The following is a 72089-nucleotide window of genomic DNA, read 5'->3' on the forward strand; positions in this document are numbered from 1 at the left end:
TAGATGAACTAGTTAACTATTTTGCTGTTTCCTAGTTTTCAGTTTTATTGCTCTTAAAAAAAATAAAAAATAAAAAAAAGAGAAAAATAATTTCACACATGGTTGATCTGATGCATGAGAACCATTGGCAAGGTACTAAGTTTGGTGTTCCCACACCAAAGTAAGTTCAAAGGCCCACAAATAAATCTTGCATGCTAACCATTTTCCAAGTGCTTGGGGAACAAGCAACTTTCAATATCACTGCAGAGCATCGTACAAGCTTTTGGAAAGATTAAGCATCATCAATCAAGGAGATAAAAGAGGAATGAGAAGACCAGCAATGATGATGATGAGGAGGAGGACAGTAAGTAAACTCCAAAAGGTTGTATTGTTCAATGATTATCAGATATTGCTGTGATTGAAAGTGATATTATGTCCCTGTCTGTCTGTCTGTTTAGTGCAATTCTCTATAATTCAATAATTAAGATGTTTGATTATTCACAACACTACACTTTTCAAACTTGCATGCACTCAAGATTTCAAAAAAGGGTCACTACATGACAGTTCTTTGAAAAGAAGGATTAAGGAATTAAACAATTTTGAGGCAAGCAAAAAATTAGGAGAAGTGGTGGTTCTAGTTGTATGATTATGCATTGAGGTTGCATGTTTATGAAAACTTGCATGGGAGCTCATAGGCAGGACATAGAGTTCAAAGAAGTATTGTGGAGATTCTCAAACATTTATTGATCCAAGAAGCAGCAACCAAAAGAAAAAAAAAAGGCCCAAGGCTCTGAGCATCAATTACTAGGCAGAAAAGAAAGAAGAAACAAAAACTCAAAGAGTTGTTATCCTAGTAAATGCTTGTGGTCGAATTGTGTCAAAGAGAGAGGCTCGAGCAAGTAAATCCTTAGGGGTGCTTTAATACCTAATACCTTAAAACCAACTGGTTTAGGAGTATTGATTGAAAGCTTATCTAAAGAGCCGCTTTGAGACATGACACTTAGAGTCAAGGCCAAAGCACAGTAACTATAAGTTGCTTCAAAGTGATTACCTATAGAGAGATCTCCATGATATCATTTGGATGAAAGTCATAAGACCTAAGACTTCCAAGATGTGGGGACTAGTAAGCACTGAAGCCCTGGTATAAGCATATAATTTAGAGTTCACCCCACTGTCACTTAATCACTTCACTCACAGGATACTACATGTTATTCTTTAAATCCATTTTAATTGAAAGAACTCTTAAGCACAATTCTTTTCTTGCTTGGGGACAAGCAAGTTTTAAGTTTGGTGTTGTGATGACAAGTCATCTTAGCCTAGTTTTACTAGCCTTTTTCTTTATTTTTATTTGGTTTTATGCACTTTCTTGCATCCTAAGTAAGTAATTTGGAATGAAAAAGCATGACTTCTTTGAATCAAACAACCACCATGTAATTGATGCTAAATCATGAGGTTTAAGCCAAATTTAATTGATTTCTAATGATTTATAAACCTTGTGAATTTGGAGATACTTTGATTGGTTGTTTTGATTAATTGTAGGTGAAGAAAAAAAGAAAAGAAGAAAGCGTAGCCTAAGAAGTGTGGCCCAAGAAAGGAGGAAGTGTGGCGCAACAAACCATGAAGCTCTCTCCAAGAGCACCAAGCTCACCAAGGGAGCGCTACATTCTCTCTCAAGGGACCAAGGCACAAAGCTCTGCTCACTTTGTGAGCTGAGCACAATATGAGGCCAAGAAACAAGGAAAGGAAAGACCAAGCTCAGCTCACAAAGTGAGCATTATCGAGAGCCCACAAGAAATAATTCAAAGAAAATAAGTTGCAAGTGCATTCTCCAAGGTTTGAACCCATGACCAAAGGAGATGGGGGGAGCGCTACTCACAAGAGAAAATAAGCCAAAAATGGCCAAATGCATCCTCCAAGATTCGAACTCAGCACCTTGAGGAAGCAAGGAGCAAGGAAACCAAAGAAATGGGCAGCGCATGCACTCAGCAAGTTTCGAACTAAGGACCTTCCCTTGGATACCCCAAGGCTCAGCTCACTTGGAGAGCTGAGCGCTACCCTTGGTGCATTTCACGCAACATATGACACGGCCAGAGGGAGTGGAGCGCGCAACATATGACACGGTCCAGGAACACACAGCGCGCAACAATTTTGTGCACCAAGGCACCAATGCTCAGCTCACTTTGTGAGCTGAGCTTTCCCCTGATGCCTCCCCCAAGCAACAGCACGCAAGGCCTCCCCACACCAAGTCTCAAAGCTCAGCTCACTTTGTGAGCTGAGCATCCCCCTGGAGGCAAATTACTCATGGGCTGAAAAATCAATCAAAAATCCAATTAAATTTAAATCTTCACCAAATCAAAAGCCCATCCAAATTCCAATATCCAAGAATAGAAAGTGTATAAATAGGAGTTAGTTTGATGTAATTAGGATCCGGAGACTTTACTTTGAATTTTTCTTTGAACTCTCATTTTCAATTTAAGCTTTTTGTAATTGAATTTAGATTTCAGAGAATTGGAAAGGGGAATTGATCTCTCTTCTTCCTTGTTCTTGCTTGAGCACTCTTTAATTTTCTTGCTTTGGATCTTGGGTGAAGAATTGAAGAACTTCTGTTTCAATCTCACCTTGAGATCTCTTCTTTAATTTTCTGCATAATTGAATTTCATTTTCTGTTCATTGCTTCTTCTTCCACTCTTTCTGCAATTTACTTTTCTTTTTTTCTTTTACAATTGTTCTTGTTGGATCAAGGAAGGATTTGAGATCTAGACTTGTTATCTAGTCTCTTCCACTCTTGAGATCTTGAACCACTTTTAAATTACTGCAAATTAAGCATTGCTTTTCTGTTTTTAAATTCTTCAAGGCATTTTACTCTTCTGTTTAAGATCTACTTCACTGCAATTAAATTTTCTCTTTTATGTTTAATGCAATTTACTTGTTCTCGTTTAATTTCTGCAATCCCAATTCCCAATTCCTTTTATGATTCAAGCAATTTGCATTTCTTGCACTTTAAGCTTCAGCCATTTACATTACTTGCAATCTAAGTTTCTGCAATTTACATTACGTGCACTTTAAGATTCAGCACTTTTACCTTCCTACTCTTTAGTTTACTGCAAATCTCCCCTTCCCCTTTACTTTTCATGCAATTTAGTTTCTGCAAATTACAAATCACTCAACCAAATCTTGATTCGCTTGACTAAATCAACCACTAAACTAAAATTGTTCAATCCTTCAATCCCTGTGGGATCGACCTCACTCATGTGAGTTATTATTACTTGATGCGACCCGGTACACTTGCCGGTGAGTTTTGTGTTGGATCGTTTTCCATACATCACTCTCTTATTGAGTGAAACTTCACTTCAATATGTTTATTCCTAGAGTGCAAAACTGGAATTTTTAGAAATATTAATGGCACTCATATTTTCACACATCAAGGGAATATTTTTAGCATTTAATTTGTAATCGGCAAGCTGTGTTTTTAACAATAAAAGCTGAGAACAACATGAAGAAGCAACTATATACTCAGCCTCAGCAGTGGATAGAGCCACTGTTGGCTGTTTCTTACTTGACCAAACATTCAAGGACTTCCCAAGGAAGCAACATAAGCCTGAAGTGCTCCTTCTATCAACTCTATCACCAGCAAAATCTGCATCACAATAACCAACTGCAGAAAAATCATCAATCTTAGGATACCAAAGATCAAAGTTGGATGTGCCATGAACATATCTAATGATCATCTTAACTGCAGAAAGATGTGACTCTTTTGGTTTGGATTGGAACCTAGAACACACTCCAATACTTTGCATAATATCGGGTCTAGAGGAAGTTAAGTACATAAGAGAACCAATCATTCCTCTATACCTAGTCTCATCAACATCTTTCTCAGTTTCTCCCTTATCTAATTTTGAATTAGGATGCATGGGAGTTCCCATGGGTTTGGCATTTTCCATACCAAATTTCTTAACTAATTCCTTGGCATACTTCTCTTGATGAATGAAAATATTTTTTTAGTTTGTTTAATTTGCAGCCCAAGGAAAAAATTAAGTTCACCCATCATACTCATGTCAAATTCACTTGTCATGAGCTTTCCAAATTCAGAATAAAGGGATTCATTGGCTGATCCAAAAATAATGTCATCAACATATATTTGGACTAGAATAAAAGAATCATTAGAATTCTTGATAAATAGAGTTGTGTCAGTGGTGCCTCTTTGAAAACCATTTTTCAAAAGAAAGGAGCTAAGTCTCTCATACCAAACTCTAGGAGCTTGCCTTAAACCATAGAGAGCTTTAGATAATTTGAAAACATGATTAGAATGCTCTTTATTTTCAAAACCAGGAGGCTGCTCCACATACACCTCTCTATCTATCACACCATTCAAAAATGGACATTTCACATCCATTTGATATAATTTAAAACCACAAAATGCAGCATAGGCTAAGAGAAGTCTTATGGCTTCCATTCGGGCAACAGGGGTAAAGGATTCATCAAAGTCTATTCCTTCTTCTTGGTCATATCCTTGAGCCACTAGCCTTGCCTTGTTTCTTGCAATGCTACCATCTTCTCCCAACTTGTTCCGAAATATCCACTTGGTACCGGTCACTTTCTTTCCACTTGGCCTTGGAACCAAAGTCCATACTTGGTTCTTTTCAAACTCAAGAAGCTCATCCTCCATAGCTTTAACCCAGGAGGGGTCACTAAGTGCTTCCTTGATGTTTTGAGGCTCTATTTGTGAAAGAAGGGCAATGTTTGATCCTTCATTTGCCTTTCTAGTGGAGGACCGTGTTTGCACTCCATGAGAAACGTCCCCAATGACAAATTTCTCGGGATAGTTTTTCAAGAACCTCCATTCACGAGGTCTGGTGGACTTGGTGACAGATTCAGTCACCAAGGGATTCTGGGTGCTGCTGTTTCTAGGATTTCCTTCAGATTCATGAGACAAAATGTAATTGTCTCTCGAATTTTCAGCAGTTGCAGTTTCTGGTTCAGTTTGACCAGAATTTTCTTTTTCATGATTTTAAGTGGTTTCATCTTCCTTTTGAGCTTGATTTCCTGCATCATAATCTTTCAAAATACTTTGCACCAAGTTAGTATCACAAAATGTAGTATGTATGGATTCCTCAATAATCCTAGCATCTTGATGATAAACCCTATATGCTTTACTAGTTGTGGAATATCCTACAAACAAACACTCATAAGCCTTTGGATCAATTTTTCCCAAATTTTCTTTGTTATTTAAAACAAAACATTTGCATCCAAAGATGTGCAAGTAATCTAAGTTTGGTGGGTAGCCTTTCCAAAGTTCATAAGGGGTTTTCTTCAAAAATTTCCTTATGATTATTCTATTCAAAATGTGGCAAGCCATGTTAACCGCTTCAGCCCAAAGGAATTTTGGAACATTACTCTCACAAAGCATAGCTCTTGTCATCTCTTGTATGCTTCTATTTCTTCTTTCCACAACTCCATTTTGTTGTGGTGTTCTTGGACAAGAGAAGTTGTGAGATATTCCAAATTCCTCACAAAAAGATTCAAATAAATTATTTTCAAATTCAGTTCCATGATCGCTTCTTATAGAAGAGATTTTCAAATCCTTTTCATTTTGAATTTTCTTGCAAAAAGGTTCAAAGGCCGGAAAGGCTTCATTTTTATGTGCAAGAAATAAAACCCAACCAAACCTAGTATAGTCATCAACAATTACTAAACCATAATGTTTACCACCTAGGCTTTGAGTTCTTGTTGGACCAAATAAATCAATGTGTAGCAACTCAAGTGGTCTTTTAGTAGATATGTCTTCCTTTGGTTTAAAAGAACTTTTTGTTTGTTTTCCCATTTGGCAAGCATCACAAGTGATGTCTTTGTCAAACTTTATCAAAGGAAGACCTCTTACTAATTCTTTCTTTACAAGTTTATTTATTTGAAACATACTTGCATGGCCCAATCTCTTGTGCCATAACCACTTTTCAGATTCTTTAGAGTGAAGACAAGCTACATTTTGATCTTTTAGTTCATCAAGAGTGAGTCCATACATATTATTAAAACGCTTGGCAACAAACATTACTTCATTTGTCTTTTCATTAACAACACAGCATTCAAATCTTTTGAAAGTCACTAAATATCCTAAATCACACAGCTGACTTATACTCAAAAGATTGTGCTTCAAACCACATACCAAAAGTACATCATCAATGAAAGTAGATTGCTCATTACCTACTTTTCCAATAGCAATGATTTTACCTTTACCATCATCTCCAAAGGTCACAAAACTTCTATCATACTTATTTAGTTTGATGAAGTAGGTAGACCTTCCAGTCATGTGCCTTGAACATCCACTATCCATGTACCACATGTCCTTTTTGTTCTTGGATGCTAGGCAAATCTGCATGATGAGTTTCAAGTAGCCTTAGATATCCAAATTAATTTGGATCCTTTGAAGTTAATCCATCTTGGTTGCCCAAGTGCATTGAAATCACAAACAACATTGTAGACTTTGTTTCCTACAACTCTCTTTTCAATGAAGCATTGTTCATATGAGTGACCAACTTTCTTGCAATTAACACAATGATTTTCTGATGTGTGTCGCTGAAATTTAGGTGAGTTAAATTGCTTGAAGTGATTAAATGGTTGAAATTTTCTGGTTTTTGGAGGAGATGCATTTCTTTTAACAAACTGATTTTTGTTATAATTGTTCCTCTTTGCAAAAATGTTTTCACCAAAATTTTTAAAACTCTTTGGATTTTTCAAAAATGAGGTTTTGTTGTAGAAAAATAGTTTCTTGAAAGTAGCCTCATTTTTTGAAATGTAACCCAACCCTGACCGGTTTGAACTTGGGTCATTTCTTGGTGAAGGTTCAGTTTCACTTGTGTATACTTCATCAAATTTTTCTTCAAAAGTTGAAATATATCCAATACCCGATTTGTTTGGTATGGATTTGGTATTTGATAAAAAAGCCACAAATTTTATAGAGGAAGTATTAGAAACTGCATCTTCCTTGGCTATGTAGCCTAAACCAAATTTTTTAAACAATGGTCTTTGACTTGCAAGTAATTTGTCCAAGTTGCTAGAACCTTGAGCAAATTTTGCTAAGTCACCATTCAGCCTTTTAATCATATCATTTAATCTTTCATTTTCAGCAATTAACTCATCAGAAGGATCCACAATGTGCTTTCCTTTTAATTTTTCAAGTTCAGATTTTAGAAATCTGTTTTCTTCAATGATGTCCAAAGCACATTCAGTTTTCTTCACTTTTTCTTTTAAAAAATTATTTTTAGCTCTTAACACATCTCTTTCAGATCTGCATTTATTGTATTTGCAAGGAGTTTTGAGGTGTTTAAAGTGAGATCATCAATAATAGCATGCAAGTCCTCAATGGTCAAATCATAATAATTTACCTCATCAAGATTGTTGTTTCCAGCCATGAAGCAGTCTTTGTCATCTCCTACAGATTCTTCTTCTTCATTTGAGTCGTTCTCAAGATCCTCCCAAGCTGCCATGAGTACTCTCTTCCTTTCCTTCTTTCCTTTGTCCTCCTTTTTAAGCTTTGGACAGTTTAGCTTGAAGTGTCCAGCCTCCTTGCAGTGATGGCACGTCACTTTGCTCAAGTCGATCTTGTGCTCCTTTGAACTCGAACCCTTGTATTTGCCCTTGTTCTTCATCATCCTTCTAAATCTCCTAGCAAAAAACAAAAGCTCGTCATCTGAAATACCATCACTAAACTCACTCTCTTTCAGTTCTATTTGTGACTTGAGGGTTATTCCCTTTTTCTTTGAGTCTGTGTTTGTGTGTGTGGCTTCATAGGCAAGGAGTTTTCCTCTCAGCTCATCATAGGTTATGGGACTTATGTTGTTACTCTCGGTTAGGACAGTGGCAGTGTTTTCCCATTCTTTTGTAAGGCTTCTAAGGAGTTTTCTCACCAAGGTTTGTTCTGCATAGTTTGTACCCATAGCATCAAGGTTGTTGATTATGATTGAGAATCTTTCAAATGCTTCATCAATGCTTTCTCCATCCTTCATGCTAAACATCTCGTACTTTTTTCGCAGCATATCAATCCTCGTTTCTTTGACTTGTTTAGTGCCTTCGTGTGTAACCTGGAGTTTTTCCCAAATTTCTTTGGCTGTCTTACATCTAGACACCTTCCGGTACTCTTCAAAGCTAATAGCACAGTGAAAAAGGTTGATTGCTTTAGCATTCAGCTCTATCTTCTTCTTATCATCTTCATTCCATTCAGCTTCTTCTTTTGGAGTCACCACTCCATCAGCACTTGTTTTTGTTGGGATCTTGGGACCGCTCACAACAATCTTCCATATGTTGTAGTTAATGGATTGGATGAAAATCCTTATCCTTTTTTCCAGTAGGAGTAGTTCTTCCCATTGAAGAAAGGTGGCCGGTTGTTTGACTGGCCTTCAGTGAGGGTGTAGGCAACTGTGGTTGTGCCCAAGTTATTCGCCATTGGATCTTTACTCCAAGCGGTTAAGCTTAATTCTTGAGACCTTAGCTCCTGATACCAATTGAAGGTTGTGGTAGGCTTAGAGAAGGGGGGTTGAATCTATGCCTTTCTTTTAATTGCTGTTATGATCCTTTTTAAATAAACTTTTAATTCTGATTCTGTTTGAACTCAGCAGCAGAAATTTATGAGATAATTTATTTTTGTCTCATGAATATCAGAAAACAGAACGTAGCAGAGAAGAAAAAGCTAACACCAGCATGTATCCTGGTTCGGTTGCCTTGTGCTATGCAACCTACATCCAGTCTCCTCCACAACAGTGGAAGAATTTTCACTATAGTTAACAGTATTACATACACCAATTTCACAGGATTGACCCAATCCTTTCACACTCAAGTTCTAACCTAACTTGACATTGGCTATGCTAATACCTAACTATTCACTCTTAGTGCTAACCCAACTAAGAAAGGGATACCTTATAGGTTCAAGATACAAGACACTTAACCAACCTAAAGAAATTAGAAAATAACTCTAGGCTTTTCTCTCAAGTATTTCTCTCAGCCTTTTTCCACTCATGGCTTTTTCTTAAGCTTTCTCACAATGCCTTTTCTCATAAGAAATTACAGAAAGATAAACTTAGAAAAGTACATTACAATCAGTAAAACATAAAGGAGATTGACTTCATCAATGGCCTCTGTGCTATGCGAAAAACCAGATTAGCAAGCCTCTGATTCAGTTCTTCATACTGGCGGAATGCACCTTTGATTAGGTTACACTGTCCAGTTAGTTGAACTTCTTCAAAGAGCTTTCTCAGAACAAAACCTCTATTCACTGGTTTTCTCTCCTTGGTTTCTGAATGAACAGCAAACCTCTTTTATCTCCTTGCATGTTGCTGGGTTCTTCTTCCAAGGTCAACACCTTGAGCCTTGAGCTTTACCAACCCACAGATTTACTTTTTTCCATTAAACCTTAGAGTAGAAACTTTGCTTCTGACTTCTTCATCTTGACCGAAAGCCATAAAGCAACAACCATAAGAGTCTTCTAATGGTCAACTTGATCTGAGCCCTTGAAAACCAACTTGGTCCCTAAGACATGTTTGAGACCATGGATTCACAGCAAAGAGGAACAAAAATCCTCTTTTCCATATTGCCCAAAATGGAGATACAGAGAGTTGAAGATGAAGAGAAGAAAGTGTGTTGCATGTAAAAGAAAATGGGTTACCTTTAACCTAAGCTTGATTTGGTTTGAAATGGTTGATTAGACTTCTGAGTTTCAAGCTTGGACTTTCTCTTTCTTGCTTCTTTGATGATCTCCTTATGGAAGAAGCTTTCTCTTTCTCTTTCTTACTTTTCTGAGTTTTGTTATTTGACATGGTCAGAGAAAAAGGAACGTTGAGTTGGTGAAAGCAAGTGAGAGGGAATTTGCTTGCTAAATATCAACTCGGGCTTAGATCGGGTTGTAATTTGCTTGGCCCATTTGACTTTTCAGCTTTGCTTTCTTTTGGGCTTTGTTTATTTCATTAACCCATCAGCCTTGTTTTATTTTCCATTCCATTTGGGCTATAATTCAAATTATGGCCTACAACATTTTATAAATAATTAGCAACATATAATTATTAATACTCAACACTAATTATTTATTTTGCCCAAAAAAATATTTATCATCACTAATTAATTTAGTTAATTTCTTAACTCAACAATCATTAAGGAGAATGGACTGACGAAGCTTCATCCTCAATCAGACTGGATGCGCACTAACCCTGGTGTTCAGATCTGGAGGAGCATTGACAACCTCTCAAGAAAGGCGTTGATCACATACAACCTTCCATTGAAGAAATCATTCACAATTGTAGAAGACAGTAAGACCAGAGTTATTTCAGAAGGACAAAGCAACTCCAAGCCTTAACCATCTTTTTATCCCTGATTATAATTCCATTCACAAAGTATTTTATACCCTTTATTCCTTTTATGTAATTAAACATTGTAATTCCATCTTCAAAATCAAACCAACTCTTCTATCCGCCTGACTAAGACCTACAAGATAACCATAGCTTGCTTCAAACCACAATCCTCGTGGGATCAACCCTGACTTGCTCATGTTTTACTTGGACGACCCAGTGTATTTGTTGGTTCAATTGTACGAAGCATGGGAATTCGTGCACCACTCTCTATGAGGCTTGGGAGAGATACAAGCAGATGATCAGGAGATGCCCTCCTGACATGATTTCAGATTAGACCAGGCTGCAGATCTTTTATGATGGCCTCTCTGAGATGGTCAATATATCATTGGATCACTCTGCAGGTGGTTCTCTACACACGAAAAAGAAGAACCCTGTGAACACTAGGACTACTCAAACGAGAGGAGTCATAGAGGCGGATACACTGGACACCATCTTGGCTCAAAACAAGATCATGTCCCAGTAGATTAGCATGATCTCTCAACACTTGACTGAGATGCAAGTTTCAGCAGTCAACCATTAAGATGCATCCTATGATATGACTGGAAGCTACATCCAAGGGGACGCTGGTGGCTATGCTCAACCCACTACTAAGCAAGTTAATTACATGAAAAATTCCTCTAGAAACTCTAATAATGATCCCTATGCCAATACTTTCAATCAGAGATGGAGGATCACCCTAACTTTTCATGGAGGGAGCAACCACAAAGACCCCAATAGGGCTTCCACAATAATCAGGGTGGAACTAATCAGAATAGGTCTAACGACAGGTAGTTTTACCCCTCTCAGCAGCAATAAGGACCCTCTCAAGACAATTTTGACTTGGCCAAAATAGTCTCTGAATTTTCCAAGACCACTCACAGTTTTATGCAAGAGACGAGAGCTTCAATTAGGAACTTGGAAGTACAAGTGGCTCAGTTGAAAAAGAGGACACATGAGAGACCTCTTAACACTCTTCCAAGCAACACAGAGGTGAATCCAAGAGAAGAGTGTAAGGCCTTCATCATGGCTAAGGAGGCAAAGCCGAAGGAGGTGCACATCGCTAAAGAACTGAAGGAAAAAAAGGCTCAAGAAGAGGCTGAAAGCCCCCTGTTACACGCCCCATTCGTGGCATAAGAGCCTAAAGTAACACTCCCTCAGGAAGAGCAAAAGAAGACCAAGGATGAGCAGCTGTCTCAGTTCTTAGAAGTCTTCAAAAAGTTACAAATCAATATTCCTTTTGCAGAGCTATTGGAGAAGATGCCTCCCTAGCTATATGGCCTGTTTGAAAGGCGTACTCTCTGAGAAGAAGGCCTTGAAGGGAGATGAGACTGTGGTTCTGATCGAGGAGTGCAGTGCATTAGTGCAAAAGAAGCTACCTCCGAAGCTGTCAGACCCTGGAAACTTTCAAATTTCCTGTACCATAGGGACCATCACATTTGAGAAGGCATTGTGCGATCTTGGATCAAGCATAAATCTGATGCCTCTTTTTGTGATGAAGAAGCTGGGGATCCAAGAGGTGCAACTCACAAGAGTTTCACTGGAGATGGCGAACAAGTCTTTAAAGAGGGCATATGGATTGGTGGAGAATGTACTATTAAAGGTTGAAGACCTTTACCTCCCCGCAGACTTCGTGATACTTAATACCGGAGAGGGGACAGATGATTCTATCATCCTAGGATGGCCATTCCTAGCAACTGGGAGAGCTCTGATTGATGTGGAGAGAGGAGAGTTGGTTCTGAGGCTCTGGGAGGACTATATACTGTTCAAAATTTTCAAACCTCTACCATTCTCTAACAAAGGAGGTACTAGTATGCAGTGCTTTGTGCTCAAGCCTTCTCACTTGGTGGAAAGCCATAAAGTATCCCTTGACATCAAGTCTAAGTTTGGTATTGGACACTCACCACCCGCCAAAGATAGAGGAGGCCCCAAGAAGAAAGTACCCAAAGGCTGGAGAAATAAGAAGATTCCTACTGAGGACTTCTCACTTGGCATGAGAGTGGTCTTTACTCAGAGTTCAGTCATACCACACACTGTGAACAGAATCCTGTCTCTGGAGCATGTTGAGCTGATTTATGAGAGCACAAGAAAGAAGTTCACAATAAGGGGTGAAGATCTGAGCCCCTATAACCCTCTGTAGAGGAACTGTCCGTCAAGCTAATGATGATAAAGAAGCGCTTATTGGGAGGCAACCCAACCATACGTATCCTTTAGTTTACTTGTGCTTCATTTCAATTTTCATTCAGTCATTTGAATTTGATTTCATATCATTTTCTTTTATATTAATTTCCATAGTTTTTCTAGTTTTTATAACATTTATGATCATGCATAGCACTTAGAACAAGAATAGGAAGACTTAGGAGGAAAAACAACACACCCTGGAGGAGACCCCCTAGTGGCGCCAAACGCCAGTCTAGGTTCAGCACCGGGAGAGGAGCTAAGACTTTGGATGTTTCACGTCAAAAAAGGAGCATTTCAACATCAAAATTTGATCCCCGTAGGGTGTTAAATGCCAGGAGCAAGAGAGAGAGAGAGAGAGAGAGAGAGGGGGGGTGACCCCCTGGTGGCGTTAAAGGCCAAACCAACACCCAACTCTCAACCACTTCACCACTCAATCTTTTCCATTTTCTCTCCTCTTTACCCCACTTTTTTATCCACATTCAACCATCTTATCTTCCATCAAATCCCTAGATTCACTCAACCCACCTCCCACTCCACCCAATCCCCTCTCATCTTTTCCATCAATCTTTCTTTCCAACAACCCACATTCAAATTCAATTTCCTCCCACCCTTCCCCCCGCATAACCGAAACCCACCCACCTCCACCTATAAATATCCCATTCTTCTTCCACTTTTACCACAGCTCCCACTTCTCTTTTTCTCTTACTTACATTTCACCATACACACTTCCTTTCCTTCATCTTTTCCCTTCCTCCCCCCCCCCCAAAGGCCAAAGCCCTTCCCCATCTTCTCTATCTCTTTCTTCTATTTTCTTCTCTTTTTCTTATTTTCTATTTTTATTTTGCTCAGGGGACAAACAAAACTTTTAACTTTGGTGTTGGGCGCTCCGCTTTGTCCTTCTTCATTCTTACCTCCATTGCACCCAAAATGGAGAATCCTCAAGAAAAAGAAAGGAGAAAGCCCCCACTTCCAATCCATGGAATTTCACACGATTCTTTTCCAAGACCCATCAAAATCATTTTTATGCGGTGGTGAGGAGAAAGAGGGTGATTTTCGAAGTCCTCTTTAGCTTGAAGGATGATGAATACTCGGAGATCCTATTCCAGATTCTGAGACGGAGTTGAAAAGTTCTGGCCAACCCCATAACTGAGGTTGGAGTGTTGATGGTGTAAGAGTTCTACACCAATGCCTGGGTGACAAGCAAGCATGACAGAAGCGTAAACCCGGAGCCGAAGAACTGGTGCACCATGGTCAGAAAGCACATCTAGCCCGAAAAGTGTGAGGATGGCACTACAGTTATCATAATCTTTTTATAATATTGCTAACAATATACAAATACTACTCTAAATACACTTAAAATTTAATTTAAAATCACAAATAATTTTATTATAAATATCTATTTCTATATATTGTAATCTACTCTAAAAATATCTATTTCTATAATAATTGAAAATTATTCTATATATTACTATTAACTCTAAAATTATAAATTACTCTAAAATATTTATTTTTATAATAATTAATAATTATTTTCACATAACACTAATGTGATTATTCACATAACAACAATCTAACTATTCACATAATACTAATTTAACTAGTTCTAATATTTATTTTTATAAAAATTAATAAATTAATCTAATTATTCAATTAATAATATTATATAAACTAAATAAGTAAACATAACATAGATACTAAATAAAACTAAGAACGAAGATAGAAACACTTATCTGTTGATGGAATTGGAAGAGTTGAGAGATGGAGAGTGGAGAGACATTAAATTGAGAGAGAAGTTAGAGAGAGAACGGTAAAAATAAAATGGGAAACAGTCAAAATGAAATGAAAAGAGGAGCCTTTTTATAATTAGATGAACTCCTTTGTAGTTCCCGCATTATTAAGGCAGCGTTTGTTTTTGATATATATATCGATCAAAATATAGATACAGAAGTACACAGGAGTATATATATAGTGTTTATTTATTGAGACAAAAATGATAAAAGACACAATCATACACAAGCACCCATTAAAAATATGTATTTTGTATCTTTGTAAAATATTGAGACAATTTTTAACTTGAGATACTAATTTTTTTATAATTTTTTGTCATGTTAACTTACCAAACAGAATATGAAATCAGTGTCTTCTTATATCTATGTACTCTTAGCCTCCGTTTGTTTAGTGTATAGCATGAGACAAGAACACAGAGACATAGACTATATAGACATAGACACAAAATACATGTATACATGTTTTATGTTTGACAAAGAACATACATAAAACACATAAAATTTTAAAAAGTCAATAATATCCTTGTCATCTAACTTTACTACCATCATCACTATTTATACTTTTTCATCAACGGCTGCAGTGATTCTTTTTTTCTATCTCCGTTCATAACAAAAAATTATCCAGATAACAAAAATTTCAGTAATTTCAACAACAAATTCAATACATATCTTCTTAATCAAATAACAAGTAATTAATTGGCATGACATTTTGAATCCCTTGTGTCAATTTTAAGTTGTTAAAAAAATTAATTGGAGGGTGAGATATTTCAACGTCTAGAAGCCAACGGAAATAAATTATCCATAGTATTCAGACTATAATTTTTTCCTAACACAGATTAATAATAAAAAATAAAGAAAAAATAGAATTTTATTTTAGAAAAAAAAATCTAGAAAAGGACAAATAGAAGGATGAACAGAGATGAAGATAGAGGCACGATGGGTCGATGATACAGGTTCGATTACGACATGGCAAAGATACAAATCGCAGATCTGGAGATTTAGAAGAAGGAAGAAGACAGAGTGGAGAGTATGAAGAGGAAGTGAGGCAGTGACAATGGAAGAGGCACTTCACTAGAGGAGGTTGGTTGGCCATAAAGAGAGAAGAAACAAAAGTTAAAATGCATAGGAGAAGGGAGAGGAGAAGAAATTCTGCTTAGTTGGCCATGAAGAGAAAAGAGAGAATAGACCGAAGTTGAGATGGAAAGGAGAAGGAAAGGGAGAAGAAATGAAGAGATCTGGAGATGGGTGAAAGGAGATGACAAAAATAAAAATATAGAAATAAAACAAGAGTAAAATTGTCAAAATAATCAGTGTCTCAATATTAATTTTTGTGTCTCAACTTATTAAAAATACACTGAATATATGTAATTTGTGTCAATCTATGTACCAGTTCTTCAAAATTGTGTGTCTCAACAATCAAACAGAGAACGTGTGTCAGCATGTCTCTGTCTTATGCAGACACACCCACTAATCAAACACTACCTTAAATACTGGTATTTAAAGTAAATACTAGTATTTAAAAAAAATTGACAATAATAATTACTGGTATTTAAAGTAAGAGTGATTTTTTTGAAAAATAATAATTTTTTAATCTATTCTAAAAAAATTATTTTTACTACCGGTAATAAATGTGTAACTTAACTTAAGTGGCTAATTTTTTTAATATTGTCTTGGTTTTGGTGTAATGTCTAATTTTTGGGTTATTTAGTATTTACCAGAATTTTTTGGAAGCATGTTGTGTCACAAATAATTTGCCAGAGGTGAATTGATGACAAATTTTGTTTTAATGTAGAAAATGCGCTAATGGTGTATTGTAATTGCTAGAATATTTTTTTATTCAAAAAATACAATATAAGGAACGAATTATAATACAATAATGACGTATTATCAATATATTAATTGTCAATTTATCAGAAATATTTTATATTTTTTGAATTATAAAAAATATAACTGAAATATCACAATAAGAAAAGGATACTAAGTTAGGGCATTTATAAAAATTTATTAAGAGTATGGGAATTCTTTATTTTGTATTGTGAGTGAAAAAAAATTATTTAAAAAAATTAAATAAGAGTATAAGATGAGAAATATGTTAGTTTAAAAATATATTATAATAATTAATTCTCTTTTTAATTTTTAAGAATGTGAATTTGTATGTAAAAATTCATGTGGTTTTATTAAAACACAATCTCTCTTCCAATAATAAAATTAGAAAGTTTTAACTTAGTCTGTATTTCGTTGGCTTAACTGAATTCCCAACCTCCAAATAAACTGGAAAGAGGACAAGTGGTGAATAACAAATGGTGACAGAAAAGGCATTCACAAGATCATTACATATAAAATAAAATAAAAAAGAAATGTCTAAGGTGCCAGCAATTTTATTAAATTCAAACTAGCATGTAACCAACAAAAAAAAGTGAATAATTACATATCATTAGATAAAATTTTATACTATTAAAAATATTATTAATGACTACTTAATTACTACAAATCATAAAAGTTACTGACCGTGTATTACTCTTCTAATAAAAATTTTGCCAGTTTTCTACTTTTCTAGCTGACCAACCACCCTACTTTATTTTGTCCCTGTCCTCTCTTTTCGTGAGTGTTTATTACTTTAATAGCCATCAAGTCAGGAACATTCCCATATAAACATAGCACGGGTATGACAACAAAATCCATTCATACAGAAGAAAAACAAATTTTAATTTCAAACTTCGACAAATGCATGACAATATTTTTGACAAATGCGTGACAATTTTTTTTCACGTGTATTCACATTTGATTACTAGAAATTAAACTAATATAACTTAAAATTGTTATTGATTCTCCTAGTAGAGTAAAGTAAACCTTTTTTTCATTCTTATGGATAGAAATCAAAATATTTAAAAAACATATTTATTTATTATTCAACTTTAATTAGTATATAATCCTTTTTCTTTCTCACATTTTAGAAAGTTAACTAATTCTGTTCGAAAAACTGAAAACACTTTTATTATTCCTTCTAATAGATTAGTAAAATTTTTCTATCCCGTGTCTTCAATTTAAATTATGAGTAACACTCCAAAATAGATCTTAAAAAATTTTTAATAAAAAATTTTAGTTTTCAATAAATTTTAATTATTAAATTAATTTTTTAACTTTTATTTTGTTAGACAAATTAATTTTCACATCTTATTGTTTGTCTTTACAGAGAGACTAATCTAAAAATTTTTAAAAAATTTTCATTAAGTTTTGTTTTATGTTTTATTAAATAATGACAGAAACTAATTTATCTATTTTTTTAATCAAAATTTAATGTAAGAATTTATTTATTTAACAAAAGAGAAGATTACTGACTAATTTGGTGATTAAAATTAGTTGAAAATTAAATTATCCAATTAAAAATTGTTTAGAGACCAATTTGGTGGTAAAAAAGAGACAAATTTTTCCATCACTACACTGGCATTGGTGGCATTGGTGATGAATAGTCCAAGTGTGTTCACATTGAGAATAGTAACACAGACGTTCTTTTTGACAGGTAGGTTCCATGTTCAATCAATTCAACACACACCAATCTATTCCTTTCAATAAAGGACATTGCTAACTGGGGTGGCATGACACATACTTTACCTCCATAATGGTTTTGATTACACAAACAAGCAATGTAATATACGCAACAAAAACCAGAAAGTTAGGCCTTTAATTTCAAACCTTCAATCATTTCAAAACTGTTCTTCATAATAATAATAATGTACCTTAGTTTTCAAAACGTTCACTATACATTTTTCTTATTCTTATCCTCATGATCAGCTTCTGTGATCTTTCTTCTTCTGGTTGATAAGTGAGAAAGTGGTTATGAACTTTCCATGTCTCTTTTCTCTTCACTGGCCATTGTGGACAAAGATGCAGATTCTTCAAAGGGTAACTAAAATTCAGAGTTCATGAGAGAGCCCACTTGAAAAAGTGAAGATCAGAACAAGTTTTAAGAACTTTTGTCCAATTCATCAAGATGTGAAGAGAATTTATAGATGCAGAAAGTGAGGGACAATGTTATCAACTATAAGAAGTAATCCACAGAGAATTACTGTGAGTTTTCTTCCTCTTTTCTTGTTTGAGATTTTGCTTCAGTTAAGAAGAAACTAAAGGCGAAAAAAAATGCTACTTTGCACATTTCATGTAGCAATCTTTCAAAATGTTCTCAATTCTTATTTTTCTGTCAAATTTTTTGAGACCATAATACCAAACTTTGTTTCCAGGATCTTCAAATTTCAGCATCATTTTATGTATCAACAAAATGAGGAAGTTCCTGGTTATAGCCTTATCTACAACAATATGCTTCATCGCTTTCGTGATATCCAAGATCTTGATCTCTGTTCTTCTCTACAAAAGATGGAAAAGAAAGCACATAATTTATGAAAATGGTTAGAAAAAAAATGTGTTTTTTCCCCTACTTTGTTAATTAGAGAGAAAACAAGACTTTCTAACATACATTGATTGGATAATACAGAAGGAAAGATGGTAATCTTTAGATCTTCATTGCTGCAATCTCTTAAATCCGATGCAGTCTTACAGAAGACACGAAAACTGACCAATAAAGACATCATTGGATCTGGTGGCTATGGAGTGGTTTATGAACTAAGACTAAATGAATCTGTAGCCTTCGCCGTGAAGAGGCTGAACCGGGGATCAGAAGAGAGGGACAATGGTTTTGAGCGAGAGTTGGAGGCGATGGCGGACATAAAGCATCGGAATATTGTAACTCTTCATGGATATTACATTGCACCACACTACAATCTTCTTATATATGAGCTAATGCCAAATGGAAGTTTGGATTCCATTTTGCATGGTAAGTGTATGAATAGTTATATTTCTAACACACTCCTTCAAACAAAAGCTTCTTCTGGATTTGTTTGAATTTTTGTATAAGTCTTCTTTTCTATTTTTCTTTGCCTTATACTATTTTTGTTTTCTCTTTTGGGAGATAACAAGGATCAAACTCTACACTTTTTGGTCATAGAAGTTCTGATATTATGTCATAGAACTAATTTTTCAAAAATTTAACCTGATAGAAGGAAGCACATGAATGATTATATCTGAGTAAACATTTGTTAGTTTTTCATATTAGATCTTATAAGTCATAAGGGTAGCAAGTGTTGTAGCCTCATGCACTAGGGTGCCTTTTGTAGCTTTTTCTATTGACCAAGTGAAAATTTTAAGATTTGGATGATGTAATGAACATATTTTCTTATACAAAACAATCAAAATATGTGATCCAATGATAGAAATGGAATGCTCTTTAGTTACATCCAAGGTTTTGTAGAATTTTTAGCTAGTCAATTGATTACTGAATTTTGTTTTTCTAATTAATTACAAAGTTGAATACAATGGCAGGGAGATCAAAGGAGAAGAAGCATTTGGATTGGCCAACAAGATATAGAGTAGCTGTAGGTGCTGCTAGAGGAATATCATATCTTCACCATGATTGCATCCCTCACATTATCCATAGAGATATCAAATCAAGCAACATATTGCTGGATCAAAACATGGGGGCGCGAGTTTCTGACTTCGGATTAGCCACGTTGATGGAGCCGAATAAGACTCATGTTTCGACAATGGTGGCAGGAACCTTTGGATACTTGGCACCTGGTACAGACATAAATGTGCTAAGCACAATTTTAGCTTCCACAACACTTTAGTTCTAATTGCGAAATATTTTTATGCAGAATATTTCGATACTGGAAGAGCAACTGTTAAAGGTGATGTTTACAGCTTTGGAGTGGTGTTACTAGAGCTCTTAACTGGGAAGAAACCCAGTGATGAAGCATTTGTAGAAGAAGGAACCAAGCTTGTCACATGGGTAAGAACTGATTATTGCTGTTTTCCTTTTGTGATTATGTTAATAGACAAATTTGAAATCACTGAGCTGTTTATATTCACTTTGAACTCTAGGATTGTGAAATTTCCATTCATAAGGAAAACATAGTTTGAACACTAGAACAAAACATAGCATTCTACTTGCATTTAAACATTAGAAATCAAATAGAGATTAAAATCATGAAAACTACTATAGCTTGGGGGGCGCATTAAATCAATTCATGTTTAGTTTGAGAGTTGGATTGGCTTAAACACATCATTTGTTTAATACAGTATTGGAATAAGAACTTACCTAATAAAGAATCTTTTTGTTAATATTGGGTATCAGGTGAAAGCTGTTGTTCAGGAGAAGAAAGAAGAATTAGTTCTTGACAGTAGCTTAGGGTCCTGTCCAATGCAAGAGGTAAACAAGGTGTTCAACATTGCAATGAAGTGTCTTGAACCAGACCCCTTGAATAGACCAAACATGGCTGAGGTTGTCAACTTGCTTGAACAAGCAGTATCATGCAAACATGTTACTACAACATTGCCATGTACACTTAATGACATGTCATCCTAATGTTTTGGTCAAAACCCATCCCAAGATTAATGTTTGTTCGAAGAATTTTGGAATGTATGCTGCAGATATGAATCTTGGGATTGTAATTCTTTTCCATTGGCGGGAGGGGGCTTCTGAGACAGGATTTGATGCCCTTGCCTATTAGTAATTCAGCATCAACAGGATTTTATTTTGTAACTACAGAGAGATGTTGATGTGCAATGTAACAATGTTATTTGGAAAACCAAAAGTTGTCCAACAATTTTCTTCTAAAACAGTTATATTATGGTTTTCACTAATTCTCTCAGGTTTTTTATAGTTGTACAAATAACATTCTTTTTATGCATTAACCAAGTGAAGCATATATTTGAACTGATATACTAACAAAGTGTGTCCTTCTGGAGAAGTAGTACCTCTATGGCTCTAACATAGCCATCTAAGCATGCAAATTGAAAAAAGTTTATATCAATGGACAAATCAAAATATGTAGATTCAGTAGAGGGAAGGAAAAAAAAAACGAGTACTTGAAACCAAGAACTTCCAACTCGCCGCACACCTTTACAGCATGCTTACATATACACTAGAACAAAATAGGTAGAAACTACTGAATATATTCAAAGACTGAACCATTTCTAGAAACCATACTCTACTTTAGTACTTTCGATAAGCCTTCGGCCACTGAAGCTTTCAAGGAGGGAGAGACAGAATTATCACCAAGAAATACATCAAACAAAGCAGAAGCTACATTTGTTGATTCCATTGTAGCATCCACTGCAGATGGAAGACCCTGTGAGGAGACAGAAACCTGAAAATTGAATCACAAGGAACTTAGTTGGAATAGTATCATGCAAGTGAAATATTGAAGCTATAGGGTACATGCTGCAAAAGATCAAAAATAGTGTAGTCGAATATCCACTGGAGATATAAACGGAAAACAAACTTACAAGCAATTTGGAGGGGTTTGGCCAAGTCAAAAATATGGAAGTTCCTTTCCTAAGAGAAAGATTAAGGAAGAAATCGCGGAACGCAGACAAAGCAGATTCATCTGCAGTTGTAGGTTCTACAATTCTTGGTGATATTGCGTCACTTAAGGCGTCCCAAAAAGTTTTACCATCAACATCTCTGACCAGAATGATTTGCAATGATTTCTCAAGGGATGCTGCAACCATAAAAATACATGTATTTATCAACTTTATCTCTTTCTGTGTAACTCTAGCATTGTAAAAATAAATGTAGAAATCAACTTGTAGATTCATTACTTTGGAAAATGGTCTTGAACAAAGAAGAATCTCCTTGAATTATATCTTTTGATTGCCCTTTCCAAACATTCAACTCACTTATGATAGATTGATTCAGATATAGGCCTGCGGCATAGACCTTGACTCCAATGATTGCAAAAACTTTCTCTCTGAATCCTGAAATTGTTGTTATTATTAATCAAAACTCATAGCATTTCTTGGAACCTACTAAGTTCTACTGTTGCCAATTCTCAGTGACCAAAAAGAGAAGACAAAAATTTCAACAAATATACAATAAAACCATAATGATAAAAAGAATATATACAAAAATCTAAGTTCATAATTTTATTAGGTTTAATTTCCCCCATCCAATTAGTGACAAATTTGATGATTATATACAACTTTAACAAATGGCCAACAAAGAAAAATAGTTTGCTAACATCTTTTCAGAGTGACATTAAAGTTTTAACCAAAAATCTCTTAAAAGAGTTTGAATCTATGCACAAAGTTATCATCAATAACATGAATTTTTCGAAAAGGCAGTAATGATCACAATCAAAAGTTAATGTCTATGAAATGAAAAAAGATAAAAGTATGTTCATGATGACATCAACCGAATTATTTCCTTATTTACAAGAATAACACTTCCTTTAATGTGTTATAATTGTTCAATACAAATTATAGTCTTTTTGATCCTTTCTTCACTTGTTCAGAGCATTTATATCATCCTCATTTTCTAAAGCCATGTGAATATGTGATACAACGACAAACTAACCAGTTCCAAGCAAAATTAATGAATCCGAGCAACCCGGAACCATCAAAGATGTCTGAAATTTCACATTTGTTGCTGGTTCCTCCACGTATTCAGCATTCGTAGCTGCAGTTATCAATTTACCAACCAATCATGTCAATTTTCAATTTCAGTTAACAAGACACAGAAAGAGACAGTACCAAATATATTTATAATTATGGTACTATATCATATTCAGTCCAATTGTTAAAATACTTCATAGCCACCTCTCTGCCACAAAACTTTCTTTTTCAAGAACATAAAGGCCATTTTAACAGTCTAAATAGTTAAAACATGCTGCAGCGAAGTTTCCTAAAATGACAAATATTTCAAAGTTCATACTCATCTTACTGAAAAAGCTGCAGTTGGTTTGGCAGAATCACCATAACAGCGACATGTTCTTTATTATAGAAAGCAAGTTAGAATTCTATCCCTTGTGATTGGATCACACAAGATGGCACATGAATTAAAACATGTTTTAATATTAGAATGTTAAGTGTTCAGAAAAAGCAAATCTAACAGCTTTCTCCCTCTTTCAAATCTCTCCCTTTTGTTTAGTGCTGCGAAATTGGGACAACTCAACCAACTTTAGGCAACTCTTTACCACACACTATTGACACTTCGGTTTTGTCATCTTTATAAATCTCAGCAACTAACCCAAACAAAGAATTAAAAAAACTTGCCCCAGAATCTCCTACTTTTCTCAGTTTCCCCTTTCCCTTTTTTTCTTTATTGGTCATGTTCTTAAAGTTGAATATTTGCTGCACATGTTCTTAGAAGCAAGTGAAAAAGATTATTGTGCATCTCAAAAATCAATTTCTCTTTAACCAAGTTAGCCAACAAGCAACAACAAATTAAATGCAAAATGTATTTTCCTCTAAAGACCAAAAAAAAAAAAAAAATTTCCCAGTCTGTTTCGAAATAACTATCAAACTTGAATAAAATGGTATATTAGACAATTAATATATCTCAAGTTCTCAACAGAGGTCTGATATATTATCATTTTGTCCGATTTGACGTTGTTTTAAAACAGTGTATTACTCATTAGTCTAACATTAAAGTTTACGATTCCACGTTTATGCATTGTTAATTTCCCAAGAAAGTGAACTCTAAAAAGAAAAATCCCAAGAAAGTGGCAAGTGCATTCCAAGAAGCAACTAAAGGAATAAACTAAGGCAAAAAAAGTTAGAACTAAAAAGGAGGGGTTACTGATAAATTAAATAAATAAATAAAAAGTTGAAGATAAATGCAGTGACCACAGAATCTAACCAGCAGATGAAGCAGTTTCTGCAAAGAACAGAGTGTTGGGTCTTCTAAAGCTCCTGTAGAAAGTAAAATGCAAGGGGGAAGCTGAAAAGAGAGTGACACAGTGGCCATGATTCAATGGAAGAATTGAGTTTGAGGTTGTTGTGAGAACATGATTAGATCTTGGAAGGAAATTGATGGAGGGTGAAAAACATGGTGTTACGGTAATGGAAGTAGCTATAGTTCCAAGCATGTTAGTGTTGTTGTTAAGGTAATAGGAATAAGAGTGTGAGGAAAGGTTAGTTAGTTAGTAATAAAATATAGAAAGTAGAAAGAATGTTTTGAGATTATTACAGCAACCAGGAACTGACACTACTTCTATCTATTACTTTGGTTGTTCCGTCGGTTTTTCGATACGGATAATCCAACTGTCGTGTTGTTGAAAGTAATTTACTAACTTTTAATTTTCAGTTTGATAGTTAGAATTTAAAATTTGATACAAATTTCACAAGGATATGAATTTACGTCTTTTTGCTTGTTCTGCGAAAACATATTCGAAAATAGAAAATACACGTAAGTCTTTCTATAAATATTAAATAAATGACATGTTGTGCATCCCTTTAGTGGCTAACTTTTTTAAAAGGAAATAAAGGGAATCTATTTTTTATAGCTAATTTTAAACAAGTTTTTTCTTAAAATAATTTTTATTTATTCACTTTTTTCTTTATCCGCACTTAATAAAATTTGAATTTTAATTTTATACAAATATTATTCATCCCCTCGTTATTTTCAACAAAACCATCTCCAACTTTGGATATTCTATTTTTATTTTTGAAATTTTTTTAACGTGATTTTAAATACTCTTTTGATTTTGATATGTGATTTTAAATATTTATTTACATGTTAATATGAAATAAAAATAAAATTTAAAACCATGTTGATATTGATTGAGATAGCTGGTTTTCTAGTTGAACTTATTATTTTTAAGAATTTAAAATAATATTGGTTAAATTTTCTTAAAAAGGAATTAATTTATATATTAAATATATTATTCAAGCATATTATTCCTAAAATAATTAGAAATTTATTATAAATTTGTCTATTAATTTTTATAAGAGGTCAACAAATATTAATCCTTTATCATAACTAATAAACAGATTTATAAATAGTTAGCATAATTTAGAAATCATACGTCCAAATAATTATTACTCACTACTTAAGAGAATTCTTCCTGTAAAACAAATCCTAGTTTTTCTTTAAGGTCAAAACTATTTCAATTTCTTTTTGGTACATTAGATAATTCATTAATTAGAACTAATCTAATTTTTTAATCCAACGTTTTCTTCGCTATCAAAATTCAAAACAATACAAATTCTTTGCAAAGAAGTGAATGGTAGGTCTCAATATAAAATGGCCACAAAATAAAGGCCAATTCGACCTGCCAACTACAAAGGAATTAGTAAACTTTTTTTTTTTTCCAAAATCAAATTGAGTTGGTCTAATGGTTAATTTATTAGTCTTTTTAAGTATGTGTCGGAGATTTGAATCTCATTTTGTGCTTGCAATAATTCATTAGCCAGCGATAAATTCTTAAATAAAGTTCAGATCTATAACAAATAGTATTTGGCATGTTGAGTTAGAAGATATCGTAAGAAATAAAAAAAAATTAACAAAAAAAAAATATGAAACTATAGTTGAATGAAAATGACTCTTTAGATATGAAAACAATTTAAAATTCAGGTTTAGTTGTTTTATTTATTGAGAACTATGTAGTTCAAAGAAAAAATTCAACCAAATTATGTAATTTAATATGAAAAATTCCTCTAAATAGCCTATTTATGCTCAATTATATTAAAATAACAGATAAAATGAATGTGGTTTAGAAGGTTGCATTATATATCTAATGTCTAGTTTTGAGTTTTTGATATGAAAAGCACATTTTGATCATATGATCTAACTGTTTCGGTATGCCTGATCATATGATCTAATTGAGTAGCAACCAAACCAAACGTCCAAACCAAATGGTTTAGTTTGATTACATTTTAAAATGAATTGATTTCTCGAACCAAACCAAAATTCCAAACCAATTTGCTATAAATAGTTTATTGAATTCATCCACCATACCTAAACTACTGCTATCTTAGATCCCCGCCCCCCCCCCCCTTCGAAATTCCAATTAACTCAGCTTACTAATCAAGTCTCATTCAACAAAGATTAATGACTTATAGGTTACAGCAGTAATAGCAGTAAAGTATAATAATGTTTTAGCAACAAGGACCATTCAACAACATTATAATAAAACGTTAAATGAATAATATAAAACAATGGTGGGGTCAATTTTACATTGTCACGCATAACGGTTCTCTTTCTCCAATAATTATCCGTTTATGCAGCTAGAAAAGCAAGCATCCAAAAGACACCCTTCACTGCCATTGGCCACAACACATACACAGAAGTTGATGGCACTTCACGTGCATCCACAACTTCCTTTTCTTTTCTGTTCATAAAAGTTTGGGTTGATCTACATCTACTACACTAGATTAGATAGTGCTGCTCTATTTAGTATTTACCATAGAAGTAGTGACCAAATACATATACAAATAAAATTATTTTCAATGAAAATACTAAATAGATTTCTAAATTTTTATTGCAAGCATAATTAAATTTCTTGACTATTGAGAAAAAAATAATAAATTATTTTATTCAGAGACATAAGCCTTTCTATTTAGTAAACAGAAATATTTATGTCTTATTTTTACAATAATCTGGAATATATTTATACTTTTCTTTTATCTTTTATATTTTCTTTGATAACGCGAAACAATAATATCAAATAAAAATAGAAAATGTTGTCAAATTATTTATAGTTTTATTCAAAACAAAATAAAGAAAGAAAAATAACTGCAGTTTTCCGTTATTAAGCACAATTTATAAAAACTTCTTATAAATTATCTACTAAAAAATATTATGTACACATCAAAAATTAATTATTATATATGTGTATTATTTAATTAATTTTTAATATATATTTTATAATCTAATATATATTATGTTTGAATAACTGATTTTTAATATACTAGATAACATGGCTGTGTTAAAATAGCCATAAAACTCGAACTCAGAATTCAGAAATACATTCTAACCCTTCATAACATGTACTCCTGTAGTCCTGTGCCAGCATTCCAGGTGCAGCTTGTCCACCTCCTCTGTTTTTTATTTTAACTGTAGCCACCTTTTCCTCTTTGATGAGGTTCCTCACCATAACAAACTCTTATTAATAATTAATTAATTAATTAGTTAAGTTGTCCAACGTCTCTGATGACTCTTAGTTAGCTGTTAATGTAGCCGTTATGCTGACCATGACCATGACCATGACCCTCTGCCTTTTCCCTTTTCACCCACCCCATTCCTATTTTCACTTATAAAGGCCCCTATCCTCTTACACTCTAAATTCTAACACACACATATACCCACTTTCTTCTTTCTCTCTTCATCATTGACCTATAATTCTCTCACTTCAGTAGTAGCAGCATTTCACTTCAGAAAAAAAAGTACATTACAAACCAGCATCTACAGCATTATACAACAAATAACCATGGCTAAAGTTGCTGCTCTTCTTTCTCTCATGTTCTTATTGTCTATCACATCAAGTATGTGTCAGTATAAAACTGCTAGTGTTTTCTATTCTTAGATTTCTGTTCTGAATTTCGGTGGTGGTTGTTGTTGTTGTTGTTCATATGAATATTGAGAACGAATTTAACAAGTCATCAACATTGGTCTGTTTTCGTTTTTTTGGTTTTGTTATATTATTACAAGAATCTGTGTTCTTTGTGGGTTTATAATGCGTTTTCTGCATGGTTAAATTAAAATTAACATTGTTTTCAACTCTAAATCTAAACACCTCAATGTGTTATGTTTAGTTGTGATTTCTCACCTAAACTTTCCAGATCTATGCAGGATTTTCTTTAATTCTTGCCTTAAAAATTCAGTGTATTAATCGATTATTGAAGCATCTTTGAGTAACATATGCAGCTAGATACTATTAGATCTATTAGAGATACTGTAGTGTTAGATAGATTTTGGAATTAATTACTATTTGGTTATTTTCCCCTATTTATCTTTAGTAAAAAAATTCATTTTCTTTTTTATTTTTCCCTCTAAATTATTTTTTATCTTCCTTTCTTACTATAAATTTCAACATCAACAAGTCAAACTATCACTCTTTGCGGAGTTCAAATTATACACTAACGAGACTTAATAATAGTTTCATTTCTTATTTTTCCTATTTTGATTTGTGCAGGTATGAATGTAATCAAGGCTAATGGGCAGGTAAACCATAACAAAATTCCTTCAACTAAGAAAAAAAAGACATGTAGACTTGTTACTAAAATTGATGACCTAATTAATTAAGTGAACTTGACAGAAAACATGGTGTGTGGCTAAACCTTCATCAGATCAAGCAACACTTTTGTCCAACATCAACTATGCATGCTCTCAAGTTGATTGCAAGATTCTGCAGAAAGGGTGTCCCTGTTCTACCCCTGAAAGTCTCATCAACCGTGCATCCATAGCCATGAATCTCTATTACCAATCAAGGGGAAGGAACCATTGGAACTGTGATTTCAGAGCCTCTGGCCTTGTTGTTGTTACTGACCCTAGTAAGTTACACGTTTTACTTTATGGGTGGAAACATAATTTTATGAAAAGTTGATAATATAGGATCATTCTCTCTTCTTTTTATTTATTTATTTATTTATTTAATTGCAGGTTATGGTAACTGCATTTATGCATAGAAATGGAGTTTACCGAAGTATATGCCTTGGTTTATATTTATACATAGGCAAAATTTGGTAGTGGATTCCGGTGTAGTGCTGTAATCTTCTTCTTGTTCTAGTAAATGTTCTTGTATGTTTATTATGTTGCCATTCTCAACCAGTGGATGGATATTTAGCCATATATATACGCGGCATTATATTTATGAAATCAAATTTTGCCTTCTCTTAATTTTTAAATTTCGTTTGTAACTTTATAGATGTCCGATGTAGTAATAAAATGAAAGAGAAAAGAATTTTTGACTGAATTGTGGTTAAATAAAGGATCAACAAAGGGAATGGATGAGGCAAAGTTGTTAAAAGGACACATTAAAGGGGATTTTTTATGCTCTCTTTTATAAACTTTTAACATTAAATAATTATATATTAACTAATTTATAGTTAAAGTTAGATAAAAAATTAAGACAATATTTAACCTATTTATAATTAAAATTTGGATAAAAGAGTTTTTAGAAGACACATTAAATATATTTTAAAGTTATACAAGTATTTTTAAATTTATAGTCTATAAAAAAATGAGAATAATTTCCATCAACAACCCTATATATAAAATGGGAAGGTGAAAAAGATTTGTGTTCAATTTTCTATTTTAAAATATCCTTAATTATATATAATTTAAAAGGAAAATATCTTTTGCTACTACCAATACTTGAATCTTAGATATCTTAATTTAAGTTATAAATTATTTATCATCTCCATCAATTTGATTTTTATTAATTTTATAAATAACAAATAAAATAATGAATTAATAAATGCGTTAGTATCTACTAATACACTAATAATATTAAATATATGACAAATGTACCTTTATATATCCTTACAAGATGTAAAAAAATTCAATGTTGTAATCATAATCATCAATTCTGATTCTCTCATCTAGCTATAAACTCACTCTCTCCTTCTCACATACATCTGAGCCACTGGTATCATTTATATGATACCAGCACTATATCAATAGCAGAAACGTTTCGAGCTATGGCTAATCCAACACCAGCAAGTGCAAGTGCAGCTGTTAACCAAGCAGCAGTAGTACATAATTTCTCGATTCCAATTTCAATTAAGCTAGATGATGAAAACTGTTTTTCTTGAAAAGATCAAGCTGAAGCTTCAATTGACATGATCTCATGAATTTTGTTAATGGAATAAATATTCCAAGATAGCTTCATTCAGAAGAAGATGAGAAAAATGGTGTAATAGTGGCAAAATTCAAGATATGAAAGAGACAAGATTCTTTCTTGAAAACTTGGCTTTTAGCTTCAATGACTCCATCATTTGCAGCAAGAATGGCAGGATGTTCAACTTCTCATCAGATTTGGCAGAGACTGTAATACAAAGAAGGTTGGTTCAATGGCAAATTACTTGTTAGAGCATCTCAGTAGGAGCTCAAATTGATGAATCGGCTCATGTTGAAGCAATTCTTGAAGAACTTTCTGAAGAGTACATCTCTTTTATCACATCAATCAATACTAGAGACACGCCTCTCCAAATTGGAGCACTAGAAGCAATGTTGATGGCACAAGAAAAATGAATAGAGAAGTTTAAGAAACCAGAATTAATGATGACTAATGTAGCACAATTTCATCCAACAAAATAATGAAGGTATAATTCTGAATCTGCTTATAATAGTAGAAGAGAAAATAGAAATTTTTTCCAAAGCAATAAAGGAGGCTTCATGCAAAGAGGAAGAGGATATGACAGAATGAACTTTGGCCGAGCAAATTCACATCGAATAGTTTGTCATGTCTGTGAAAGAGCAGGTCATACTACCCATGATTGTTAGTACAGCTACAATAAACAGTACAACAGTGGAAGTGGAAGTACTTAGCCACATGGAAGAACCAGTGCCAATCTTGCCACAAGCAAAATTCTTGTAGACCAAGCTACCATCTATCACCCAAACTGGTATTTGGATTCTAGTGCAACACACCATATGACTCCAGACAGAAGCAACTTCTAAGAATTTACAACCTACAATGGCAATGAGCAATTAACTGTGGGTGATGGTAATGCTTTAGAAATAACTAATATTGGAATTGAAGTTCCAGTTTAAAACCATTTTCTTCTAAACACACCTTTACACTGAATAAACTGCTACATGTTCCGGAATTACCAAGAATCTTTTAAGTGTCCATAAATTTATTTGTGTTAATCATGTATGGCTTGAGTTTCATCCTCATAAATGTTTGGTAAAATGTGAGGATTCCAAGGAGCTACATCTCCAAGGAATAGTTGATGCCAGGGCATTTCGGCTAGTTTCACTGACCTTTTCTTTACTGTTTTAGGGTAGTTTCATGCATTTTCTTAGAAAATAAGCAAGTTTTAGGTAGAATTTCACTTACATCTTGATTCAAGCAAACATTGTGAATTTTATATGATTTCATGAGAATTATGCATGAATTTAATGACAAATTGGATGATGCATGACTCATAACTTGAATTAGAGCTTTGATGCACTTTATTTGCTTGATTTCAAGACAAAGGAGGCAAGGAAAAGCCACGTTAGTAGCCACGTTAGTCTAACTAACGTGACCACTAACGTGGAATGGGAGCTAGCTTGCAACGTTAATGAGAAAAGTGATCGCCAATAACGTCTTCGAAGCCATCATAGCCCACGTTAAATACCACGTTAACTACATTAACGTGGTAGTTAACGTGGAGGAAAAGGAAGCTCCAAGCGTTAATGGTAAAAGTGAGTGCCACTAACGCTCCAAAAAGGGCAATTGGCCACGTTAAGAGTCACGTTAACTGAACGTTAGTGACACTCACTGATGAGCGGATATTTTATACGCTTTTTGGGGATAATTTCATATAGTTTTGAGTATGTTTTAGTTAGTTTTTAGTCTATTTTTATTAGTTTTCAGGAAAAATTCATATTTCTGGATTTTACTATGAGTTGTGTATTTTTCTGTAATTTCAGGTATTTTTCTGGCTGAAATTGAAGGAGCTGAGCAAAAATCTGATTCAGGCTGAAAAAGGACTGCTGATGCTGTTGGATTCTGACCTCCCTGCACTCAAAGTGGATTTTCTGGAGCTACAGAATTCGAAATGGCATGCTTCCAATTGCGTTGGAAAGTAGACATCCAGGGCTTTCCAAAAATATATAATAGTCCATACTTTGCACAAGGATAGACAAACGCCAGTTCTCTGCCCAATTCTGGCGTCCAGCGCCAGAAAAGGATCAAAAGCTGGAGTTGAACGCCCAAACTGGCATAAAAACTGGCGTTCAACTCCACAAATGGCCTCTGCACGTGAATTGCTTAAGTCTCAGCCCAGCACACACCAAGTGGGCCCCAGAAGTGGATCTCTGCATCATCCATCATAGTCTACTCATATTTTGTAACCCTAGGCTACTAGTTTAGTATTTAAACAACTTTTAGAGACTTATTTTGTATCTCATGACATTTCAGATCTAAACTTTGTATTCATTGACGGCATGAGTCTCTAAACCCCATTGTTGGGGGTGAGGAGCTCTGCTGTGTCTCGATGAATTGATGCAAGTATTTCTGTTTTCCATTCAAACACGCTTGTTCCTATCTAAGATGTTCATTCGCGCTTAACTGTGATGAAGGTGATGATCCGTGACATTCATCACCTTCCTCAAACCATGAACGTGTGCCTGACAACCACCTCCGTTCTATATCCGATTGAATGAGTATCTCTGAGATCTCTTAATCAGAATCTCCGTGGTATAAGCTAGAACTGATGGCGGCATTCATGAGAATCCGGAAAGTCTAAACCTTGTCTGTGGTATTCCGAGTAGGATTCAAGGATTGAATGACTGTGACGAGCTTCAAACTCCTGAAGGCTGGGCGTTAGTGACAGATGCAAAAGGATAGTAAATCCTATTCCAACCGGATCGAGAACCAACCGGTGATTAGCCGTGCTGTGACAGAGCGCGTGAGCGTAGTTTTCACTGGAATGATGGAAGGTAGCCATTGACAACGGTGATCCACCAACACACAGCTTGCCATAGGAGGACGTGCGTGCGTGAATCAGAAGACAGAGGAAAGCAGAGATTCAGAAGACAAAGCATCTCCAAAACTCCAACATATTCTCCATTACTGCACAACAAGTAACCTTTAATTTATGCTCTCTTGGTTATTCACAATTCAACTGATAAACATAATTGACTTCCTGACTAAGATTTACAAGATAACCATAGATTGCTTCAAACCAACAATCTCCGTGGGATTCGACCCTTACTCACGTGAGGTATTACTTGGACGACCCAGTGCACTTGCTGGTTAGTGGTACGCGTTGTGAAAAGTGTGATTCACAATTCGTGCACCAAGTTTTTGGCGCCGTTGCCGGGGATTTCGTGTTTGAACAACTGACGGATTATTTTGTTGCTTAGATTAGGAAAAATTTCTCTTTTTTTTTTTTTGGTTTAGAGTCTTTTATTTTTTTTTATCCCTTGTTAAAACACTTTAAATTTATAGCTCAGTTAGTTAGAACGTGGTGTTTATGTTCATGGTAATTGGCTATCATAATTTTAAAACCTTTTTCAAAAATAATTTTTCTATTAAATCCTGTGCCAAACTTTAAGTTTGGTGTTTTCTTGTTGATTTTTCAAAAAAAAAAAATTTCAAAAATTTCTTTTGGTTTTCTAAAAATTTTAAGTTTGGTGTTCCTTGGTGTTTTCCCTCCAAAAATTTTCGAAAAATAAGGAGCATTAGATCTAAAAATTTTAAATCCTGTGCTATCTTTTTGTTTCTCCCTTTTCCCTTAAACATCAAAAAAATATCTTTTCCCTCTATTTTTAAAGCATTTTTTTTCGAAAATCATTTTAAAAAAAAAATTTAAATAAATAAAATAAAATAAATAAAAAGGTAAATCAATCCAAGTTATATCCCTTTATCCATCATGGACATAAGTGGAATTGAACAGTCCAGGAGGACTCTGGGGTCATATTCTAACCCCTCTACTGCTTCATATGGGAGTAGCATATGCATACCCTCCATTGGAGTTAGTAGCTTTGAGTTGAATCCTCAGCTCATTATCATGGTGCAGCAAAGTTGCCAGTATTCCGGTCTTCCACAGGAAGAACCTACAGAGTTTCTGGCACAATTTCTACAAATTGCTGACACAGTACATGATAAGGAAATAGATCAGGATGTCTACATACTATTACTGTTTCCATTTGCTGTAAAAGATCAAGCTAAGAGGTGGTTAAATAACCAACCTAAGGCCAGCATAAGAACATGGAAACAGCTGACAGAAAAATTCCTGAATCAGTATTTTCCTCCAAAAAGGATGACACAGCTAAGGCTGGACATCCAAGGCTTTAAACAAGGAGATAATGAATCTCTTTATGATGTCTGGGAGAGATACAGAGAGATGCTACGAAAATGCCCCTCTGAAATGTTTTCAGAGTGGGTTCAGTTAGACATCTTCTACTATGGGCTTGCAGAAGGAGCTCAGATGTCTCTAGATCACTCAGCTGGTGGATCTATCCATATGAGAAAGACAATTGAAGAGGCTCAAGAGCTCATTGATACAGTTGCCAGGAATCAGCATCTGTACCTAAGCAGCAACCCTTCCATGAATGAAGAGGTTAAAACAGTAACTGCTGAATTCAGTACTGTAAAACAAGCTGCTGAATTCAATCAGCAATTGGATTTTCTAACAAAGCAGCTAGCTGAATTCAAGGACAGGCTACAAGAGACAAGGATAACTAATATACAGATGGACGAACAGTTTAAGCAAACAAAGCAGCAGCTATCAAGGCAAATAGCAGAAGAATGCCAAGCAGTTCAATTAAGAAGTGGGAAAACATTAAATACCCCACCTCAAGGGATCAAAAATTCAAGAAATGAGCAACCCACCAAAGATTCACCTGAGGACAGTAAGAGCCCAGGGAAAAATAATTCTGGCACTAAAACGCCAGAAAAGGGGTGGAAGGCTGGCGCTGAACGCCCAGACCATGCCCAAAACTGGCGTTCAGCGCCAGAAACAAGGCAGGATTGGCGTTCAACGCCAGAAATGGGCAAGAATCTGGCGTTGAACGCCCAAATGGGGCAGAATCCAGCGTTGAACGCCCAAAATGGGCACATTTCTGGCGTTCAGGCACCAGGAACAGACAGTGAGCTGGCGTCTAACGTCACTCCAGCTTCTGACTCTGGCACTCAATTGCCAGTGAGGGATCAGACACACACAAGTGCTGATAACAACCCCTCTAAAAAGGCTTCTTTAACCACTAAGGTTGAGGAATATAAAGCCAAGATACCTTATCCTCAAAAACTCCGGAAAGAAGAGCAGGATAAGCAATTTGCTCGCTTTGCAGATTATCTAAGGACTCTTGAAATAAAGATTCCATTTGCAGAGGCACTTGAGCAAATACCTTCTTATGCCAAGTTCATGAAAAAGATCTTGAGTCATAAAAAGGAGTGGAGAGAAACAGAAAGAGTTCTCCTCACTGAAGAATGCAGTGCAGTCATCCTGAAAAGCTTTCCTGAAAAGCTTAAAGACCCTGGGAGTTTTCTGATACCATGCATATTAGAAGGTGATTGCACCAAGACAGCTTTATGCGATCTTGGGGCAAGCATCAACCTAATACCTGCATCCACTATCAGGAAGCTTGGCTTAACTGAAGAAGTTAAACCAACCCGGATATGTCTCCAACTTGCTGATGGTTCCACTAAATACCCATCAGGCGTGATTGAAGACATGATTGTCAGAGTTGGGCCATTCGCCTTTCCCACTGACTTTGTTGTGCTAGAAATGGAGGAGCACAAGAGTGCTACTCTCATTCTAGGAAGACCCTTCCTAGCAACTGGACGATCCCTCATTAATGTCCAACAGGGGGAAATAACCCTGAGAGTCAATGATGATGAGTTTAAGTTGAACGCTGTCAAAGCCATGCAGCATTCAGACACATCAACAGACTGCATGAAAGTTGATCTCATTGACTCTTTGGTAGAAGAGATCAACATGGCTGAGAGTCTCGAATCAGAGTTGGAAGACATCTTTAAAGATGTTCAGCCTGATTTGGAGGATTCAGAGGACATGAAAGAGCCTCTGAACTTTCTTCTGAAAGAGGAAAAACCTCCTAAACCCGAGCTCAAGCCACTACCACCATCCTTGAAATATGCATTTCTGGGAGAAGGTGACACTTTTCCAGTGATCATAAGCTCTGCTTTAAATTCACAGGAAGAGGAAGCACTTATTCAAGTGCTAAGGACACACAAGACAGCTCTTGGGTGGTCCACAGGAGACCTTAAGGGCATAAGCCCAGCTAGATGCATGCACAAAATCCTATTGGAGGATGATGCCAAACCAGTGGTTCAACCACAGAGGCGGCTAAATCCAGCCATGAAGGAAGTGGTGCAGAAAGAGGTCACCAAGTTACTAGAGGCTGGGATTATTTATCCTATTTCTGATAGCCCCTGGGTGAGCCCTGTTCAAGTCGTCCCAAAAAAGGGAGGCATGACAGTGATTCATAATGAAAAAAATGAACTGGTTCCTACAAGAACAGTTACAGGGTGGCGCATGTGTATTGACTACAGAAGGCTCAATACAGCCACCAGAAAGGATCATTTTCCTTTACCATTCATAGACCAGATGCTAGAAAGACTAGCAGGTCATGATTATTACTGCTTTCTGGATGGCTACTCAGGCTACAACCAGATTGCAGTAGATCCCCAGGATCAAGAGAAAACAGCATTCACATGTCCATCTGGAGTGTTTGCTTATAGAAGGATGCCATTTGGGCTATGTAATGCGCCTGCAACCTTCCAGAGATGCATGCTCTCTATTTTCTCTTACATGGTGGAAAAATTTCTGGAAGTCTTCATGGATGACTTCTCAGTATATGGAGACTCATTCAGCTCCTGTCTTGATCACCTGAAACTTGTTCTGAAAAGATGCCAAGAGACCAACCTAGTTTTAAACTGGGAAAAGTGTCACTTCATGGTGACTGAAGGAATTGTTCTTGGGCATAAAATCTCAAATAAGGGAATAGAGGTGGATCAAGCAAAAATAGAGGTAATTGAAAAATTACCACCACCTGCCAATGTTAAGGCAATCAGAAGCTTTCTGGGGCATGCAGGATTCTATAGGAGGTTTATAAAGGATTTTTCAAAAATCGCAAAACCTCTAAGCAATCTGCTAGCTGCTGACACGCCATTTGTGTTTGACACAAAGTGCCTGCAGGCGTTTGAAACGCTGAAAGCTAAGCTGGTCACAGCACCAGTCATTTCTGCACCAGACTGGACATTACCATTTGAGCTAATGTGTGATGCCAGTGATCATGCCATTGGTGCAGTATTGGGACAGAGGCATGACAAGCTTCTGCATGTCATTTATTATGCCAGTCGCGTTCTAAATGATGCCCAGAAAAATTACACAACCACAGAAAAAGAACTACTTGCAGTGGTTTACGCCATTGACAAGTTCAGATCATACTTAGTAGGATCAAAAGTGATTGTGTATACTGACCATGCTGCTCTTAAATATCTACTCACAAAGCAGGATTCAAAACCCAGGCTCATCATATGGGTATTGCTTCTGCAAGAGTTTGATATAGAAATAAGAGACAGAAAAGGGACAGAGAACCAAGTGGCTGATCATCTGTCCCGGATAGAGCCAGTGGAAGGGACGCCCCTCCCTTCCCTTAAGATCTCTGAGACATTTCCTGATGAGCATTTATTCGCCATTCAGGAAGCACCATGGTTTGCCGATATTGCAAACTATAAAGCTGCAAGGTTCATACCCAAGGAGTACAACAGGATACAAAAGAAGAAATTAATTACTGATGCAAAGTACTACTTGTGGGATGAACCTTATCTCTTCAAGAGATGTGCAGACGGAATTATCTGTAGGTGTGTGCCTAGAGAAGAAGCACAGAGGATCCTGTGGCATTGCCACGGATCTCAATATGGAGGCCATTTCGGAGGTGAGCGAACAGCCACCAAGGTCTTCCAATGTGGCTTCTATTGGCCCACACTCTATAAAGATTCCTGAGAGTTTGTACGTAATTGTGACAGTTGCCAAAGAGCTGGCAATCTGGCTCATGGTTACGCCATGCCTCAACAAGGAATCTTGGAAATTGAGTTGTTTGACGTATGGGGAATTGACTTCATGGGACCTTTTCCACCATCATATTCAAACACTTATATTCTGGTGGCAGTTGACTATGTATCAAAATGGGTTGAGGCTATTGCCACACCCACCAATGATACTAAAACAGTGCTGAAGTTCCTCCAGAAACATATCTTTAGCAGATTTGGTGTCCCTAGAGTACTAATCAGTGATGGGGGCACTCACTTCTGCAATAAACAGCTTTACTCTGCCATGGTTCGATATGGAATTCGCCACAAGGTGGCCACTCCATATCATCCACAAACCAATTGGCAAGCTGAAGTCTCTAACAGAGAATTAAAGAGAATCCTGGAACGGACAGTAAATACCCGTAGAAAGGATTGGGCACGAAGCTTGGATGATGCTCTGTGGGCTTACAGAACAGCATTCAAGACCCCTATAGGGACCTCTCCATACCAACTCGTGTATGGTAAGGCATGCCACCTGCCCGTGGAACTGGAACATAAGGCCTACTGGGCAACCAGATTCCTAAACTTTGATGCCAAATTAGCAGGAGAAAAACGATTGCTCCAGCTAAATGAGCTAGAGGAATTCAGATTCACAGCTTTCGAAAATGCCAAGCTTTATAAAGAAAAATAAAAAAAATGGCATGACAGAAAGCTGTCATCTAGAATCTTTGAACCAGGACAAAAGGTCCTGTTGTTTAACTCTAGACTCAGGCTATTCCCCGGGAAACTGAAATCCCGGTGGAGGGGACCATACGTGATTACAAGTGTGTCACCATATGGTTATGTGGAGCTCCAAGATATTGATTCTGATAAGAAGTTCATTGTCAATGGACAGAGAATCAAGCATTATCTTGAAGGCAACATCGAGCAAGAATGCTCAAGGCTGAAGCTAGATTAAAAGCTCAGCAAGGTCCAGCTAAAGACAATAAAGAAGCGCTTGCTGGGAGGCAACCCAGCCATGGGGCAACAATCCTCTAAGCATTTTGCCCTATTTCTATTTTTATTTTTATTTGTTTATATAGAGTTCATTGAAAACAAGGTAAATAATCATTTACAGAAGAACTCGGCACACAAAACAGAGTAAAAGAGCTCAATGGCAAGAAAACGCCAGTAAAGGGGCATTTTGGGCGTTCAGCGCCCAAAATGGGCATCCACTGGGCGCTGAATGCCAGTAATGGTAGCAATCTGGGCGTTCAACGCCAGAAATGGCCACCCACTGGGCGTTGAACGCCAGTAATGGCAGCAACTGGGCGCTGAACGCCCAGGAGATCAGCATTTGGGCGCTGAACGCCCAAAACAAGCAGTGTTTGGGCATTCAAACGCCAGGAAGACAGGGAGGAGCCAAATCCATTTATCCCACACGTATTTCCATTTTAATTTCAAATTTTATGCTTCAATGCATGATTTTTACATGAACATGTCAAGAACCCTGATTTCTAAAATCCTTAATTTCTAAAAATCCATCTTTCCAAATTCAATCCAACTCTTTTCAAAATCTTTTCTGAAAACAAATCTATCTTTTTCACTCAAAAATCTTTTCAACTAATCCATATCTTTTTCAAATATCCATATTATCTTTTTCAAAATTCAGAGTATCTTTTTCAAAAATCTATCATATCTTTTCAAAATTAAACTCTATCTTCTATCTTATCTTTTTCAACTCAATCTTTTTATCTTATCTCTTCCAATTTTTCGAAAACCCACCCCACCCACCCCTTTAAAATTGGGTTCGGCCTCCCCCCTCCTCCATCAACAAGTGCACCTCGATCTCCTTCTATCCCTCTCCTTTCTTTTCTTTTGCTTGAGGACAAGCAAACCTCTAAGTTTGGTGTGTTTATCCGAGATCACTAAGATCATGGCTCCCAAAGGAAAACAATCCACTCCAAGAGGCAAGAAAGAGAGCGTTCCAAAATCACTTTGGAATCAAGGGAAGTTCTTATCTAAAGAACATGCAGACCATTATCTCAAAGTAATGGGTCTGAGATCAGTGATCCCGGAAGTGAGATTCGATCTGAAAGAAGATGAATATCCGGAGATCCAGGAGCAAATTCGAATCAGGAACTGGGAAGTCCTAGCTAATCCTGAAATGAAAATAGGAAGGAACATGGTCCAGGAGTTCTATGCTAATATGTGGCAGACTGACAAGCAAAGACTATCTGGAACTGCCCACTATGAATTTCGGACCATGGTCAGGGGAAAGATTGTTCACACCACCCCTGACAAGATCAGAGAGGTATTAAAGCTACCTCAGCTAAAGGATGATCCAGACTCCTTCAACAGGAGGATGATGAGAGCAGACATTGGCCTGGATAAGATTCTAGAGGACATATGTATCCCTGGAGCCAGGTGGACCACCAACACAAAGGGCGTCCCAAATCAACTCAAGAGAGAGGATCTCAAACCAGTTGCCAGAGGATGGCTGGACTTCATTGGGCATTCTCTGTTGCCCACTAGCAACCGCTCTGAAGTCACAGTTAAAAGAGCAGTGATGATCCATTGCATCATGATGGGAAAGGAAGTGGAGGTTCATCAGCTGATTTCAACTGAGCTCTATAAGATTGCTAACAAAAATTCAAAAGAGGCCAGGTTGGCTTATCCAAGCGTGATTTCTCTACTCTGCAAGGACGCTGGAGTAAGGATGGGAATAACTGAATATATCCTAATTGAAAAGTCAATCACTAAAGCATCAATGGAGAGACAACAAGCACAGGAGGATCCCATCAAGAAGAGAGCACATGAATTCCTCCCAGAGATTCCTCAAGCGGAATATTGGGAATATCTTGAGACGTCCGTCACCAAGATACAGGAAGCTATGGAGCAAATAATAAAAGAACAGAAGGAACACAGTCAAATGCTGACCTATATGTTTAAAGAACAAGAGGAGCAGGGGCGTGACTTAAGGGAACTGAAGCGCCAAAAGTCTTCTCTTGTAGGACCAAGCATCCCAAGGATCAGAGGAACCCCCGTGCCCCCAGAATAAAGGTTGTTAATTTCCAATTTCTGCCTTAACTCTGTGACAGTGTCCTTATAAAAGTTTACCTTAGAAGTCATATAATAGTAATTAGTATCTATTTGATTTTATCTCCAATTAAGCTATAGTTTATTTTTCTCATCATCATTAAACATGAATAAAATAGTAGATCTTTTGAATAAGAAGCAATAAAATTTCGAGTTCAATAAAAGAAATTCTAATTGGTTAAATGTGGTGGCAATGCTTTCTATCTTCTGAATGAATACTTGAACAGTGCATATGTCTTTTGAATTTGTTGTTTAAGACTGTTAAATATGTTGGCTCTTGAAAGAATGATGAACATGAGACATGTTATTGATAATCTGAAAAATCATGAAAATGATTCTTGAAGCAAGAAAAAGCAGCAAAGAACAAAGCTTGCAGAAAAAAAAAAGAGAAAGAAAGAAAAAGCAAGCAGAAAAAGCCAATGACCCTTAAAACCAAAAGGCAAGGGCAAATGAAAAGGATCCCAAGGCTTTGAGCATCAGTGGATAGGAGGGCCTAAAGGACTAAAATCCTGGTCTAAGCGGCTAAACCAAGCTGTCCCTAACCATGTGCTTGTGGCGTGAAGGTGTCAAGTAAAAAACTTGAGACTGAGCGGTTAAAGTCAAGGACCAAAGCAAAAAGAAGAGTGTGCTTAAGAACTCTGGACACCTCTAATTGGGGACTTTAGCAAAGCTGAGTCACAATCTGAAAAGGTTCACCCAGTTATGTATCTGTGGCATTTATGTATCCGGTAGTAATACTGGAAAACAAAGTGCTTAGGGCCACGGCCAAGACTCATAAAGAAGCTGTGTTCAAGAATCATCACACTGAACTAAGAGAATCAATAACACTATCTGAATTCTGAGTTCCTATAGATGCCAATCACTCTGAGCTTCAATGGATAAAGTGAGATGCCAAAACTGTTCAGAAGCAAAAAGCTACTAGCCCCGCTCATCTAATTAGGATCTGAGCTTCAATCAAAAACTCTGAGATATTATTGCTTCTCAACCTATTAGTCTTCTATTTTATATTGTCTAGTTGCTTGAGGACAAGCAACAGTTTAAGTTTGGTGTTGTGATGAGCGGATATTTTATACGCTTTTTGGGGATAATTTCATATAGTTTTGAGTATGTTTTAGTTAGTTTTTAGTCTATTTTTATTAGTTTTCAGGAAAAATTCATATTTCTGGATTTTACTATGAGTTGTGTGTTTTTCTGTAATTTCAGGTATTTTTCTGGCTGAAATTGAAGGAGCTGAGCAAAAATCTGATTCAGGCTGAAAAAGGACTGCTGATGCTGTTGGATTCTGACCTCCCTGAACTCAAAGTGGATTTTCTGGAGCTACAGAACTCGAAATGGCATGCTTTCAATTGCGTTGGAAAGTAGACATCCAGGGCTTTCCAGCAATATATAATAGTCCATACTTTGCACAAGGATAGATGACGTAAACTGGCGTTCAACGCCAGTTCTCTGCCTAATTCTGGCGTCCAGCGCCAGAAAAGGATCAAAAGCTGGAGTTGAACGCCCAAACTGGCATAAAAACTGGCGTTAAACTCCACAAATGGCCTCTGCACGTGAATTGCTTAAGTCTCATCCCAGCACACACCAAGTGGGTCCCAGAAGTGGATCTCTGCATCATCCATCATAGTCTACTCATATTTTGTAACCCTAGGCTACTAGTTTAGTATTTAAACAACTTTTAGAGACTTATTTTGTATCTCATGACATTTCAGATCTAAACTTTGTATTCTTTGACGGCATGAGTCTCTAAACCCCATTGTTGGGGGTGAGGAGCTCTGCTGTGTCTCGATGAATTGATGCAAGTATTTCTGTTTTCCATTCAAACACGCTTGTTCCTATCTAAGATGTTCATTCGCGCTTAACTGTGATGAAGGTGATGATCCGTGACATTCATCACCTTCCTCAAACCATGAACGTGTGCCTGACAACCACCTCCGTTCTATATCCGATTGAATGAGTATCTCTGAGATCTCTTAATCAGAATCTCCGTGGTATAAGCTAGAACTGATGGCGGCATTCATGAGAATCCGGAAAGTCTAAACCTTGTCTGTGGTATTCCGAGTAGGATTCAAGGATTGAATGACTGTGACGAGCTTCAAACTCCTGAAGGCTGGGCGTTAGTGACAGATGCAAAAGGATAGTAAATCCTATTCCAACCGGATCGAGAACCAACCGGTGATTAGCCGTGCTGTGACAGAGCGCGTGAGCGTAGTTTTCACTGGAATGATGGAAGGTAGCCATTGACAACGGTGATCCACCAACACACAGCTTGCCATAGGAGGACGTGCGTGCGTGAATCAGAAGACAGAGGAAAGCAGAGATTCAGAAGACAAAGCATCTCCAAAACTCCAACATATTCTCCATTACTGCACAACAAGTAACCTTTAATTTATGCTCTCTTGGTTATTCACAATTCAACTGATAAACATAATTGACTTCCTGACTAAGATTTACAAGATAACCATAGATTGCTTCAAACCAACAATCTCCGTGGGATTCGACCCTTACTCACGTGAGGTATTACTTGGACGACCCAGTGCACTTGCTGGTTAGTGGTACGCGTTGTGAAAAGTGTGATTCACAATTCGTGCACCACTCACCTTTGTCACTAACGTTGGACTAAGCCACTATGAGCCACGTTGGTTGCCACGTTAATTACATTAACGTGGAAGCTAACGTGGAGGAAAGGGATGATGAGCCAACGTTAGTGACACTCACCTTTGTCACTAACGTTGGAGATGGCAATCAACACCACGTTAGTGGTCACGTTAATGTAATTAACGTGAGGCGCTAACATGGGAAAGGGGCGTTTTGGAGCGTTAGTAAAAAAGGTAGGTGTCACTAACGCTCTCGAAGATTTGGCAAGCCTACGTTAAAGGTCACGTTAACTATACTAACGTGAACTCTAACGTAGGGAGAAAGGGGTACTCTCAACGTTATTGGGAAAGGTAAACCCCAGTAACGTTTGCGAAGGGCCAAGAGGCAACGTTAGTGGTCACGTTAGTGCCACTAAAGTTGAAGTTAACGTGGACCATTTTGGGTTAGGAATGTTAGTGAAAAAGGTGATTGTCACTAACGTTCTCGACCCCACATTTTCATTTAACGTTAACACCACTAACGCCCTAAGCTAAAGTCCATGCCTACTGCACACTTTCTCTGCAAGTGAAGCTGAGCCCACTAAAGATGATAACTGCTTCAACTCAAGATCAAAAGGCCCATATCCAAGAATTGAAGAGCCAACTAGAAGATCAGAAGAGTAGTATAAATAGGAGTAGTTTTGAACTAGAGAAGAACTTTTGGATTGGGAGAACAACTCTCTGTATAATTTTACTTTCTCTGCAACTTCTAGTTTTACTTTCAGAATGCACTCTCCATCTTTGTTTTCCATTCCCAGAGCCATGAACAACTAAACCTCTTTCATTGGGTTAGGGAGCTCTGTTGTAATTTGATGGATCAATAATAGTTTTCATTATTCTTCTTCTTTTTTTTCTCTTGATTTTACTAGAAAGCTTTCAATCTTCATCCAATTGGGTAGTTATCTTGGAAAAAAAGCTATTCATACTTGGATCTCTTCAGAACCTTGGAAGAGAAATGAAGAGATCATGCTAGAAATGCTTTCTCATGTTGGACCAAATTGGGGTTTGGATGGATATAGTGACATATAATCCTACCAACACTTTGATTTGGAAATACATGTGGTATAATCAGTGACCATACTTCATCTCTTCTCATGAGCAATTGGACCAAGGAATTGGCTATTGATCAAGATTTGAGAGATTGAATTACCAAAGAATTGGAGTTCAATCACTTAAGATTGCCAAGGAGATCAATGAATGCATTGATTGAGGAAGAGATGAAAATGAACTTGATCCGGAGAATGTAACATCTCCTAAGCCCAATGAATCCCCCATTTCTGATCTTACCCATTCTCTTTAATTTCTGCAATTTACTTTCATGCTAAATTTCCCATTCCCCCTTTAAGATTCTGCAATTTACTTTCCGTCATTTATATTCAGCTCCTTATTCCCAGCATTTACATTTTCTGCTATTTACTTTCCGCCATTTAATTTCTTGCAACTCTCACATCAAATTCTGCTTAGCTCGACTAGAACATTCCTCTAATTAAAGTTGATTGACCAATCAATCCCTGTGGGATTCGACCTCACTCTATTGTGAGTTTTTACTTGACGACAATTCGGTATACTTGCCGAGGAAAATTGTTGAGAGACAAGTTTCCGTGCATCAAGTTTATGTCGCCGTTGCCGGGGATTGATTTTGTATCAACAATGATTAAATTGGTGGATAACTAGATTGAGCATTATTTTTTTTCTTTTGTTTGATTTAATTTCATTTGAGTAATTTACTTTTAGTTTTAGTTATTTCCTTCCCTTTACCCTTTACCCGTTTGTGGTGTTATCTGCGCATTTTTTTTACTATTTAGTTCACTGACCCACTAACTATTTGATATATTGCATCACTCACACTAACAGCATTTCTGCAGAGAATACTGTCTGCATCTATCTTTCTTGCTTTTGCCTTGTTGGTTGTATGACAGATAGAAGAAGCGGGGCTTCAACTTCCTTTGATTCTGAACCTGAGAGAACCTTCCTTAGATTAAGGAGGGAAGCAAGAGGAAAGAGAGTAGTTGGTACGGAGGAAGAAGAGGAGTATTTTGAACCAGACACGGATGAGAATATGGAGAACCATCATGAAGAAGAGGCTCACAACCATGGCAGAGAAGGCCCAATGCATCATGCTGGGCAAGATAGAAGAGTTCTGGGATCCTACATCAATCCAAACCCAGGAAACTGTGGAAGTAGCATCCAAAAGCCAACCATACATGCCAACAACTTTGAACTAAAGTCACAGCTCATCACCCTTGTTTAGAACAACTGTTCATTCGGAGGAAGTGTTCAAGAAGATTCCAATCAACATCTAACCACCTTCCTGAGGATATGTGATACTGTGAAGTCTAATGGTGTTCAGCCTGACACCTATAGACTGCTTCTATTCCCCTTCTCACTTAAGGACAAGGCATCTAAATGGCTGGAATCTTTCCCGAAGGAGAGCTTAACAACCTGGAAAGATGTGGTGAATAAATTCTTGGCGAGATTCTATCCTCCTCAAAGAATCAACAGGTTGAGAGCTGAGGTTCAAACTTTCAGGCAACAAGATGGTGAGACTCTATATGAAGCATGGGAGAGGTTTAAGGATCTGACAAGAAGGTGCCCACCAGATATGTTCAATGAATGGGTGCAGGTACACATTTTCTATGAAGGTCTTTCTTATGAATCAAAGAAGGCAGTAGACCACTCATCCGGGGGATCTCTGAACAAGAAGAAGACCATTGAAGAAGCCATAGATGTCATTGAGACTGTAGTTGAGAATGACTACTTCTATGCTTCTGAAAGGGGTAACACTAGAGGAGTAATGGAGCTAAACAATGTGGATGCACTGCTAGCTCAAAACAAGATGATCACCAAGCAGCTGGCTGACCTTACCAAGAAGATGGAGAGAAGTCAAGTAGCAGTAATCACCACCTCAACAACAGCTCAAGAAGGAGTGAATGAAGAAGCAGAGGGTGATCAGGAACAAGCCAACTACATTGGAAATCCACCTAGGCAGAACCATGACCCATACTCCAAGACTTACAATCCTGGTTGGAGGAACCACCCAAACTTTGGGTGGGAAAATCAACAAGACCAAGGCCAAGATCAGAGACGCCACAACCCCAACAACAATGCAGCTCACCAACATTCCACACAGAGATCATATCAGCACCCACCTAACAACACACCTCAACATCCATACCAAAGCCAAAATGGCCCTTCTCATCCCTCCAATCTCAACTCACCATCATCGGAAGAAAGACTATCAAGGATTGAGACTCTACTTGAAGGCATATGCAAAGAGATTCAAGATAACAAGGTGTTCAAAGAGGAGGTGCGAGCTAATCTCAAAAACCAGGGAGACACCATTCAGAGGCTGGAATTTCAAGTGGGATACCTCTCTGAAAAGATTCCCAAACCTACTCATAACTTCCCAAGTGACACAGAGAAGAACTCGAGAGGTGAAGCAAAGAAGGTCAGATGGGAAGATTGCAAGATGGTCACTATAAGTGATAAGGGGACTGAGGAAGAGCCGAACAAACCATTAGAACAACCTGGAGATACATCAGCAGAGAAACAGGAAGATGATCACCAAGAAACCAAAATTTCACAGAAGGAGCTGCTGAGACTCTATGCACCCTTTCCCCAAAAAGTCAAGGGTGGTGTAGAAAAGAGAATATACTCAAGGTTTCTTGACATGTTTGCATCTTTCCATGTAAACATACCATTCATCAAGGCCCTCCAACAAATTCCCTCATACATTAAGTATATGAAGGAGCTGCTGACCAGGAAAAGCTCACTCAAAGGAGGGCAAACAATAGTGATGAATAAGGAGTGCAGTGCTCTCATTCAACCAGAGATGCCTACAAAAAGGAAGGACCCAGGGAGTTTTCACATCCCCTGTGCCATAGGAGAAACAATGTTTGACAAAGGACTCTGTGACCTAGGAGCAAGCATCAACTTAATGCCCTTATCCCTTATGAAGAAGCTGCAGGTCAATGAGCTAATACCCACAGACGTAGTCATCAGGCTGGCCGACAAAACTCAAAAACAAGCAGTAGGAGTGGTTGAAAACGTGTTGGTAAAGGTTGGGAGCTACTTCCTTCCTACAGACTTTGTCATATTGGAAATGGAAGAGAGTCACCTTCACCCAATCATATTGGGAAGACCATTCCTAGCTACAGCCAGAGCGCTCATAGATGTGGAGCGAGGAGAGCTAATATTGAGGATACATGACGAACAACTCATATTCAATGTCTTCAAACCCTCACAAGAAGCAGATCAGAAAAGCAAGAAACCAAGGAAAGAGCACGACAAAGCACTGGTGGAAGAAACAAGCATTGAATCACAGGGAATCCCTTTGGTTGATGAACAAGATAATCAGCAACTGTCACAGCTCAAGGAAAATCAGGAGGAACCTAAACCACCAGAGTCATATGAGACCAGCAACAACATTTCCTTGAAAGAAGAGGCCACAAAGAGTAGGACAACATCAAAAGCGACAAAGAAAAAGGCACCCAGGGGATGGAGGAACAAGAAGATCCCTACAGAGGATTTCTCTCCAGGGGATAAAGTGATCTCAGCTTACTTCCTACATATCCCACCTCATCTCCCCACCATCCCATCTCAGCTACCTAAGGTTTTCACCATCAACAAAGTTCTCTCCCTAGAGCATGTAGAGATCCTTGATGAAGCCAATGGATATAGGTTCACTGCAAGAGGGAAAGATCTGAAGCATTACCAATCACCCTAACAAAGGGCAAAACGTCAAGCTAGTGATGCTAAAGAAGCGCTTCATGGGAGGCAACCCATGTTTTATATGATTTTAAAAGTAGTTAATAATGCAAGGTTCATGAAGTCCAAATCAACTCTGACATATACTTGAATGTATCCTTTTATGCAACATATAGTGAAGAACAAGTTTGGTGTTCAAGGCACACTAAGAGAACATGAATGCAATTCATATCATGTCACTCTTAGAACCTTGAACAATTCCTTTTACTCCACATGGCCACAAACTAAGTTTGGTGTCACCAATGTTGCATACATGGACAATCAATTAGTCAGTTGGTTTGTACTTATGAATAGCACTTAGTCAGTTAACAACAAAAAAATTTTAAAAAGTAGTTACTCTTTCTTTTCTTTTAAATTTTGCCACCACTTTCCACAAATTCATTAATCACATCCCTTTATTTGTAGGAGAATTGATGGGACAATTGAAGAAGGAGGATTCGGCCACCACAAAAGGAGAAATACTATACACATGTTTTCAAGGGGGATGCATTGGGAAATGTTGTCATGCAACATTGGAAGAGTCACACGCTTGGAAATCGAACCAACCCCCCTTCATGAAGTTGATGATCCTTGTGCTCATCCCATGCTAAATCTCATCCGTTCATCACACAACCACTCCATCAATCCACACCTTTCATTCACTCACCATCTCCCTATATAAAGTGGTTCCTAGTCCGTACTCCCTTTCACATTCCAATTTCCATCCTTTACACTTCCCACTTTTAACACCCAACTCTTCTTACCCCATCAGAAACACTCTCACTCACTCCCTTCACTACACCCCATCTTAACCGGCCGAAGCCAATTATCCACACCCTTTACACCTTCACATATCAACAATCACTTATGGCATCATCAAACTCTAAGAGAAGAAAACGGAAGGAGCCTATGGAGCAACGCCCTTTCGATGAGAAGAAATTCAAAACCTTTCACCATGCACTGCAATATGGATGGATGGTTGATAAGGAGATCATATATGAGCTAGGCTTTCAAGTCAGAAAAACTGAGTGCCCCGAAATCACAGAGAAGGTGGAGAAGAGAAGATGGGAGCTCCTTACTGATCCAGTCATAAAAGTAAATGCAACTCTTGTAAGAGAGTTTTATGCAAATGGAGTCAGGTATGATAAGGCAGATGACTCCTATATAAGCTTCGTGAGAGGGGTAACCGTGGACTTCAGCCCCATGAGCATCATGAGGGCATTAAAGCTACGAGCCATACCCTTTGCTGAAGAAAGCTATCACTCCAGAATAGATGGCAGCCCCAATCATGACCAGATTGTACAAGATATATGCGTGCAAGGAGCTGATTGGGTACGAGATCCTCAGGGGAAACCCAAGTTCATCAAGAAAGGGGACCTCACCCCTGAGGCAAAGGGGTGGTTTGAAATTGTAAGGAGATCCATCATTCCTACCGAGAATAACTCAGAGGTGAATCTTAAGAGAGTAACAATGGTGCAATGTATACTTAAAGGGGGAGAGATCAAGGTCCATGAACTTATAGCTCAAGGTATTAGGAAGATGGCTGAAAAGAGCGATTCTGGAGGAAGGTTAGGCTACCCTAGCACTATTTTTCGTCTGTGTGACAGGGCTGGGGTAGTGTTCGAAGATGAGGACCCCCGAGTGGATAAAAGTGGGCATCTTAATTACTGTCCGACAGATGCATGCGGTTGCATCTCTCCTACCTCAACGAAAGCCAAGAAAGAGGCCAGCCCATCAAGTAGTAAAAGGACAAAACTTAGAGGAGCAAGCCCCTTTAGACATGCACCAGCTACAGGAAGCTATTGATGGCTTATCTAGACAATACTTGGAAAATCAAGGGGCACAGAAAGAGTTGCAACTACAGTTGGTAAGCCGTCAAGAAGAATTACTCTCTGGATGGATGAATCAACAGGGGGAATGGCAAAAGCAATTGATGGAGCAGCAACTGGAACAAGGGAAATATTGGGGTGAATCCTTCCACAGGATAGAGCAAAGGCAAGATCAACAACAAGAAGCCATCCAAAAGCTAATCAACATCCAAGCACATCAAGGTGCACACATACATGAAATGCATCGGAAACAACTAGAACAAGCAGAACTCTTTGATGAATACAGAGCGTTTGCAGAAGGAGTTTACATGAACGAGACTGGACATCATGTAAACACTCAAGCCAGGCTCGGGTACTTAGTTGGACAACTGCCTGTACTACACCCGAGAATCATAAGATATGAAGAAGTAAAGGATGAATTAGCGCGAGAAGAAAGAGAGAGGGTAGAAAAGAGTCATGAATCAGTAAGGAAGGCACTTGAGGAGTAGAAGAAAGCCAAACTAGCACGGATACGAGGAAACACAAGTGGACACAAAGAAGACAAACAAGAGGGAGAGCATGAGCACCCCCATGAGTAAAAGGTGGTGGAGTTCCCTCTTTGTTCCATCTTTTTCAAAGCTTTAAATAAGGAAAATCATGTATGAAATAGAACATGTTTCCATGGTAATTTAGGATTTTAAATTCTGCCTTTAAGTTGTCATTGCTTAGGTCTATGCTTGCTAGTCTAATGTCACTGTTGCATCTTCGCCTTGCTTACTTGTATGCTTGTCCTTTTGAATCAAATAAAAAGAGAATGTATGCTATGAAAGACCAAAGTGATGATCAATTGTGGAATAGGTTCTTAAGCTTGTGGTGTAGTAATCACTTAGCTAAGTTGGTTCACTAACAAGGTAGGAAGGTAACTATCTGTCCTGAAGTCATATGCTTGAAACACACCCTATGAGACTAGCTAAATAACAAGATCCTAATAAGAAAAAGGAAAAGAACAATAAGAGTTGAAAAAGAAAGAAAAGTAATAAGAAATAAGGCTAGGCACCAAGGGCTTGAATCTTGAGGGATGTGTCTGTGGTGCTCTTGTACCAAGGATCTGCTTGGATGAATAAGTTCTTAGGAGTGCTTCATCACTTGGTAACTTGGGTTAACTAACCCGGAATTATCAACTGAAAATCCACTATCAAGAGCAACCTTGCTACAGAACATTTAGTAACCCAAAGAGGTGCTGGACACCAAGGCCTCAAGGAAAGAAAATAACAAACCATGTGCCTGTGGTGTGCATGTATGGGGAAGAGAGACTTGAGGGAGTAAGTCCTTAGGGGTGTTTCAACACCTAGCACCTTGAACCAACTGGTTCGGGAGTGTTGGCTGAAAGCTTATTTTAAAAAGTCGCCTCCTCACAGAACACTTAGCCTAAGGATGCAATGAACCTTGAAAAGACAAAGGGGTCAATAAATAAAAGTCTCAAAGTGTGCAATCAAGTGAGTATTCCAGGGCATGATAAAGGTCTGAAAGCCAGTAAAGGAATGAACCTAAGTTGCTATGCATGAAACCCCATAAAACCAAGGACATGACTTCCACAATAATGATTCATTCCGCATTTCATTTCATTCATCATTCTCATGTTTCAGTACTTGCTTAGGGACAAGCAAGCTTTAAGTTTGGTGTTGTGATGCCAGGGCATTTCGGCCAGTTTCGCTGACCTTTCCTTTACTGTTTTAGGGTAGTTTCATGCATTTTCTTAGGAAATAAGCAAGTTTTGGGTAGAATTTCACTTACATCTTGATTCAAACAAACATTCTGAATTTTATATGATTTCATGAGAATTATGCATGAATTTAATGACAAATTGGATGATGGATGACTCATAACTTGGATTAGAGCTTTGATGCACTTTATTTGCTTGATTTCATGACAAAGGAGGCAAGGAAAAGCCACGTTAGTAGCCACGTTAGTCTAACTAACGTGGAATGGGTGCTAGCTTGCAACGTTAATGAGAAAAGTGATCACCAATAACATCTTCGAAGCCATCATAGCCCACGTTAAATACCATGTTAACTACATTAACGTGGTAGTTAACGTGGAGGAAAAGGAAGCTCCAAGCGTTAGTGGTAAAAGTGAGTGCCACTAACACTCCAAAAAGGGCAATTGGCCACGTTAAGAGTCACGTTAACTCAGTTAACGTGAACTCTAACGTGGAAGAGAAAGATAATGACAACGTTAGTGACACTCACCTTTGTCACTAACGTTGGACTAAGCCACTATGAGCCACGTTGGCTGCCACGTTAATTACATTAACGTGGAAGCTAACGTGGAGGAAAGGGATAATGAGCCAACGTTAGTGACACTCACCTTTGTCACTAACGTTGGAGATGGCAATCAACACCACGTTAGTGGTCACGTTAATGTAATTAACGTGAGGCACTAACGTGGGAAAGGGGCGTTTTGGAGCGTTAGTAAAAAAGGTAGGTGTCACTAACGCTCTCGAAGATTTGGCAAGCCTACGTTAAAGGTCACGTTAACTATACTAACGTGAACTCTAACGTAGGGAGAAAGGGGTACTCTCAACGTTATTGGGAAAGGTAAACCCCAGTAACGTTTGCAAAGGGCCAAGAGGCAACGTTAGTGGTCACGTTAGTGCCACTAACGTTGAAGTTAACGTGGACCATTTTGGGTTAGAAACGTTAGTGAAAAAGGTGATTGTCACTAACGTTCTCGACCCCACATTTTCACTTAACGTTAACACCACTAACGCCCTAAGCTAAAGTCCATTCCTACTGCACACTTTCTCTGCAAGTGAAGCTGAGCCCATTAAAGATAATAACTGCTTCAACTCAAGATCAAAAGGCCCATATCCAAGACTTGAAGAGCCAACTAGAAGATCAGAAGAGTAGTATAAATAGGAGTAGTTTTGAACTAGAGAAGAACTTTTGGATTGGGAGAACAACTCTCTGTATAATTTTACTTTCTCTGCAACTTCTAGTTTTACTTTCAGAATGCACTCTCCATCTTTGTTTTTCATTCCCAGAGCTATGAACAACTAAACCCCTTTCATTGGGTTAGGGAGCTCTGTTGTAATTTGATGGATCAATAATAGTTTTCATTATTCTTCTTCTTTTTTTTTCTCTTGATTTTACTAGAAAGCTTTCAATCTTCATCCAATTGGGTAGTTATCTTGGAAAAAAAGCTATTCATACTTGGATCTCTTCAGAACCTTGGAAGAGGAATGAAGAGATCATGCTAGAAATACTTTCTCATGTTGGACCAAATTGGGGTCTGGATGGATATAGTGACATATAATTCTACCAACACTTTGATTTGGAAATACATGTGGTATAATCAGTGACCATACTTCATCTCTTCTCATGAGCAATTGGACCAAGGAATTGGCTATTGATCAAGATTTGAGAGATTGAATTACCAAGGAATTGGAGTTCAATCACTTAAGATTGCCAAGGAGATCAATGAATGCATTGATTGAGGAAGAGATGAAAATGAACTTGATCCGGAGAATGCAACATCTCCTAAGCCCAATGAATCCCCCATTTCTGATCTTACCCATTCTCTTTAATTTCTGCAATTTACTTTCATGCTAAATTTCCCATCCCCCCTTTAAGATTCTGCAATTTACTTTCCGTCATTTATATTAAGCTCTTTATTCCCAGCATTTACATTTTCTGCTATTTACTTTCCGCCATTTAATTTCTTGCAACTCTCACATCAAATTCTGCTTAGCTCGACTAGAACATTCCTCTAATTAAAGTTGATTGACCAATCAATCCCTGTGAGATTCGACCTCACTCTATTGTGAGTTTTTACTTGACGACAATTCGGTATACTTGCCGAAGGAAATTGTTGAGAGACAAGTTTCCGTGCATCAATAGTTAATCAAGGATTGTACAGCTTTGGTCAAGCTAATGCACAAAGAATAAGCCTAGCTGTACTCATTATCAATGTGCTAAAACTATCAAATTACAAGCTTTGGCACATGAGATTAGGCCACACTCTTCTTAAATTCTATCTAGAATTTTCAAAGATTGTAATATACCCTATCAAATTCCCCCCTCTTACTACAAGGAAGTCACCGAAAATCAGCGAATTTTTCAGATAAATCCGATAATAATAAGTTTATCATTGGATTTACAGGTGAAAGTCATCCGATAGTATAAACCTCGTTGGAAAGTACATACCGTCGATTTTTTCTAGTCCGACACTAAGCTGCATATTTTCGCGCCAATATTTCGTTGGATAAATTCGACGGTAATTCCGACAAAACATTTTTTGGAGATTTTTTTGAAAAAAATATATTGGTTATTACCGTCAGTATATTCTGTGTAACACCCTACCACACAGAGTCTTATGCTTAAGTTATAAAACTGAGGTGGCAAGGTATTACAACCTCTGAAAGTAAAATATATATAGTTGAAAAGAATTTTATAACGAGGAGCCTTTGAAAAAAAGTTTAAAACAAAGGGCGCATCGCTCACGTAAATGGAAAACTTGCGTACGAAGAAACGTAATATATATATGAATAATAAAAAGAGAGTGTCAAAAGATACAAAAAATTCAAGCTCCAGGCTCAACCTGCGAAGCCAAGGTTGGCCGGAGAATATTTACATAAATATACATAACCCAAAATAGACAAAACAATAACCTGTTTCTCCACATCGACCTCTAAGAGGAACAAAGTAAAGTTAAACTTACAGAGGAGAGTCTAAGTACAGAATACTAAACATAAGCTCAAAACACAGAGTCCCAAATATAACACTTCGCTTGCAGAATGAGCTCTAGATGCTTATCGAGGTACCTCTCGACCTGCATCTGAAAACAACAACATATATATGGTATGAGAACAGGAGATTTTCAGCATGGTAACAATGCTCACATAACTAACATATAAGGTCCCGGGAAAGTCGAAGGCAATCCTAGAACTCCGACACTCAGATTATAAAACTTAAAGATTCAAGACGGAAACCATAAATAGGGGTGGGTCTCTAAGACTCCTAAACTTAACCAACCTCTAACTAAAACCCTTAATCCTCTGTCTTTCCTCCAATTCCTCCAACTCCAGTGAAACCACCGACAAACAACAAGCAAAGCAAGCACAAGTAGAATACAGATACAATAGGTAACAATTTAGCAAGTAAGCAAAATAATCACATAGGCAAGTCCAATTAATGAAAAATCAAACAAGACACACAAATGCATGTGATGCATGCCTGTCCTATGGCTGATGATATCATATGTCGGTTATATAGCCTAAGTTTTCACAAGACATTATATTTTAGTTACAAGAAACCGAAACCATACCTTGGCCGATTTTCCGATAAACCCGGAACACCTGAAGCATTCCCGCACCACAAGTTTCCAAGACTCCAAAACCTCCCCAATGAAACTCGGCCTCCGAAACTTGACCTCAAGCTTCCAAATCCTCAAATTAGCTCCATCCAACACTCAATTTCAATCTATTATCATAATTACCACTATAATCAAAATAGAGCTCAATAATTCAATATATATACCAAGGGTTTGAGGGTGCTTACCTTGCCTACAACTCAAACGAGCTAACCCCGACAAAACCCACAAGCTAATTCGAACCTAAACACCGAAATCATATAAAATTTAACCTGCATTCACATTGAATTTCGAAATTGGGGAGAAGGAAACTGAAACTAAGAAGTGAGTTTCACACCTAATCAAGAACAGTGCTTTGTAGAGCTCGTCGCGCTGGTCGCGTGACCGTAAACGGTGCGGCGATCGGAGATCCGAATCAAAAGTTATGTGAATTTGATTATGGAAGTGAGGGTTTGTGTTTTTGAGGGAGTTCTTTCCCTTTTCTTCCTAAGTTCTAGCATTTCAGCATGCATGAGGAGAGAGAAATGAGCTGAGCTCATTTATTTAAGTAAGTGGGTTGGGCCCACGGGTCCGGTTTGACCGATTCAGCTCGTTCGGTCGAATATTGGGCTAAATTCTTTAAAATTAGTGTCAAAATTCTTGTTTTAATTAGCTCTTTCACATTAAACTATAAAATTTTATTTTCTAATTTCTTAGATTAATAATTAATTTATTAACTAATTATTTGCTAATTTCTCAGATTTTACATTCTGACAGTAATACCAACGGAAATAAATTTTTTATTTTTTAAAAAACAATTATTTTCCGTCCATTTAAAGCGTAACCTGATGACAAACATAATTGAAACAGTACTTTAAATCTAAAGTGAAATATAAAATAAACAACGTAAAGTATGGAAAGATATATGGTGATTAATATATTTGAAAGAATAATGTTAATTACAATATGTTCATCTCAATGTTTGGTAAAGAATGATACATATCATCGGACTATATTTACGTTAACCCTATTCATATTCATCATCTTCTTCCTCGAGTTCACCGTCCTCCTCTTCCGAGGTAGTTTCCTGATCATCGAACTTGCCTTCCTCTTCTTCGTCCATGTCGACCTCGTCTTTTTATTCGAGATCGTCGTGCTGCTGTGGTAGTGTGTCATCCTATAATCCAAGGTTAATGATAACAGCAGAGCTAAGGGTAATCGACTCACCGATATCAACCGTTATTCTTGAAGGGATTGTGTCATCAATCTGGTAAAGTTCCTGACCCTCTATCCTATCATTAGAATTGATCTGGCATCTTGACTTAGTCTTAACCACAATTACTCAACTAGACTTGCATGAATCCGGATAAGGCAAAAAGTACACCTGCCATGCATTTTGAGGTAGAATAAAAAGATCGTATTGCCTATATTTCCTTGTTATATTAACTTCAATGATATCGTAGTCCTTGCGCTTTCGTGCTCCTTATCGCGAACATAGATCATACTCTTCACATTTAATCACTGATACCATGTATGTAGTGTGATAGAAATACTTTAACTCAGTTATGTTCGGTGATGCACCACTATTTTGTGGTGCATTTTCTACTTAATTTGAGTGGGTTTCATCCATTATTCCCACATTTATTCAATGAAATAGCATGGTTTCATGATTTCTTCCTAAATTGTGCTTAAGTGTGAAAACATGCTTTTTAGGCCCTAATTGGGTTGATTTTAATTCACCTTTGATTCCACTAGATGCCTTGATTTGTTTGTTTGTGATTCCAGGTTGAAAAGGCTAGGAATGGATCAAGGGAATGAAGAGAAAAGCATGCAAAGTGGAGAAATCATGGAAAATCAAGGATTTGGGATGCATTCATTAACGCACACGCGTAACAGACGCGCAGGCGTGGAAGTGAAGTCGCATGGAGATGCGTACGCGTACATGACGCGCACGCGTGGATGAGAAATTGCCAAGCGACGCGTACGCGTGACCTACGCGTACGCGTCGATGCTCGCACGTGACTTCATTAAAGTGAAAACGTTGGGGGAGAATTCTGGGCTTCCTAGGCCCAAATCCAACTCATCTCTGAGCCTATTATATGCAGAAATCAAGAGGGGTCAAAGGGGGGGGAAGTCATAATTAAATTTTGGAGGGAATGCTTTAGTTAGTTTCTAGAGAGAGAAGTTCTCTCTTCTCTCTAGAATTAGGTTAGAAGTAGATTAGGATTTCTTAGATCTAGGTTTAATTCATGCTTAGATTTACTTTTCCTTTATCAATTCTTGCCCTTCTACCTTTGCTCTCTCTAGTTTAGCATTTAATTCTTGTAATTCTTTATTTTTATGTTGATGCACTCTTGTTTCTCCTATTTTTCTTTTAATGCAATTTGTGTTTAATGTTCCTTTATTGTTGATTTGAATTGTTGTTGTTAATTTCCTTGCAATTGATAGTTGTAGATTTACTTTTCTTGCAATTTGATTTTGCTTTCCCTTTATGCCTTCCAAGTGTTTGATTAAATGCTTGGAAGGATGCTAGAGTAGATTTTTCTCCTCTTGGCTTTGGTTGAGTAATTGGAGACTCTTGAGTTATCAAAATCTTTTGTTGATTAATAATTGAAAGTTGATAGTTAATTTGAATTCCACTAACTCTAGTCTTTCCTTAGGAGTTGACTAGGACTTGAGGAATCAAATTGATTATTTCCACTTGACTTTCCTTCATAGTTAGAGGTTGACTAAGTGGAGCAATGGACAATTCTTGTCACAATTGAGGAGGATAATGAGGATAGGACTTCTAATTCTCATACCTTGCCAAGAGCTTTCTTAGTTGCTAGTTCCTTTCTTTTGCCATTTACTCTTCATGTCCCTTATCCAGAACCCCAAAATATACATCTCATAACCAATAACAAGAACACTTCCCTATAATTCCTTTGAGAGACGACCCGAGGTTTGAATACTTTGGTTATTTTTATTGGGTTTGTACTTGTGACAAACAATTTTTTGCATGAAAGGATTATTTGTTGGTTTAGAAACTATACTTGCAACGAGATTTCAATTGTGAATTCTATACCATCAAAAATTCATTCATCAAAATGGTTGTAAATTCTATACCATCAAAAATCCATTCATCATTGGGCAACACACTAAACCAATTAGAGTGAGTCTCGCCTAAATCCCTACGAACCCCAACTCCGGTGTTATCGGTTCTCTTCCCTACCAACCACTGTAAGGTATGGAACCGATATCCATTAACAGTGTACATCGGGTAGCTAGTGCCCTTATTCATAGGGCCCAACTAAGTGCAACTAGTTTTAGATCTGTTGTGTCACGTAGCTACATGCTGACGTATTCTCTAAACCAACATGGGAAGTTGTTCAATGAGATATCAAGATTTTTCTCTTGGAATAACCTATATCATAGAATAGGATAAAGAAGTTTTAATTACATTAAGAAATTAGAATGTTACTAATTGTAATATTTACGAGGACTTAATAAACTCACACGAGGTACGGTAAAATCTGGTCACAGTTAAGTAACACATACAGATGTGCGGCCCGATTTCTTTCTGCTCTAACCAGTAGTCACTGCCCGCACCCATTGCAGCTCAATCTAGGGCAAAGATTGGGTATGTTATTCTATCTGATGATAATTCTCCCCTCATCGTTCTTTGTAATCCTTGTTCTACGTGACTCAACATGAGGATGAAAATAGAATGAGAAAAATGTGGCTGTTTTTTTAGCTAGGAATGCTTCGCATATGCTTCCCTCAATCCGAGCCATGTTCTTTATGGTGCGCTTGAATGAACCAATCATCCTCTTGAATGGGTACACCCACCGAAATTGTACCAGCCTACACAGTATTGATTCGTACGGTAGGTGGACTGTTAAGTGTTCTATAACATCAAAAAAGGATTGAGGGAATATCTTCTCTAGCTTACAAAGTATGATCAGGATGTTCCTGTCTATGACTATGAGATCATTCATGCTAAGTCTGGTAGCACATAACTCCCTAAGGAACTCGCTTATTTATGTGAAGGGTTTCCAGATGTTGGTTGGAAGTTCTCTAAATGCGACAGGAAGCAAAGACTCCACGAAAACGTGATAATCATGGCTCTTCAAGCTAGCAAGCCTACCCTGTGGCACGTTTGCACATCGGCTCAAGTTAGAGGTGTAACAATTAAGAACCTCAATCCCCTAATCCACCTACAAACATTTTTCCTTTGCTCCTTTGTTAGAGCGAACACTACCTTTATTTTAGCCCACTGCCCATTCTCAAGTCTCCTTAAGTTCAGATCTGGTTGCTTGTAAATGTCCATTAAGTTTAACCGTGCCTTATTGTTATCCTTTGTTTGCTCATCATCCATCACAATGTGCATAATATTATCAAACACATTTTTCTCAATGTGCGTCACATCAAGACAATGTCGAACCAAGTTGTCTCTCTAACAAGGCAACTCCTAGAATATACTCTGTTTAATCCAATCATGCTCCCTGCCATATCTCGCAGGTCTCAAAGCTGCCCCGTTTTTTACGGTATTTGAGATTCTACTAACACGATTCCAAACTTGCCTACTACTCAACTTTTCAGGTGCCTCTTCGTGTTTAGTTGTATTCTTTTTAAACGAGTCCCTGTTGCACCAAAAAGGATTATTATAGTTGAGGAACCTTCAATGATAATCAAACTACGAATTCTTATTGCCATTCGGTAACCAAAATGCCTTCATATCTCCATACAAACTGGGCATGCCATTCTGCACTGAGTGAACCAACCTGACAATATGCTATATGTAGGAAAGTCATTAATGGTCCATATTAAGGCAGTCCGCAGTTAAAAGTTTGTCTTCGTCGAAATATCGGACGTTTCCATAGCATTAGTCCACAATTCCTTTAACTCATCCACCAAGGGCTACAAGAAGACATCTATTTTGGATTTTGGATTGTTAAGACCAGGTATGATGCAAGTTAGGAACATGTATGGCTCTTTCATGCACATTTCGGGACTTAGGTTATAAGGTGTCACGACTACAGGCCAACACGAGTATGCATTACCGAAATTGGAGTTTGGTGTGAACCTGTCAGAGCACAAAGCTAGTCTCACGTTTCTAAGCTCGCTCACAAATGTAGGATGGACCCGATAAAAATTCTTCTAGGTGGTGCGGTATTTATAATCCACAAACTAACCGGCAAGTGCACCGGGTCGTACCAAGTAATACCTCAGGTGAGTGAGGGTCGATCCCATGAGGATTGAAGGACTAAGCAATAATGGTTGATTAATTTACTTAGTTAGGAAAACAGAAAGTAGTGTTTAAATGTTCAAGGAGCATTAAACAATCGTTCAGAAATTAAAATAGTAAAGTAAATGAGTTGGGAATATGTATGGAGAAACAGTTAAGGTTTCAGAGTTATCTATTTTGTTCGGATTAACTTTTCTTACTAACTATTTTAATTATGCAGGATTTAATTCATGGCAAACTATGTGTGACTAGACCCTAATTCCTTAGACCTTTCTAGCCTCCTCTAAAATTCATCAACTGCCAATTCCTTGGTCAATTAATTTCAATTAGAGGGTGATGATCAAATTCCAGTTTATATGCCACAAAAATCCTAATTACCCAAATATAAAAGGATTATATGTCACATATCCCATTAAATCCAGATAATTAAAATTTAGGAGAAATTGTTTTCAAGCTATTGTTCAAGTAAAGAGCTTTTCCAAGTTATACAAGAACTCAATTAGAACATGGGTCATACTTCCGTTCCACCCAAGTTCATAAAATAAAGAACAAAAATAATTCTTAAATATAAATCAAGACATGAATTAAAATAGAAAAACAATAAAATCAATCCATACAATAGACAGAGCTCCTAACCTTAACAGTGGAGGTTTAGTTGCTCATGGTTCAGAGAAAAATAAGGATTGTAAATTGGAATGGAATAATGTTGTTTTGGAACCCCCCTGTTGGAATCCCCTTTTATATCTAATCCTAATTAATTTAAAAATCTATCTTCTAAAACTAAAATAATATCTTTTCCTTTTTTTTTAAATAAAATAAAGTTCAAATCAGAATTAATTAAAGCAGTCAGCATGTCTTCAATTTGATGGATGGGGACCACTTGCTTCGTAGGGTCCACGCCTAACTTTGAGTGGGCATAACTATTCTTGTGTGAATCTCCCTTGAGTCTCTGCTATCCTTTGGCTCTAGTCTGTGTTTCTAGGCCGAAAACTGGGTCGAAACTTGGCCTGAAATCACCCCCAGCGTTTTCTGCGTTTTTTGCATATCGCGCATGTCACGCGTATGCGTCAGGTACGCGCACGCGACACTGAGCAACTTTGCTTTTCACGCGTACGCTTCAAGTACACGCACGCGTCACCATGAATAGCTCCAAATCACGCGTACGCGTCAAGCACGCGCACGCATCGCTCCTCGCTGGTCAGCTCCTTGGTTTCCTCTCTTTCTCTGCAGAAACTCCATCAAATTCATCCGAATGCTACCTAAAATAAAAAAAATTGCACAAGACTCAAAGTAGCATCCATAGTGGCTAAAAGATAATAAATTTTTGATAAAACTTAACAAATTAAATGCAAATTCACTAGGAAAAGATAGGAAAGATGCTCACGCATCACTAGGCTTCACCGTGTGATGGATGCGTCATAGTTCCATCATCTCTCTTGTTGTTACTATGCCAGGTCATGTGAAGGGCCAAACTCATCGATGCATACAATCGTTTCAGCCTATGGATCAACAGCAGGTAGTGCATCCGTTTCATTGGAACTCTCTTTAGGCGTTTATTAATTTGTTCTCTCTCGACTTGGAACCTCGGTGATTTACAGAATTTGCATTCATCTAGGTCTGTATCTATCTTGTAATATAACATGCACCCATTCAAATAACAATCAATTTTCAACGATTTTAGACCCAATTTTGAAACTAGCTTCTTTGCTCCTAGTGGTTTCGTGGGATGCTAGAGGTCTCAAAAGGCACCAATTCGTTGCAAAGGGTGGCCCACTTATCAAAGACTCTTGCGTATGATTTGACTCTGACTTAATAGTCATCATTCTAATACATGCAAACAACTTTGAATGAACGCTTTCCTCAAACAACGGTCTCGCAGAAGATTCTAACAGATGATAAAATATCTTTGCCTCTGGGTTAGGCTCTTGTTCAAGCTTTTCCTGCTCTGTAACACCTGTTGCATCAAACACCATCTCGTTGTATCTTTGTTGGTTCCCATCCAAAGTCATGTCTTCGATGATTAGTTCTTTTTTGACCCGAATCCTCATTGATCGACAATCAGACCTATTGAAATTCAAGTCAGACCTGTTAATTTCCTGTTCGTCCACTTCTCCGTGCTCCATCCACATCCAATACCCATCATTGAACCCGTTACGGTAAAGGTGAAGCATTATATCTACAGGTCCTAACCACTTAGTCAACTGACACTTTTTGTACAGACACCTAGATACCCCTTCAGACCTAAACATTTCCATGCTGAACACATGCCCCACAAACACGTCAACTCCTCACAGAATTTAGGTTTTAATCCCCCATCCACCGTTATCTTTATCATACATCTATAGACAATGACTTGGAATCATTTTAAATAACACACCCTAGAATTCAACGAACAAGACAAAATTATTAAAGTTTTTACATAATTTGGCATAACATACCTTATAATTAGAATCTTCTGCAAACAAAACAATTTTTAAATCAAATCGCACGAAATTTTGGTAGAACTTCCCCTTAACTTAGAGATATCCATTAAATAAATATAATAATTTTCACAAAGGAAACAACTGCAAGCATGTATTAGAATAAACACAAATTCAATAACATATCAAATCCTAGTCGTTCTAGTGCGCAACCCCTTATAACTCTTCAATTTTCCAGTAAACAAGGGTTTCGAGAAGGCACCTCTATGTGATCTTCTCCCACTTCCGTCCTAAAACGCTATCTTAGGAAAAGTAAGTCGAACAGAAAACTTAAACAATTGATTATAGTTAGAGATAGAAAACCTACTTGAAACACAGATTCACAGAATACGGAAGAAGCAAAATCCAATTATTCTCAGAGAAATAACATTGTTCTAATGAAAAAGAAAACTTGTTAAACTCACTATGTGAAACTAATTAATTCAACAAACCAAACAAAGTCAAACAATGTTAATCTCACCCTACATAACTTACATTAACTTAATTATAATTTTTATTTACGTTAACTTAACATAAAAAATCCTATTCACAAACTGCATTACCTTATTTGAATCAATAATTTGATAATAAAGTACATAACATACTCACAACAAAAGCTGAGAAAACTATTAAAAACCCTAAACCAAACCTAAGCTCGGCATTTGTCTGGATTAGCCTCTATACCTCGGCTTGTTAGCAGAAAGCCTAAAAACTTGCCTTCTTGTACTGCAAAAGCGCACTTTTCTAGGTTTAGGCACATGTTGTAGCATCGAATTTAAGAAAAGATTTCAGTAAGGTCGTCGCATGCTTGTTTCCGAGATTTGTTTTGGCTACCATGTCATCGACATAGACCTCCATGTTTCGTCCGATCTGTTTTGCAAATACTCTGTCCATGAGACGTTGATAGGTTGCACCTGTATTCTTTAATCTGAAAGGCATAACTTTATAGCAATAATTACCATATTCAGTTATAAAAACAGTTTTATTTTGATCAGAGGGGTTCATAAGGATCTGGTATACCTAGAGTATGCATCCATAAAGCTAAGTGTTGCATAACCAAAAGCATTGTCTACTAAGGAATCAATAGATGGCAAAGGGTAAGAGTCTTTTGGGCATGCTTTGTTAAGATCAGTAAAATCAACACACATGTGCTATTTACCGTTGTGTTTGTTTACCATTACCACATTGGCCAACCATATTATAAATCTAATCTCTCGTATAAAACCGACATTAATGAGCTTTTGGGTTTCTTCTAAAGACGCTTACTTCTTCTCTGTGCTGAGGTTACATTTTTTCTGTGCTATAGGTCAGGCAGAGGGATTGAGTGCCAACTTGTGATAGATGATCAAAGGATCAATCCCGGGCATGTCAACAGGCGTCCATGTGAATATGTCGACATGTTGCTGCAAGAAGTTTTGAATTTCATTCTTTTATTCGGTGTCTAGGGTTATACCTACATAAGTATATTTGTTAGAATTATTATTGAAGTATATTTTTTGTAGGTCCTCCATTGGTGTTGGTCGTTCGAGGAATTTGGCTCGTGGGTCTAGTCTGTCAAAGCTGAGACCTCGGCAGAACTTTGGATGTCGTTTACTTGAGCTCCTATAGCTCAGTTTTGCAACTTTAGGCTGATGTTGTAACAACCAAATATTGAACATCATAGGTTTTAGATAGAGGGTGCTTACCCAGTGTGGTTTGTAACCACACAGATCCCAATACCAGGACTCGTTCACCTGAGAATTCGACCAAATCTCTACTGAAAGGTTGAAGTATGTTGTCACTGAGCTTCATTTTTTGAAATGTGGAAAAAAAGAGGACATTGGCACTGCTCCCTGGATCGAGCAGTACTTTTCTCACCAAGAGGTCACCTAACTAAATAGATATAACAACAGGATCGTCCAAGTTTATGATGTTGGTAAAATCGGCAAGCTCGAATGTCATTTGTGAAAGACAAGGAGGTAGCTTTGGTCCACTTGAGGCTCCTTCTACCAAGAGCATAGCTCGATAGGATCGTTTGCGTGCCGAGCTTAATGCTCCACCTCCTGCAAAACCTCCAAATATACAATTAAGAATACCTTGTTGTTGATTAGGGTGTTGGTGTGTTGCTTTCTCCTTTTCTCTAGAGTATTGCCCTGTAGAGGTGTTTTCGGTGGAATTTGTGGTCCGTTTCTGTATATGGCCACTGATGTACTTATCCCGATGACCCTACCAAGCTTATCGCTCTAATATGTCCTTAGCGATGACACATTCGTCAGTGGTATGCTCGTGCTTTTGGTGGAACATACAATATTTGGACTTGTCTGCATTCTTCATATCTTGGTAGGTACCGGCCTTTCTCGGGGGTTTGATGAGTTTGGAGTTCAAGATTTCCTTGATGATATCATCTCTCTTCGTGTTAAATTGTGTATATAAATCATACCGAGGAGTTAACTTGAAATTTTTCTTGCTTCTCGAGTTTTGTCCTCTTCTTTATTAGTGTGAGGTTTTTCTAATCTCGGAGCTTGGCCGAGATCTTTGATTTCCATCTAGCCTTTGGCTTCTTCGTGAAACACAGCGAGAGTCTTCGGCTTGGCCACGGTGATTACTTCTTGAAATTTTCCTGATCTGAGTCCACTCTTGATGGCATGTAGATGTACCTCATGATGAAGATCTAGTATGGTGATGGCTACCTTTGTGAAATGGGTGATGTAATCTTTCAGGCTCTCATTCTGACCTTGTTTGATTGTATTCAAATAGCCAGAATCGTGCAAGTAGATAGAAGAAGCAGCAAAGTGATATTCAAAAAGTTTTGCAAGTTCCTGAAATGATAAATAGAATCTGCAAGCAACGAACAAAATCAATCAAGTGCAAGACCGTCTAAAAAGGTAGGAAAACAACGACATAAAACAGGGTCAGAAGCACCGTTTACTATCATTATTGATTGAAATTTTTTGACGTGCTTCTTCGGGTCTCCTAATCCATCGTAAGGAGTTAAGTTCGTTGGCAAAGTGAATCTTCTGGGCATTTGAAAATTCATGATGTCAGCAGTAAATGGCCTTACAACGTTGTCGGACTCATTGTCTTTGTTTTTAGGCCGAGCTTCCTCGTGCCGAGGAGTTTCAGAAACGTGTGTCGGATCAAATTCGTGCTCTTCATCCTCCTCTCGTTCATTATTATTGCCATTATTTTCGATCCGAGCATTGGTCTGCTCGATTATCTGGTTCACCATCTTTTGATTTTCCTTTGCCATTCGTTGATTTGCTTGTTGCAGCTCAGTTATCATCCGAAAGAGTTCAGAGGGTGTTGGTGTAGGTAGATCAGCCATGGATGGGTAAAGAAGTTTTGAGGGCAATAAAAAGGGATAGGAAAAAAAAGGGTATGTCTTCGGCCCCATGGTGGACGCCAATTGCTCTGACCTGGAAGGCCGAGGTATAGTTCGTCTATAGTGAATCCTTGTACCGAGCTTCTAGGTCTCTGTTCTGGATTTTTATCTCTAGCAGGGATACACCTTGGCATGAAAGCGAACAACAAAAAAAGGGAGAAAAGTACCTGCAAAAGGCACTCCAATACTTAAGTCAGTTCAATGGATCCTTAAAAAAATACCTTACCTTCTTTATATGTAGGATGAAGTGTTAGCGGTTATGCTTGTTATGATTATTTTCATTGAAGAATATTTATATCATATTAGAACGTTACGATACTTGGTCGAACGTTTGATTTTGAAATGTGTCGTTTGACCGAATTATAACTCATTAAGTCGAGTTATAACGTACGATACCAAATTATAACTTTTAATTAGATTGTAACAACTATATTAATTTTTTAATTATTTTTATAACCAAATATATTTTTATTATGTTAAATTAAAATATTATTATAATAAAATTAATTAATTTTATACTTATTTTTATATTAATTATTTTAAAATTTAAAATTTAATTTTTTATAAAATATTAATAAAAATATATATTTTAAATTTTAAATTATTTTTTATTTTTTATTTACATAGAATTAATTTTAACGATTTAATCGGTTACTTATCGATTAACAAGTTCAATCAGCAATTCCATTCTACAACTATGTCCTGGATCGTAATTGTCAATTTGTGATGCAAAATTGGGAGATGTGCCAAGAAAGGCCGCAAAGTAAGACTATGGAAACTTGACTTTATATGCGTTGGCAATGATGTGGGTTTGCATGAAAGGTGTTACTACTTACTAGAGTCAATTTAATCGGTGTGTTGATTCAAAGTTGTAATGTATTTTTAGGAAACTAAATGTGGGTAAAATTAATTAGTAAAAAATTAATTAAAAAAAAAACAATTTAAGTTATGTTGGTTTATTTTTTGACAGGCCACATTATTTATGAGTAATTTTTTTAAAATTATTTTGAATATTAATCTGATATATATATATATATATATAAACTCTAAATCTTAAAATTAAAAAAAATAGTTAATATTTATTAACTAAATTGATTTATTATACTTATTATTTTAATGATTAGTGCTTTCTCTAACCTTTTCAAGCTAACATTATATCCTCGGCATTCCTCTCTTCTTGTTTGTAGGATAACCCTCTTAAGTCTTAAGTATTCAAGGAGTCAAGACCACGAAGGATGGTGGAGGGTGAAGTTGAAGGTAGAGAGAAGATGATCAATAATTCTGATGATAGGATGAGTGAGCTGAAGGCATTTGATGACACAAAAAGTGGTGTCAAGGGTCTTGTTGATGGAGGTGTTACAAAGATTCCAACCTTATTTCATCATCCACTTGATAAATTCCCAAACGCCTCCAAAACAGAGCACACCATGATTCCCGTCATAGATCTTGAAGGTGTTGCCAAAGATCCAATCACTCGCCAACAAGTTGTTTCAAGAATAAGGGAGGCATCTGAGACATGGGGTTTCTTCCAAGTGGTGAATCATGGCATCCCTGAGAGTGTTCTTGAGGTGTTGAAGGAGGGGGTTAGAAGGTTCTTTGAACAAGATGTTGAAGTGAAGAAAGAGGTATATACTCGTGATGATATGAAGCCATTTGTCTATAATAGTAATTTTGATCTTTATAGTTCACCAGCACTCAATTGGAGAGATAGTTTTTCATGTCAACTGGCTCCTGAACCTCCCAAACCTCAAGACTTGCCAGAAGTATGCAGGTATATTCTTTTGGAACTATTCTATGTGCATGTTTGGGCGCCATTATTTTGTTAAAAAAAGATCTTTTTTCAATGAAAAAATATCTTTTTTTATTTTTTAACGTGTTTGGCAAATTTCTAGTAGTAAAAGTAAAAGCACTAGTAAAATAAAAAAAAAAGATCTTTTTTTAGAAGCTGTAATTTACATCTTTTTTTAAAAGATCTTTTTTCCTTAAAAAAAAGATGTTTTTCATGTAATAAATAAACAAAAAAGTACTTTTATATTGTTATACCCAAACATAATTAATTGATAAAAAGACCTTTTTACATGAGATATCCAAACATAAAATTACTTTTACTTCTCTATAAGATCTTTTAAAAAAAGATAACTCGAAAAAAGATCTTTTCTTAAAAGCTCACCCAAACAAGCCCTTTTCTATCAGACAGATATTCTATTTGCTTCCTTATTGATTGATTGCATCTTATTATTATAGGGATATACTTCTAGAGTATGGGACTAATGTTACGAAATTGGGGATCACACTCTTTGAATTATTCTCAGAATCTCTTAATCTGCATTCAAACTATTTAAGAGACATGAAATTGGGTATTACCGAACAAATTCGTTGTGCTGGCCATTATTATCCTGCATGTCCTGAACCAGAACTAGCAATTGGAACCACCAAGCATTCCGATGCTTCTTTTCTTACCGTGCTTCTCCAAGACCATATTGGTGGCCTCCAAATTCTTCATAATGACAAATGGATCGATGTACGCCCTGTACCCGGAACTTTAGTTGTTAATATTGGTGACCTTCTACAGGCAAGTTCTCTAATTTTGTTTACCTTATATTTGAATCAACACTGGTTATTTTTTTCCAACTGAAAGTATTGGACTCCTAATATTCTCCTTTGACATAATATTTGATTCGTGTTTGAGTCATCTTTTAAATTAGTGAAATAAAAGATAAATAGTTTAAGATAAATATATGTATGGTCATAGTTTTGGAACTCTTTAACTCCTGCAAATTCCGAGTTTATTCATAACAAAGCTTAGTAGCTTAACTGATTTAGTGCTAGATGACTCTTTTACCCATGACAACACAAACAACTACCTTAGCTAATTAATTGTTTCTTGAAGTGTAGCTAATAACGAATGACAGATTCAAGAGCGTTCAACATAGAGTGCTGGCGAATCTCATTGGTCCAAGAGTATCCTTTGCATGTTTTTTGGGCTCTAGTGTGAAACCATCTTCGAAGCCCTTTGGTCCTATAAAAGAATTGTTATCTGAAGACAGTCCTCCAAAATATAAAGAAACAACAGCTGCAGAGTATGTAGCATACTTTTGTGCCAAAGGTCTTGGAATCCCTGTTCTTGAACACTTCAGGATTTAAATTGGGAAATTGAAAAATTGGAATTGAGGTGGTTTGGTATAGTTTGGAGCTAGTCTTATTCTTGGATTGCTTATATAGTTATATTTTTTGTCACTTGTATTTGAACATTATTATCAATTTATCAGGAATGTAATTAAAATTTTACATTGGTAGTTAATTATTTAGCAGCCAATAAGTGATCAATTTCTTTCTTCTTTTAATTTTGCGACACCATGCTAATTGCTAAATTGCTGAGTACCAACGAAACAAAAAATATATGCAATCCATTCTTTTCTTTCTTTTTTTTTTCCCTCCTAAAATCTCAATTTTGGAAACTTATTTGATCATTGAATGAAGTTAAAAAAGAAAAAAAAAAAGATACAATAATAAAGCAGCAATGATAGGTATCCATGAAGGAAAAAGAAGCAAGATAATGGATAGTGAAAGAGAATAACATAAGCTTGATGAAGTACTCACCGAGTATAGGCGAAGAGCGGTAACATGCTCTATTTGATTCTGTCAGAAGTGTAGGAGGGCATTGGCAAGTGAAGCAGAATTATAAATGTTTTTCTTTCTCTCAGCAAATAAGAGAGAGAACGTAATAGAAAGAAATTCTTTCAGCGATCAGAAAACAATTTTAAAAAGAAGAACAAACATCGCAAATTCCTTTGAAGTTCATCACAATCTTAAAAAAAAAAATTGATAGAAAAATTAAAGGACAAGCCAAAAAGCCGAGTAAGCATGTTCATCTTTTATGTCAACTAATGTTCATGTATTTTGAATAAAAGAAAAATTCAATTCTGTTATATATATATAACCACCAAAAGAAGGAGAAAAAATATGGCACCATAAGTATATTCAGGTCAATATAAATCATTTCCATTATTAGCTAACCTCTTAGTAAAGAAAATGAATTAAAGTGCCAAAAAATAATAAAAAAGACTTAAAGAATTAAAAAGAGAATTTTACCTTGAACGGTATATGATATACTTCTTGAACATTTCTTATTGTTCAGACTCTGCCTGTATTGTTTAACAATGCTAACCTTTCTAATAATTATTGAAGAATATTTAAAAAATATTGAGTTCGAAGAGCTAATAATATATTGTAGATGATGATTAAATATTATTATTGGGATAAAAGCCAATTTTATATGTGTGAATAGTTTACTTAAGTATGCAAGAAATTAAAATAAAGTAAATTAGTCCTCCAACAACTAGCTTCGAGTCCAATCATAAGCCAACAAGGCCCAACATTGATTCAGATCTAATAAGCATTCATATCATCACTTTTAATCCAAAGAATGGGTGGATGATCTTCAAAAAAGAAAGAAAGAATCTGGCTCAAGAACAAACAAATGGTCCGATTAGTGATTCAAGCCCATTTAATTATTTGATTGCTAACTAAACAATAAAACTTCATTTTTATCAGAACCAAATTACACTACCGAATCAAACTCTCTCTTATCACTCTTTTCTCTTTTCTATTACCTACGTAAAACTCTGAAGCAAAAAAAGAAAAAAATAAGAAGCTCTGATTAAGACTAAATCAAAAGTAAAAAGTAGATTATCATTTTCAAGCAAAGAAGAAAGTCAAAGAAGCTAGAATTAAAAGCAAAGATCACATCCGAAGTCTCATCAGAAAAAATCTTTTCATCTTTGTGCTTTATTGGAGATTGTTGAAGAAAATTCTCTCTCTGCATGTACCGAATTGGAAAGCTCAAGGATTTGCAGGGTATGGAGTTTTGCAAGAAATCAACGGACAAAAAAGTTACTTGGAGTCAAAGCACAAATAAAGGGCTCCGATTCAAGAAGCAATATGAAAAAGGATGAAAGAGAAGATAAAAGGTATGGATGCATGTACTGTTAAATCACTGCCTCTACTACTCTATCTCTCGTCTGTGACGTTGCTGCTGCTACTGATATTGGGGAAGAAGAAGTCAAACATGTGCAAGCTAAGGTTCAAACTTTGGAAGTTTTACTCCTCTATTCAATGGGTAAACATCCAAAAATTGATTCAAAGAGTGAGAATACAAAGTTTGGATTCCTATAGCATACATAGCTATTACTTTCTTCTCCTTCATGATTGTCATTAAATATTATATTTTCTCAGTCTAATCTTTCTTTGTTTCAATGAAAAAAGGCATTATGGTGAGAAATATAAGAAAAAGTCATTGAGTGAAAAAAGGCAGAGAGAGTTAGACTTTGAGAAAAGCCAATATTTATTTCAAAAATCTTTTGTATGTATTTTTATTTTATTTTCATGATCTTGAGGAGATTCTTTTATAAGTTAGGTGAGCACTTTGCTGTTGAAAATTAGGGTGAGTTCCTAGTCAAATCAGGCTTGGGTAGAAGCTGGATTTGTCCCAGATAGGATTAGATTGAATCCTAAAAAAATTGGTGAATGTAATCTTGTTCAAAGGTAGCAAAATTTCATCATTGTTTTGATGGAGACTAGATGTATACTACATTGCACTGACAAGCTAAACCAGGATATATGACTGTA

The 72089-nt window shown here is 36.7% G+C and overlaps 4 protein-coding genes, 1 non-coding gene and 1 pseudogene across 7 annotated transcripts; 3 read left to right on the forward strand and 3 right to left on the reverse strand.

Moving 5' to 3' along the window:
- Positions 1–17858: 17858 nt before the first annotated feature.
- LOC107613980 (Protein kinase superfamily protein) lies at positions 17859–21007 on the forward strand. Of its 2 annotated transcripts, XM_021109409.2 has the most exons (7): positions 17859–18382; positions 18553–18717; positions 18804–19142; positions 19688–19942; positions 20020–20153; positions 20499–20730; positions 20852–21007. In XM_021109409.2, exons 2-6 carry the CDS (start codon positions 18591–18593, stop codon positions 20727–20729), a joined length of 1086 nt encoding a protein of 361 aa, XP_020965068.1. In that variant the 5' UTR covers positions 17859–18382; positions 18553–18590; the 3' UTR covers position 20730; positions 20852–21007. The 2 variants fall into 2 exon arrangements, with proteins under 2 accessions (XP_020965068.1, XP_016171675.1); XM_016316189.3 differs by having other exon boundaries at positions 17946–18382; positions 20499–21007.
- A 138-nt stretch (positions 21008–21145) lies between these two features.
- Positions 21146–24402, reverse strand: FAP3 (Chalcone-flavanone isomerase family protein). The gene is made up of 5 exons (XM_016316190.3): positions 24006–24402; positions 22722–22823; positions 21968–22123; positions 21653–21867; positions 21146–21513 (listed from the first exon to the last, which is right to left on the reverse strand). The coding sequence occupies exons 1-5, from the start codon at positions 24232–24234 to the stop codon at positions 21355–21357; spliced, it is 861 nt and encodes a 286-aa protein (XP_016171676.1). The 5' UTR covers positions 24235–24402; the 3' UTR covers positions 21146–21354.
- A 3031-nt stretch (positions 24403–27433) lies between these two features.
- Positions 27434–28985, forward strand: LOC107611844 (Carbohydrate-binding X8 domain superfamily protein). The gene is made up of 4 exons (XM_016313735.3): positions 27434–27631; positions 28282–28310; positions 28405–28639; positions 28749–28985. Exons 1-4 carry the CDS (start codon positions 27577–27579, stop codon positions 28772–28774), a joined length of 345 nt encoding a protein of 114 aa, XP_016169221.1. The 5' UTR covers positions 27434–27576; the 3' UTR covers positions 28775–28985.
- A 17026-nt stretch (positions 28986–46011) lies between these two features.
- Positions 46012–46118, reverse strand: LOC148547872 (small nucleolar RNA R71). Its single transcript, XR_015897027.1, has one exon. It is a non-coding gene; the product is annotated as a small nucleolar RNA R71 (small nucleolar RNA).
- Positions 46119–65526: 19408 nt separating this feature from the next.
- Positions 65527–66832, reverse strand: LOC148547873 (uncharacterized; annotated as a pseudogene).
- Positions 66833–67568: 736 nt separating this feature from the next.
- LOC107612749 (1-aminocyclopropane-1-carboxylate oxidase homolog 1) lies at positions 67569–69788 on the forward strand. Of its 2 annotated transcripts, none has more exons than XM_016314472.3 (3): positions 67569–68232; positions 68706–69033; positions 69357–69788. In XM_016314472.3, the coding sequence occupies exons 1-3, from the start codon at positions 67697–67699 to the stop codon at positions 69603–69605; spliced, it is 1113 nt and encodes a 370-aa protein (XP_016169958.1). In that variant the 5' UTR covers positions 67569–67696; the 3' UTR covers positions 69606–69788. The 2 variants fall into 2 exon arrangements, with proteins under 2 accessions (XP_016169958.1, XP_088352749.1); XM_088496623.1 differs by having other exon boundaries at positions 67586–68232; positions 68706–69050; positions 69268–69788.
- The last annotated feature ends 2301 nt before the right edge of the window (positions 69789–72089 follow it).

Source organism: Arachis ipaensis, chromosome B8 (assembly GCF_059453495.1).
Source record: "Arachis ipaensis isolate K30076 ecotype BB chromosome B8, ASM5945349v1, whole genome shotgun sequence".
NCBI classification, from domain to species: domain Eukaryota; kingdom Viridiplantae; phylum Streptophyta; class Magnoliopsida; order Fabales; family Fabaceae; genus Arachis; species Arachis ipaensis.

Bases quoted from the DNA above. Each gene is read 5' to 3' on its own strand.
- LOC107612749 (XM_016314472.3), top strand. From the start codon at position 67,697: ATGGTGGAGGGTGAAGTTGAAGGTAGAGAGAAGATGATCAATAATTCT. The intron at 68,233-68,705 runs GTATATTCTTTT...TTATTATTATAG, and splicing joins GACTTGCCAGAAGTATGCAG to GGATATACTTCTAGAGTATG. The intron at 69,034-69,356 runs GCAAGTTCTCTA...CTTGAAGTGTAG, and splicing joins ATATTGGTGACCTTCTACAG to CTAATAACGAATGACAGATT.
- FAP3 (XM_016316190.3), bottom strand. From the start codon at position 24,234: ATGCTTGGAACTATAGCTACTTCCATTACCGTAACACCATGTTTTTCA. The intron at 22,824-24,005 runs GTTAGATTCTGT...TGATAACTGCAG, and splicing joins AGAAACTGCTTCATCTGCTG to CTACGAATGCTGAATACGTG. The intron at 21,868-21,967 runs GTAATGAATCTA...TTATGGTTGCAG, and splicing joins GTTCAAGACCATTTTCCAAA to CATCCCTTGAGAAATCATTG.
- LOC107613980 (XM_021109409.2), top strand. From the start codon at position 18,591: ATGAGGAAGTTCCTGGTTATAGCCTTATCTACAACAATATGCTTCATC. The intron at 19,943-20,019 runs GTACAGACATAA...ATTTTTATGCAG, and splicing joins CTTTGGATACTTGGCACCTG to AATATTTCGATACTGGAAGA. The intron at 20,154-20,498 runs GTAAGAACTGAT...ATTGGGTATCAG, and splicing joins GAACCAAGCTTGTCACATGG to GTGAAAGCTGTTGTTCAGGA.
- LOC107611844 (XM_016313735.3), top strand. From the start codon at position 27,577: ATGGCTAAAGTTGCTGCTCTTCTTTCTCTCATGTTCTTATTGTCTATC. The intron at 27,632-28,281 runs GTATGTGTCAGT...TGATTTGTGCAG, and splicing joins CTTATTGTCTATCACATCAA to GTATGAATGTAATCAAGGCT. The intron at 28,640-28,748 runs GTAAGTTACACG...ATTTAATTGCAG, and splicing joins TGTTGTTGTTACTGACCCTA to GTTATGGTAACTGCATTTAT.